This window comes from Diceros bicornis (genome assembly GCF_020826845.1).
Source record: "Diceros bicornis minor isolate mBicDic1 chromosome 3 unlocalized genomic scaffold, mDicBic1.mat.cur SUPER_3_unloc_2, whole genome shotgun sequence".
In the NCBI taxonomy this organism is placed as follows: domain Eukaryota; kingdom Metazoa; phylum Chordata; class Mammalia; order Perissodactyla; family Rhinocerotidae; genus Diceros; species Diceros bicornis.
In genome coordinates this window covers 969,976-1,030,788 of record NW_026690898.1, presented here as the reverse complement: position 1 = coordinate 1,030,788, position 60,813 = coordinate 969,976, and the positions used below count along the sequence as shown (strand labels likewise).

The 60,813-nt window shown below is 42.6% G+C and overlaps 1 long non-coding RNA gene across 5 annotated transcripts; it reads left to right on the top strand.

The window, feature by feature from the left end:
- Nucleotides 1-24,355: 24,355 nt before the first annotated feature.
- LOC131402053 (uncharacterized) lies at nucleotides 24,356-51,766 on the top strand. 5 transcript variants are annotated; one of them, XR_009218227.1, is made up of 3 exons: nucleotides 24,356-24,729; nucleotides 32,196-32,258; nucleotides 51,692-51,766. It is a non-coding gene; the product is annotated as an uncharacterized LOC131402053 (long non-coding RNA). The 5 variants fall into 5 exon arrangements; XR_009218225.1 differs by lacking the exon at nucleotides 24,356-24,729 and adding an exon at nucleotides 28,862-28,992; XR_009218228.1 differs by lacking the exon at nucleotides 24,356-24,729 and adding an exon at nucleotides 29,208-29,226.
- Nucleotides 51,767-60,813: the final 9,047 nt, after the last annotated feature.

The window sequence follows — 60,813 nt, the reverse complement described above, 5'->3', positions numbered from 1 at the left end:
CAGTTGGTGTGCTAATTATTTCCAGGTGTATTCTTGCCTGAGCACTAGATCTATGGAGGGAATTGTCCTCTAACCACTTCAATTTGAATCTGCCAAGGACATCTCAACATGTCTCAAAGGGATCTGATCTAATGAGCTCCTTACACTGTATTCTGTGAACAGGACAATCATCCATCCATTCCATTGGCCAAACCTGCATTCTGGGTGTCACTCCTGATAACTTCCCCAACCTCATCCTCCACATCCCAGCAGTGAGTAAGTGCTGTAGATTCTGCATCTTCTCTCACACTCAAATCCATTCAATTTCCTTCTTAGTTGCCACCACCTTAGAGCAGTTTTCAGCCTTGAACGTTTCTCTACATTCTGTTTATTCAGGTTTAAAGGCTAAGATACCACACAACACCCAGAACACCTGGAAGGTGGTATTGCCTCCTCCTCAATCCCAGCATATATTCCGTGTTAGTGGCTCTCAGTATGGTCCCTGGACCATCAGCATCAATATGACCTGGTAGCTTGTTATAAATATAGGTTCTCAGACTCTATGCCAGACCTACTGGATCATAAAACCTAGGTGTAAGGCTCATTTTTTCAAAAGCCCTCTGGATGAGTCTGACGCATGGGAAAGTGTGAGAATCCTTCTTCCAGGTAAACTGAGCTACCTAAGGTTACCCAAATAGGTTGAGACCCAGCTCACATCCAGGCCTTCATCAGGTCTCTCTAGAATACTATTTCCTTCTACTCACTAACTTCTTCCACTAACTAAAGGACACAGCTTAGACATAAGTTCCTTCAGGGAGTCTTTCTTAATTTTGACAGTGGTAGGTGTCTCACCTATGGGGTCCTGAATCCCTGTGTGTTTGCTCCTGCTGTGAAAACAAGTTCTTTAGGTTTTAATTGGATGAGGACAGGAACTGTGTATCCTTAGTGCCTAGCAAAGTTCCACATCCAGAGTTGGCCCTAAATAAATATTTGTTAAAGTCAGTGAATGCAGCCAATTAAATTAAATTATGAAAATCACACAACTTGACCTATACAAAATGCTTTGCAAATGGCAGCAACAAATGAAACATTTTTGAAGTTTGCCATCAGGGTATTTCTTGTCACATCACATCTCCATATACCTCTTTTCTCCTCATTGGCAAGCTCTCCATAAAGAAGAATGAGCTAAGGTTAGTTTTTCTACCTTGGGATTTCTTTGTTTGGTGCCCGTGAGGAAGAGCAGGTGGGCCAGGAAGACGCAGAGTGAGAGCTGCAGGTGGAGGGAGGTGCGGGTGTTCTGGATAGATCTGCACAGGAGAAAGATGAGGGCCGCCATGAGGAGACACAGCAGAGAGACACTCAGCCCCACTGGTGATCACAGTCAGCACAGGAGCTTACTGAATCCAGCAAAAGAAAAAAGATATCAACTCATTTTGGACCTTTGTATTCTTTAATAAATTTACAATTATTGTAAATAGGGTAAAATTGCTTAATTTATTATACATTCTTGATCTGGAGTACCATTCAGCACTTAAAAAATTATGTTTTCAGACCACTTATGGATATTAGACAGTGTCCATGACAATGTTAAATTTACAAAGCTGTATATATACTACATGGATCAGGGTCTCTCAATCTCAGCGCTGTTGACGTTCTGGGCTGGATGATTCTCTGTCGTGGAGGGCTGTCCTCTGCATTGTAGGATATTTAGCAAAACCCTCTGACCCACTAGATGCCAGGAGCACTCTCCCTCACCAAGTGGTGACAACAAAAAATGTTTCCTGCCATTGCCAAATGTCCTCGAGAGGGCAAAGTTGCTCCCAGTTGAGAACCACTGATATGGAGTATGGTCACACATTTGAAAAAGAATACACGCATAAAATTACAGGATTTATTTTTTAAATTAATTTTCATTATCTCTGCATTGTAGAGATCTTTCTTGTTCTTTGTAATTTTCTGTATTTCCCATTTTAAAACCAGCAAGCATACATTGTCTTAATTAAATAAAATCAATATATATTTAAATCCTTCACTGAATATAAATTTGGAATAAGATTTATTTTATAAAAAATGTAATTATCAGACTCTAATTGCTTAGTAATACACTTAAGACCATGCCTTCATCACACTGGATGCCATAAGTACTGCAAAACTGGAGAGGCGACTGCAGGAACATACCGTTTGTGTCACATACAAAAGATGACATGACAGCCTTCATTGAACTAGGCCATTTTGTGCCAGTAGACACATAGAGGCCTTTCAGTTCCATTTTTCATCTGAAAAGAGAATAATAATCTTGTTATATTGTATTTTACAATCACTTCAGTCAGTATATGTAAATATATGTATCAATATATGTAAATCTATTAGAGTTAACAATTTATGTATATTTGAGGGTAAAACACAGGTATAATTGCTGCTCCCTATTGTTGATTGAATAATCCCTCCCACATTTGCTCCCTCCCTCATATCTCTACTCCTTGACTATAATTGTGTCCTATGAGCCCCAATCTTATCTTTGTATGAATAACTTGAACAGGTCTAGCCCAAGGGATGGAAAATTATGACCCGTGGCAGATGTGAACCACTGCCTGTTTTCATGTGCCTCTGAGCTAAGAATTCGTTTTACTGTTTCAAATAGTTGAAAAAATAAAAGAACAATATTTCATGACACTTGAAAATTGAACAAAATTCAAATTGCGGCATCCATAAGCGAAGTCTTGTTGGAACACACCTATTCGTTATGTAGCTGATGTTGCACTACAGTGGCAGCATTGAGTAATTTTGTCAGACCATACGGTTAGCAAAGGTGAAAATAATTAGTGTCTAGTCCTTTACTAAAAAAATTAGCTGACCCTTGTTTGAGCCTACCAGCTATGAGTGACCAGCTTTAGACCAACTGGAGAACTTTGCATCCAAAGTGGGGAAAAGAACTATTGTTTGTTGAAAAACTGCTGAGTGCATCAACTATGTTATATCATTAAGTTACCACAACAACCCTAATGAGGAAACTAAATCTCAGAACATCAAAAACTTGCCTAGGGAACAACCCCCTGGCATACTGGTTAAGTTTGGCCAGCTCCACTTTGGCGGCCCAGGTTTGCAGGTTTGGTTCCTGGGTGCAGACCTACACCACTTGTCAGCCATGCTGTGGCAGTGACCAAAGATTGGCACAGTTGTTAGTTCAGGGTTAATCTTCCTCAACCAAAAAAGAGAGGAAGATTCGCAACAGATGTTAGCTCAGGGCAAATCTTCCTCAGCAAAAAAAAAAAAAAAAACACCTCGCCTCAAGGTCAGGCTGCTGGAAGAGTCAGAAATGGACCTACTGTTTCTCATCAAAGCAGTTTTCACTGGACTCTTTCTTTTTGGCATAAAATATCTATTATGCCCTCTCTGGACCCAGCAGCTCTTGCAATAATAAACAGGTAGCAGCCATACTTAGTGGGATATACTGACACGTGAGATGCCCTTCTATTTGTTTCATAAAACATGTTCTTGGGTCAGCCCTGGTGGATCGTGGTTAAGTTCGCGTGCTCCACTCCGGTGGCCCGGGGTTTGCAGGTTTGGGTGCCGGGTGCAGAGCTACACACCACTCCTCAAGCCATGCTGTGATGGCATCCCGTATACAAAGTGGAGGAAGACTGGCACGGACATTAGCTCAGGGACAATCTTCCTCAAGCAAAAAGAGGAAGATTGGCAACAGATGTTAGCTTAGGGCCAATCTTCCTCAAAAAAAAGAGAGAGAGAGAGACATGTTCTTAAAATCTGAAGTCCAGTGCCAATATTTAAAATTTATTCTAGGATATGAGAGACTTGAAGAAAATATTGAGTCACTTGTTCTAAAAATTTCAGGAAATTCTTCAAATGGAAAAACCCCAATGCCAGGCTGGCCCCTGCAGACCTGGTTTACAGGCCTGCACCAGTGGTCCCCAGCACAAGGCTAGCCGTGTGAACATAGGCTTCAGACCTGCCTCAGTGCCAGGCCAGCCTCTGGGGACCCGAGGAGGTGAAAGACCTGTACATGAAAACTATAAAACATTGCTGGAAAAAGTGAAGAATTACAAATCAATGGAAAGATATCCCATGTTCATGGCTTAGAAGAATCAAATTGTTAAAACGTACGTACTACCCAAAGCAGTCTACGGATTCAATTTAATCTCTATCAAAATTCTAATGGTATTTTTCATGGAAACAGAAAAAACAACCCTAAAATTCTTATGGAACTGTAAAAGACCACAAATAGCCTAAGTAATCTTGAGAAAGAAAAACAAAGATGGAGGCGACACACTTCTTGATTTCAAAGTATACTGCAAAGCTGTAGTAATCAAAACAGTATGGTACTGGCCTAAAAACAGAAACATAGGCAAATGGAACAGAATAGGGAGCCCAGAAATAAACCCACAGATATATGGTCAACTAATCTTTGACAATGGCACCAAGGACACACACGGGGAAAGGATAGTATCTTCAATAAATGGTGCTGGGAAAACTAGAAATCCACATGCAAAAAAATGAAATTGGACCCTCATCATAAACCATACACTAAAATCAATTCAAAATAGTTTAAAGACTTAAACATAAGACCAGAAGCCATAAAGTCCCCAGAAAAAACATAGGGAGAAGCTCCTTGACATTGGTCTCAGCAATGATTTTTTTTGATTTAACACCTAAGCACAGGCAGCAGAAGCAAAAATGAACAAGTGGGACCATATCAAACTAAAAAGCTCCATGTGGCAAAGGAAACCATCAACAAAAGGCAACCTACTGTATAGGAGAAAATAGTTACAAACCATTTATCTAGGGGTTAATATCCAAAATATATAAGAGACTCCTACAACTCAATATAAAAAAAAAACCCAATCACTCAATTAAAAAATGGGCAAAGGACCTGAACAAACAATTCTCAAAAGAAGACATGCAAATAGTAAAGAGGTACATGAAAAGGTGCTCATCATCGCTAATAATCAGGGAAATGCAATTTAAAACCACAATGAGGTATTACTTCACACCTCTTAGGATGGCTATTATTTAAAAAAAGAAAATGGAACCCTAAGGGTAAGAACTGTTGGTGAGGATGTGGAGAAACGGGAACCGTTGTGCATTGTTGGTGGGGAATATAAATTGATATGGCATTAAGACAACAGTATGTAGGTTCCCTAAACAACGAAAAGTAGAACTACCCTATGATCCAGCAATACTACTCCTGGGTATACATCCAAAGGAAACAAAATCAGGATCTCAAGAGATATGTGTACTCCCAGGGTCATGGAGGCATTATTCACAATAACCTCGAGAAGTGTAAAGTGTTTCCTGGTTGAGACAGAAGATGCCATTGCCTACTAGCAGAATAAAGAGTACTGCAGTGGAATCATGATGCAAAGGTGCAGAGTACTAGGGAAGGAGATTCAGATCTGCAAATGGGAGCTAGTCTGGAGCCCATGTTGAAAGGAACCCCATTCCAGAGAGCTCCTCCCAGGATGAGAGGATCCTGTTCCAGTAGCTCAGAGGCTGAGGGGAGGCTTCTAAGATGCCAACTGGGGGAGTGGCCTTGGGGCATCATGGGTTGCCTGCAGGTCTCTTGCGGGATCAGTGCCAAAGATGCTCCATGAGAGAAGCAGCCAGTGTCTGGGCATCAGAAATACCTGGAGACCCAATTCTAGGTGACAGCAGCTGCAGCCACCTGAGATGACAGCCTTTTCTTTGCGCTGGAGAGGTCATAACGGCAACTGGCTTGTGGCAAAGAGGGTGGAAACAGCATTGGATCCAGAGCAGGAGGATCTGAGAATGAGTCCCAAATTTTCCTCTTTAGTAGCGTATCACATAGTGATTAAATCTCAACCTCCTTGAATCCATTCCATCACCTATAAAATGCAGTACCTTCCTTGCTCACTCTACAGGACTGTCATGAGAACCAAATTGGATAGAGTTGGTGAAAGCTTTTGAACCATGTGCTTCACCTTGGAAATAAGGTACAATGGTCTACTCCTAGTTCTAAAATGCTTTTGTCTTGTGGTCAAGGAGTTGTTATTTGTGTACTTATCTTACATTCATGTGTAATCAGATTACAAACTCCTTGAGCCCAGTAACTTTTGCAATAGGCTTTGTTTTACTGGTATTTTCCTTTATTTAAAAAAATACGTTCCTGACATTTTATCACAAATGGTCAGGCAGATTGCACGCTGAACACCCAAATACCCACCACCCAGACTCTACAGTTGCTAACATTCTTCTGTATGGCTTTCATCACTTATTTATGCAGATATCCATCCATCAATCACTGCATGATGGGTCAGTTTATTTTTTATGGTATTTCCTTCTCCTCTCCCTCCTTAACCACATCCTTGATTCTGATCTTATTGAACGGTTTCTTTGGCGGCCCTACCTGAAAGTAGGATTTCCATCCTCTGGGAAATAAAGTCCTTTTACACTGATTATAATGTCTGCCATGTAAGGGTACTATTTCATGTACTCACATCTTATTTCTCCATATCGGTGCTTCTGAACCAGGTGTTATTTGTGCCCCTCAGGGAAAACTGGGTACTATCTGGTGATATTTTGGTTTGTCATGATGTCGGGGTGGGGAGAAAGTTGGTTCTGGCATCTAGATACCATTTTGCTGCCAATTGTTTTATAATGCAAAGGCAGCCCCCACAACAAAGAATGCTTCAGCCCCAATATCAATATCGCCAAAGTCAAGAAACCATGCACTAGATAAGTTATAAGTCCCCCCAGGATAGCAGCTGAGGGTCCCCATTGAAATATGAACTGGGAAAATACCCAGAAAGAATGTTAGATATGTGGTTAGACTGAGAGTGACCAGTGACAATCCTTCCACCCATGATTTCATTATTCTAGGACATAAGTAACACTCTGTGGATGATCCAGGAATCCTGGCCTGTGTAGGTTCTGAAAGATTATTATTTTAATTGCGGGCCGTGAATTTTTTTTTGCAAAGACAACCCATTTTGAAATACATACATTCAAGCAGATGCCTTGCGAGGAAGCGTGACTGGTGTGGGCTTACCCATAAACTGTGTCTCTACCCTCCGTCTGCCCTCTGTGGTTTGTTTCTGAGCCACACTGTATGCTGCCGATTGAACGCTCTGAAGATGCAGAGTTACCACCACAGCCATTTCTTCTTTCTTTCAGGTAGTTCCATGGGCGGTAATGTTGGTGAGGAGATCAAAAGAATTAGCTATCCCCTGCCATAAAATATAGATAATGTCACTAAGGAAATGGAAAGAGATGTCTGAAACTGCTCATTCTGTGCCCAGATCTTTCTCTAAAGCATTTGGAACTAAACAAACACCTTCCTTGGGGATGCTTGTCTTTCTACATATCAAGATGATAGGTGCATTGCAAGTGAATGCTTGGGAAATCAATGCAATTCTTCAAACCTGGTAGGAAGTAACTCTGTTCTGCTGGTGTCAGATCACTTCTTGAAAAACTAGGGATGAATGCTGCTCTGCCTTCCTGTCCCACATTCTACCTTTTCTGTCATTATTTTTCCTGTATGTGTTGCTTTTCCTGTTCCCATTCTCTTTCTTCTGTCCTTTATTCTCTTACTGTAAAGATCCATTGTTAACCAATTGAGTAAAACAACAACTATATCAAAAATATAGTAAAATGAATAGAGTTAATCAATATGGTGAAAGAATCTGGTGAACTATCAGTGACTTCATGTATTGGGGCAGCAAAGGACACCTGTTTTCACCTGTTTACCTAATGAATTAGGCAAAATACATGTAAGTCTGTGGGCTTCTAGGTTGAGGAGCTTTTAAGGGATGGGGGTGGAGGGAGAGAGAAGCATACCGTCCTCAGTACACTCAGAGACCTCTTTTGGAAACAGTTTTAATTATGAAAAATTCTCTGAACCTCATGTCTTATTAGTGATCTGGATAATTATTCTGTATGTGCTCCCCTTTTCTTCGAAAATGAACTAGGATTCCAGTGATCTGGCCTGCTATCCAGAGGAGTGAGAGGAAACCCCAGGAGCCATTTGTAATAGTTCTCAACCACCGTGTGCATTAGAATCATCTGGCAAGTTAGATAATACAGGCAATAGAGCTCTACCCTCACAGATTCTGATTGAACCAAGACTCAGTATAAGTACATTTTTTACAGCCCTTCAAGTCTTTCTAATGTTTGGTCAAGTTTGAGAATCACCAAGCATGAAAAGATATTAAAATATTAGAAAGGATTTCAAACCTTTAAAGACAGTGTTGCATTCCCATTTCCACACCTATGTGAGAGCCTCCTAAGTCAGAGCAAACCCATCTACTGTTATTCCAATAATTTGTGGAATTCACCTAGAAAAACACACATAAGAAAGGTGATTTGGACATTTTCTTTATACCACAGAGATCTGGGCTTCATAGAAATATGTGTATTTAACTTGGGCAGACAAGACTTTGAGTGGCTGAGAGTTCATGTGACCATGACATTGACTTAAAGCTAATTATGCATTTATAGAGAGTTAGTACAATTTTCCAATAGGTCTTCTCAGGACAAGTCTATATGTAAAAAAAAAAAAATCAGTCATAAGAGATTTAGTATCTGAATTGACCACTTGAGTGATATTTTGTGACATTCAACATACTTAGTATTAAAGAAAGGCATGTTCAACTGAGATTCAGAAAAAAATGAAATTTTAATGACTTGAGCTATGAGTTATTAAAACATATAAAGCTGCATTAACTAAAAATTTTGTTCCTGATAGGGAAATAAGCAAATAGGTGAAATGAAGAGAGCAGAGAGTGTAAGAACTAAATCCGTGTGTGTGTGGGATGCCCAGCTCCAGGGGTGCAATAAGGCTAATGGTCACTTCTCTATCTGATTCACAAAACAATTGCAGAAGAGTACACAGAATTCCTATACATGCCTCACCACGTTTTACTTATCATATTGCATTTTGAAAAGTCGTATTTTAAATTAGCGGGTATCTAATGAATAAATAAGGATGGTACATTTGGGTTCGTGTTTGGAAAAAATATCTACCACACAACATATTCAAAAATGTTGCAAGAGACTTAAGTATATTCTGTCTCCCCTTTTCATGCCCAGTCCACAAGTTGATGATGGTGTGAAACTCACCTGGACTTCACAGTCTCTGGAAAATTTATTTTTGCCAAGTTGAGAACAATTAGGGGTCATTTCTAAGAATGAAAAGAAAAACAAAGGTTGGAGAGAGTTCCTTCTTCAAGGTCAGGAACTAGTTGACCTTACAAGATGAAAAACATTCTCCCCGTTTTTCTTCTCAGATTCCTGTAGCATCAAGTATCTGAAAGTGAGACAGGATCAAGTTTTCTAAAAAAAAAAAAGTTTGGAGACTCAGGGAGACAGAGTAGCATTAATGAAGAATGTTTACCTTCAAAAGTTCTTAAATATTTCTCTCAAACTCCTTATACCATCTCTATAGACTATTCCCTACACTAGCCATGGCCCGTTTTATTATATAAAACAGTGTAACCTATCACCAGCATTGGTGGGCAAGAATTCTTGACATGATTAGTATGATATGGACCCTGCCCTATTTTTAGAGTATTGTTGTAGTTGGCCTAAGACGGTGGTTCTCAAACTCTGGTGTGCATCAGCACTGCCTGGAGGGCTTGTTCAAACATGCTGTTGGGTCCCATCCCCACAGATTTCAATTCAGTAGGTCTGGGGTGGGGCCTGAAAATTTACATTCCTAACAAATTCCCAAACATTCCAATCTCCTGACTGACATGGATGCATCTGCTTCTGAACCAAGGACAACTCTTACCCAATTTCATTTGTCTCATCTCCTACCTGAAAGTCAAAATACCCACTCATCACATTGCCCTCATTTCCTGACAGCACCATTTACAGAATAAATCCTTGCTTCCTTAGCTCTCCTCAAAGCCACCTGGCGTAAGGCCAGACCCTTCAATAACCCCATTCTATCATCTTCTTAGTGAAACACTGAAGCTTCCCAATGGGAGGTACACTTTGCTGCAGCACATTAATAAACCTAACACTGTGGACTTCATCTGCATTCCTGGTGGCCCACAGACACTGGGCTTTATCACTACTTACCCGTGCGTTCTTCCTCTTCATGTGTGAAGTTTGACTTTCCATTACTTGGAGCCAAACCAGGTTGACAGGTACGAAGGTAGCTTCCAATTGGATGGGTCTAAGAATTTGGGGGTGGGCAGGCAGTGCTATTGTGGAATTCATCCTCATCTGTGAAATGGAGCAAACAGTTCATAATCAAACCAGCTGAATGTATACGCTCCACCTATCCATTGGCGGTGGTGCACAAGACGTTTCTGTGGACTGACAGCGTCAGAAATATTTAGAGATAATTGTTGAAAATATAAATCCCAAAGTCAGTCTCAGACCCAGTAAAAATGAATTTCAGAGGAGGTGGGATTTAGAATCTGATATTTTCAGAAAAACGCTAGGTGATTTCATTCAGCATACAGGTTTGGGAGCCATTGATATGGACAGCTGGACTGAAGAGATAAGAGATTTTCCTAAGATACTAAGATCTTAAAAACTATCTGAGTGTATGTTCTTTGGGAGAATTCTTAGCAGTAACAGCCTTCTGTGCAAAGAGATAGTAATTCTCCAGGATCACAGAGATAATCAAAATGGGAATAGAAGACTAAACTAGTAATACAATATCAACATCTAGGACAGAGACTGGAAAAATGGGAAAAAGTCATCTGTTATGCTGTTATGATTCTCATTTGTTTCCTGCTTTTTGCTTTTGATAATGTTCACAGGCTTCTCTATTTGCTTAGTAACATTTCCAACTAGAGATGGCCTTGGGCTTTGGTTGAAAACTCTGGTCTATTAGTTAGTTATTGCAGAATAAGTTAAGACTCTAAGGTGTGGACTACTTTCAACATTCACTGTTATTTTTTAAAAGCAACCGATAAAAGAGAAAAATCAATTGTTGTCCTGGCGTCACATTTCAGTTCTATGACTTGTCTTCCTGGCATCTGTGCTCACTTCGGCAGCTTTCCTCTAGAATCGCACGCCATATTCTAAGGAACTGGTTCAATTTTGCTGCATCTAACTCCGTTCTGATTTTCTAAGGCTGTTACTCTATTTGGACTTACCGTTGCAATCTTCTGTGTCATTTGTAAAATTCTGCCTTCCAGAACATGGAATAAATCCTGTGTCAGTGGTAGATTCATAACCCTTTGTGATGTTATTGCACGTTGCATTTGGGGGACAAGGAGTGGAGATATTTTCACATGTCACAGCAACTGTTAGAGTGGAGGAGAGGATAGGAACTCAGTTTAGACCCTGGGCTGCATCAAGTCAACTGGAATCTTTGTTACTTGAATCCTTTTGTGTGCTGAGTCTGACACAGGGCAAGTGGTACACACTTTGTAAACATTTGTTCAATGGACGATCTATGAACATGATTGGTGTTGCCAGCTTATGTTATTAGACAAAAAAAAGTTTTCTTTCAGCAGTGATTAAAACTCTTTTGGAAAACCTTGGAGCAATCCTCTTGCACAGCCCTACTCAAGGTGTGGTCTCTGGACCAGCAGCATCAGCATCACCCGGGAGCTTGTTAAAAATGCAAATTTCCTGGCTCCACCCCAGCCCTACTGAATCTAATTCTGGGTCCTGGGCTAGGAATCTTTTTGAACAAGCTCCCCAGGGGATGATGATGATGCTCAGGCTTGAGAACCTCTGCATCTCGGCTGCTTCTAGGATAAAAGACTTCTCTGATGAAAACCCTAAGAATTTTTAATAAGACTTGATTTAGAATTTCTTGACCTGTATTTCATTCTTTTACATCAACGCAGTGAGGTGTCATGAGTCACCCTGTCACTATTTAAAGCCATGGTTTCCATCAGCCAGAATCCCCAGGTTCATATTGGACTTCTTACACCTCAGATTGTTTTCAGCACCAGTTCTATTTCTAGTTCTTCCTTCTTTATCACCTCACCAAACCTATAACTCATTTTCTCTCTCCTCATGAGGCTTTCTCTCTAATCCCCTCCATCTCCTCTCCTTTTCCCAAGATCCAAGTCCTTTTCATATCTTCTTATCCATTGTCCTATCTCACACCCTTTCTCCATCATCTCTGGAAGCAGATGGCTATGATTCAGGGGGCAGATTTATTTGTATAAGATTTAATTTTTAAATTACTTTTAATTTCATTAGTTGTGATATTGAAACTTTTGTATTTAAGCCAAATGAGATAAAATTATAAATCAAGAGATTTATGCTCTAACATATGATAAAGTAAGTAAAAAAATTTAAAATTGTGTCCCAAACCATGCGTCCAAATTGTTCACCTGGGAGATTATGTACTCCTTTCAATAAATACACACCATATAATATATTTTAATTCTTTTCTCTTCCTTTTTTTTGGTCTTCTTCCTTTTTTGCCCCTCTTCACATCTATACATTTTGTCCTTAGACACTATTACTGAGAAAGACAAGAAAATTCACCTCATTTTCACTTTTTCTTCCAAATGGTATTTTTGAAAAGAAATAAAAGACATACCATCTTCAACTGAAGAACATGCACCACTTTGAATACCATTTTGTATGATTTCTGACATTTCACTTTGAACAACCACTTGGGGAAAGGATGAAATGATCTGTGTCCATTGAGCCGCTAGGTAAGCCCTGGGTCCTGAACTCACTAATGCATTGCTTCTGCAGGCCTCTGAAGAAGTGTTCTTCATTGCTGGTGTGCAATAGAGAAGTCATCTTATTTCCAACATTATGATCAGTGTTTGAGTCGGAGGAAATAGAAACAACACTTATTGTGCACTTATTCTGGCGAGTACTGAAATAGGCAGTTTACTGGAGTTATCTTACTTAATCATTGAAGCAGGCCTCTTCGTACAGTAACTCTTCTTTTTTTTTTTTTTTGAGGAAGATCAGCCCTGAGCTAACTTTCATGCTAATCGTCCTCTTTTTGCTGAGGAAGACCAGCTCTGAGCTAACATCTATTTCCAATCCTTCCTCCTTTTTTTCTCCCAAAGCCCCAGTAGATAGTTGTATGTCATAGTAGCACATCCTTCTAGTTGCTGTATGTGGGTCACGGCCTCAGCATGGCCGGACAAGCGGTGCGTTGGTGCGCGCTGGGATCCGAACCCGGGCAGCCAGTAGTGGAGCGCACACACTCAACCGCTAAGCCACCGGGCCGGCCCTCATACAGTAACTCTTAAGGCCATTTTACTGACCAGGAAAATGAGATTCAAAGAAGAGAAGTCACTTGCCCATGGTCTGTCAGCTAGTAGATTGCAGGACGGATAGATTCTGGCATACTAGGGAAATATATTCACAGGGGCTATTACAGCACACTGCTTCAATGTGCACGCGCATCATTGTGGACACACAACAGTTGTAATGGGGTCTCATTTTAGGTTTTCCCAGGAAAAACTACTGATGGATAATTCTGGTCTTTAGATTCCATGTAATTTTCAAATTATGTGCAAATATTTTGCACCCTCTTATCTTCCTTAACAGCTATAAATCCATATCCTTTCTGAATCTAAATCAGCTTCCAGTTTAGCAAGTAATGTAATACTCAAATGCAAATATCGTAGATTTACATTCCAATGAAAACCTATACATGCTCATTTGATTAAGGTGTTATTTTTAGGGAAAAAAAGAAGTATATTCAAGTAGACAAAAGAGCCATATATATTCTGCAAAATATTGCAAAAATGTTACCTATTGTAGATGCCCCTCTATGGCCGCAGGAAGTGAAGAAGCAATGAGATTACTCTCTTATGGTTATAAAGAATGAGTATCAGAAGCATTTGAAGGGTCATTATTTTTACATAATGGGAACAATTGACAAAATGTCCTTTTCTATTATTTTCTAAGAAAGTTATTTATTAACAAGGGAGTGAAGCATTCTGCCTTATCTCATTTTGCAATTAAGAATCTAGTTAAATGTAGCTTTGATTAAAATAACGTCTATCATTACTAAGAATTTATCACACATAAGGCATCCCACGAAATGTTGTGCAGATGTTCTATTTATTTTATTGCATTTCCTCAAAATAGTCGTATCCTATACAGATTATTGTTCCCATTTCAAGTTGAGGAAGAAGCAACCTAGAGAGGTTCCATACTCCCCCAAGGTCATCTGTTGGTATCTATGGGAGCAGAGGTTCAAGTACATTTGTCTAACTGTAGATCAAATAGCATTGGCCTCCATTCTCTGTGTGATATTCTCTTCATTACTTAAGAAGTTCACTTACCATCTCTATGCCACACTTTCTCCATCGGAAACAGGTTGAGGACAAGGTTTGTCTTTCTTACCTCCAAATGGTTGTAGGATAACACAAAATCACACACAGGGACTGTGTTGAAAACCCAGTGCTGTAGAAATGCAAGAGGTACTAACCACTTCCTTCACCAGCAACAAACCTTGGGTTGAAAACTTTTGAATCTCAATGAAAGCAAGAAAGCAGTAGAGTCCTGAGAGGGAACAAAGATAATTTAGGTTAATAGCTGGCATCCACAAATGCCCTCTGGGTCTTGGAGTCGGCCTGGGGCTGACCTTTTTTGCCATCCTGCACATTGCAGAGTTCAGTACTGTCTCTTAGTTTCGGCCAAACCAGGTGCAGAAGTTCAATTAGGGAAATACAGTGTGCCACTGGCATAACTCCAAGATTTCCACTCTAGCCAATGGCCTTTCACATTTTTGATGGTGGAGAGACCATTATAAGAGTGGATAATTGGCCCTTGGGAATCAGATTTGATGTTATTAAGGGACTGTTTCCTAGGAGTTTCGTTCTCTAGAAACTAAAGTATTGCCAAAAAAAAAAGGAAAACACGAAAGTTGGACAGAAACTCAAGAGTGAAACAGAGTCAACAATTAGAGGTGTATTCTTATTTAGTTGGGATTGTCACCAATGTCACATTTTAATGACACAGAATTTTAAGATGCATGTAAGATTAAGACTGGTGGCTAGTCCTTGTGAAGTCTCAATTTTATGATGCCATCTTTGCCATTATTATTTCCTTGACATTTTCCCTCCCCTCACCTTTACCTCCACACAAACACATACACACACATACACAACCACCACCACTAACATCAACAACAAGGGTTCATGGATGACATAGGATGGATAAAGCGATGCTACAGCTTAGGAGACTAAAAGAAGATGGAGATTATAACAGTGATCTGAAGACAACTGTCTTTTAGGTTCCGCAGTTTATCTGCAGGCTTGAACCACACGTTAGATATTTTTCTCTTTGGAGAGGGAATAAGCTGTTTAAGCCCTTACCCCAGAAAAGCAGCACTCCTCTTGTAGCCAGAGATTTGAGAGCTATTTCCTGACAAAAGTCAGAGACACACCTGATCCCTTATTTCTCCCACCTGTTTCATTAGAATCTTCAGTGATGATGGTCTAGTCATGTAAAACAATACACAATTTTCCTTATTACCAAAATTGCATGATTTTAGTAGAAAACCAGGTAAGCAAAGAGAGACAAAAATGAAAACTGAGTCAACTGTAAGTTCATCTTTCAAAGATATTCCCTATTAACATTTTGGTGCTTTGTCTTCCAGCCAATTTTCCTCTTATGTAGATAAACATAAAAATTTCATTTCACAACGTTGTTATCCTATAATAGCTAAACTTAGTTTTTGCTCAAAAATAGACTCCGATTTGATTTTTAATGACTAGATTACTTAATTGAAATTTATTATAATATCTTTAACCAGCATCCTATCAATAGACACTTAAGAGTTTGGAAAATTTTCAATATTATCAATAAGGTTACATGGAAGGTCTTCTTTGGTTCATCATGAATTGGACAAGGTCCCATTGTTCTCAGACATCAATGGGGAAGAACAAGTTGGACCTGATTCCAATCACCTTGTGATGGCCTTTACCCCAGTTAAGGACTCTTGAATCACAAATATCTCCGTAATTTCCAGCATAGTAGTTAGAGCTCTGCATACCATTATCTCTGTCTCCTCAAACAGCCCAACACCTTCACCAGCTCCTGTGGCCCCAGAAAAACCACAGTGACACCAGGGACCTCTGCTACAGCAACCAGTTTTTCTGGAAACCACTCCAACCTGGAAGGAAGAGAATAAATCCCCCTTTTTCTGCCTCTGTTTTATGTTTCCTGTGTGACATGAGCTCTGCCATTTATACTTGTATGACTTTCCAGGGCTGCTGTAACAAAATAGCACAAAGTGGGTGACTTAAAACAAAAGAAATTCAATCTCTCCCAGTTCTGAGGCCTAGAAATCTGATATCAAAGTATCAGCAGGCCCTTCCTTGACTCCCCCAGCTTGTGGTGGTGGCCGCTAATCATTGGTGTTCATTGGCTGCAGCTGCAACAGTCCAATCTCTGCCTCTGTCATGAAATGCTGTTTCCTCTCCAACCAGTCATATTGGATTAGAGTCCACACTAATGACCTCATCTTAACTTGATCACATCTGCAAAGACCCTATTTCCAAATAAGGTCACATTCATAGGTTCCAGGGATTAGAACATCAACATACCTTTTGGGAGACACAATTCAACCCATAGCAATAGCCTTGCTCCAAGTCAGGAGAGGAGGGTTTGAGTGTGGGAGGCCATACATTTATGAGGTGGTTGCAAAATCTAGAACCCCCTGCCTCAGCCAGAGTCTCGTGTGTGTGTGTGGTGGTGCATCTTGCAATTCCCAAGTCAGTAGCCATGTAAGCCTTTCATTTTTTTATCTTAATATATTTTATTTAACCCAACATCTCCAAAGAATTATTATCTCAACGTGTAGTCAATATATAATTATTATTGAGGTATTATACATTCATATTTTTATATAAAATCCTTGAAACCCATAGTGTATTTTACATTTACAGCACATCTCAATTTAGACTAGCCACATTTCAAATTCTCAATGGTGACATGTAGCTAGAGGCTACCAGATAGGAAAATATGGTTTAAAAAAATAGATTTTATTTCTTATAACGGTTTACATTTATAGGTTTACAGAAAAATTAAGTGGAAATTATAGAGAGTTCCTATATATCCCCTCATCCCTCCCAGCATGGTTTTCCTATTATTAACATCTCGTTAGTAATCTATATAACTTAGATAACATTATTACTGTAAAATTATTAACTTTAGTGTGGTACATTTGTTATAATTCCTGAACCAGTCCAGATACATTATAATTAATGAAAGTCCATAGTTGGAATTAGGGTCACTCTTTGTGTTGTACATTCTATGGGTTTTGACAAATGCATAGTAATATGTATCCGCCATTACAGAATCATATAGAACTATGGTTTCACTGCCTTAAAATCCCCTTTGCTCCTAGGAAATTAGGAATGCTCCTAATTCTCAGGGAGAAGTTGGAACCATTTGTTTATTGAATGTTTTCTATGGGCCAGGCCTGTGCTAAGAGCTTCTCAAATGTTACCTCATTCACAACTCACAATAATTTCATAAATAAAAATATCATTACCCTCATTTAGAAATGAGCAAAATGAAGCATTCAAGACATTAAGAAATGTGCTCAGAGCCACACACCTGATATGAGGCAGAGTCAGGATTTGAACTCGGGTCTTCTGATTCCAAAGCATGTGATCTTTTGACAACATGGTACTGTGTGCTCCCTTCCATGTCCTGGTTTTCTGTTCCTGAGGGGTGGTGGGCTGGGATCCATACAACTGCCAGGGTTGACACAAAAGGACTGAAACTGAATCTGGGATTGAGGTTCCCAACTGATGTCAGCTACTGAGTCAGCAGCAATGAGTTCAGGTGACCTGACCCCTTTGAGTGGGCATGTGAGTGCAGGGCCAGCAGCGTTGATAAAGAAGGACAGAGAGGACGCTTAGGAAATGACTCTGAGATAGACAAATAGTAAGAAGCAGAACAGGGGCCCTTACCTCTGATGACTCTCTTCATCTGCCAAAGGGATATTCTTCTTGCTCTCTGAAGAAGTGATGCCAGCTTGTGTTTACCGAGGGCTAACTCTACCAGGCATGATTCTAAGTGCATCACACAGACGACCACATTTAATCTTCTCAACAAGCCTGAAAGGAAGGCACTATTACTATCACCATTTTACAGGTGAGGAATTTGAGACACAGCAAGGTTAAGTAATCTGCCCAAAGTCATACAGCTTGTAAGAGGAAGTAGTAGTATACCACGCAGAGGGGCACTTGAGCCAAAATTCTCAACCTCTGTGTTCTACACTTCTCTAGGACACAATGGCAAATGTTTGTTGGAGCAGGGAGGGTGTTGTCTGTGGTGGACACCACCCAGGTGCCCCAGAAATGAATGAAGCCAACATTTCTACAAAGACACATGCCATGGATAATTGCAGACAATAAGAAGTGGAATGTTCTACACCTGGTGCCCTGTCACCTTGTAAGCATAAACACATAGCCATCAAATTAAATGGTATTTATTGTGCAAGACCCTTTGGTTTCAGTCTGCTTGTGAGTTGTAAGAGCAGGCCTAGAGCATCCCTTTGTTTCCAATCCTTGTAGTTAGGAGTACTTGTTGAACCCTGATGAGAAGTGCATCTAAGTGGCAAACAATTATGAAATCCACCAAATGATTTTTGAGGAGAATCTCAGCATTCAAATGCATGCTCATGCATGACATCAGCACCTACAGGGATGCAAGGATGCTGCCCACACACCAGGAGTCCAAGGCTGTGGAGTAGTCCCTCCCAGGCAGAACCAAGACACCATCCAGGGAGACACCACGCACGGAGAAAAGAGTACAAGGACTTGAGCGTGTGGAATTTATCACTTCTGAGGATTCCGCTTTGTCAACAAATGAATAATCCTGGAGACCTCGTGGAAGCCCAAATTCAAGGACTTCAGTGGAAATAGGCATGCAAGAGCTGTGAGACAGAGGGAGCCCATCTCACTGAATTAGTGAGGCTCTAGCTGGAGCCATTCAACTACTCTATTGTTCTATCGTTTGGCTGTTATTTAGCTTTCATAGAACTGGTGTATTTTAGAGACCCACACATTAGTTGTTGGTTTACACGATATGAAATAAAATGAGGGAATCTATGATTTCATTTTATTTATTGGCATTTGCACCTGATTCTTATTGTTTTAAATTAGCTATTACAAATACATTTGAGCAAAAGTTCTTAGTAACCTCATGCCCTCCTGTATTAGTCAGGGTTCTCAAGAGAAACAGAACCAGTTAAGATAGATAGATAACTATATCTACATCTACATCTACATCTACATCTATATCTACATCTACATCTATATCTATATCTATATCTACATCTACATCTACATCTATATCTACATCTATATCTATATCTACATCTACATCTACATCTATATCTATATCTACGTCTACATCTATATCTACATCTATATCTATATCTATATCTATATCTGGAGAGAGAAAGAGAGAGATTGATTAATTTTAAGGAATTGGCTTATGCAATTGTGGGGGTTTGGAAGTCCAAAGTCCACAGGGCAGTCCTGCAGGCTGGACATTTCAGCAGGAGTTGATTTTGCAGTCTTGAGTCTGAAAGCGGTCTGGAGGCAGAATTCCTTCCTCTTTTGGGAACCTCAGTCTTTTCTCTTAAGGCCTTCAACTGATTGGATGAGGCCCACCCACATTATGGAGGGAACTCTGCTTTATTCAAAGTCCACTGATTTAAATGTTAATCACATTTTAAAAATACCTTCACAGCAACATCTAAACTGGTGTTTGACCAAACAATTGGGCACCATGGCCTAGCCAAGTTGACACATAAAATTAACCATCGTACCTCTCCTCTTGACCATCATCACCTTCCACCAAGGATGACATCTTACCTTCCAGTTCCTGCCTTTCCACTTCCAAGTAATTTATGATCTCCCCTCTTCCCCCACCATGCTAATCCGTCTTTCCACTTTATCCCTATGTCTGCACTGTCCCATACATAGCCACTAGATACACATGTCCTCTAAAATTTAAATTTTAATTAAAATTAAATGAAATAAAAAATTCAATTCCTCAGTAGCACTAGCCACATTCAGTTGCTCAATAGCCACATGTGGCTTGCAGCTACCGTATTGGACAGCGCAGAATAGAACATTTCCATCATTGCTGAAAGTCTATTGGCCAGAGCTGCTCTAGATGGTTCTTCATTGTAACTTTGCCTTCACTATCTAGGCTTCTCTTCTCAGACATTGACTCCTTTTTTAAAAATTTATTTTTTTATTGAGGTAACAATGGTTTATAACATTATATAAATTTCAGGTGTAGATCATTCTATTTCGACTTCTTTATAGACTACATTGTGTTCACCACCAAAAGTCTAGTTTCCATTCATCACCATACAACTGTGCCCTTTTAATCCTTTCACTCTCCCCCCACCACCCTTCCCATCTGGTAACTACCAGTCTATTCTCTGTGTCTATGTGTTTGTTTGTTTTTGTTGTTTTTTTAAATCTTCCACATGGGAGTGAAATCATATGGTATTTGTCTTTCTCCATCTGACTTATTTCATTTAGTATAATATCCTCAAGGTCCATCCATGTTGTAAATGGCAAGATTTCATCTTTTTTTGACTGAGTAGTATTCCATTGTCAGACATCAACTCTTAATCTCAGAGTTCCAGGTTTTCAGTCTCCTTCACCATCTGGATAGTCACATAAATCCATTGAGAACGTTGTAGAAAGTTGTTTTGGTGCATTTGCGTAATTGTTGCATGGAATGTTTGTGTATTAGTCAGGATAAGTGTGCCAGCTGCTGAAACAAACAACCTCAAAATATCAGTGGCTCAATATAGTGAAGGTTTAGTTCTGGCCCAAGACACCGTTCTGTGCTCTATGCTTTGCAATCATCCACTCTTCTTCCAGGGCCTCAGAGTTCTCCATTGGATCCTCTGCATCTAGCTGGCCAACTAAGGAAAAATAAGGAAGAGAGTGCAGGATGTTTGGAGGCCAGGCCTGGAAGTGGCTATATCACTTCTGCTCATACTTCATTGCCAGACTGGGTCATATAGACCCATCTAACCACTAGAAAGGATGAGAAACGTAGTCTTACTGAGTGCTAAGGAGGAAAATTAACAGAATGGTGAACACATAGTGTTATATCACGGCATGTAAAAAATGAATTCTATGTCAATGAATACTATCCCTCAAATAATGAACCATGTATATGTGTAAACTCTTCTGGGTCACAAAATATATATTTTACACATCTCATACAAGGAAAATAAAAAATATCAGTAGCTGTCAAATGATGAGTTTCGAGGCCATATAGAATGGAGGATAAGAAAGGATAGACTTTGGATTTGGAAAAGATCTTTTTGAATTCTAGCTCTACCACTAGCTGGTCAAGAACATACTGGCAGCATGATCTTAGGCCAGGTGCCCTCAAAGGACTGTTATTGGGTTTAAATAAGGCAATAAATGCTTATACTGGTGTAAATGCTCAATGGGTGGAGGGGTTCCATATACATATTCATGTGGCATCACAGCCTTTCTCCCTACTTTCTACTTTTGAGTCATCTCTACTTAAAAGTGAATTTTCTAATAGCATAGGATGCAATGTCAAATATTTCTGAATAGTGATTGCAAAATGAAATACTTTCCATGTTCATGTCTGTTACAGGTTGAATTGTGTACCCCCTAAATTCGTATGTTGAAGTCCTAATTCCCAGCACTCCAGAATGTGACCTTATTTGGAAATAGGGTCATTGTGATATAATTAATTAAGATAAGGTCATACTGGAGGAAGGTGGGCCCCTAATCCAATATAACTGGTTTCCTTATAAAAGGGGAAATTTGGAGACACACATGCACACAGAGAGAATGCCATGTGAAAATGACATCAGAGCTCGGGGTGATGCACCTCAAGCCAAGGAATGCCAAAGATTGCTGGCAAACTACCAGAAGCTAGGCGAGAGGTACGGAGCAGAGTCTTCCTCAGAAGGAACCAACCCTGCCCACACCTTGATCTCAGACTTCTGGCCTCCAGAACTGTGACACAATAAATTTTTGTTGTTTAAGCCACCCAGTTTGTGGTACTTTGTTATGGCAGCCCTAGCAAACTACATAATATAATATCCAAGCAGTTATTGACTCAAATATACAGGATTTAATTTTAAAATTGTGTGGTGTTTACATTTTAAAATGTAAAATTCTAATTTCAACATATTTCCAAAACCAATCTTCCATTCATTGATCCAACTGTTTCTGAGCTACAAAAACGGCAATTTCATATGGTTCACCCAAAGAGCCATATGTCTACTGAGATGAAACACTGGCTTTCTTTACTCTTTGCCTAATGGGGCCATTAGGGACCCATCTTTGGAACTAGACTCATTAACATTACACAGATTATCAGCTGTGACCCGGGCCAAGTCCCTTACCTGCCCTGAACCTTTTTCTCCTCTAAAAAAACAAGGGGGTGAAGCTAGATCCCCTCTAACTCGCAGCTAAGACATTCTGTAGCTTATAGGAAGACTTGTCCATCTAGGCAGACTTCATGGCCTGTGGTCCAGGAAGTACAATCAGAGCTGTTTACAGAAATCAGCTCTGCTAATATAAACGGATTTAAGAACAATATTAAAAGGGAGTCCTCCAGCAAATTAAATATTCAAAGTGAAAAACTCTGCATTTAATAAAAGTCTGTCACCATTTAGAATGCATAATTTTAGCATAAATACTCTAGAAATATTCATTTAGTTTGCTATGTGTTATTGTTAATAAAGAGGGTCCTGCATTTAGATGTCATATGTCATTAATAAATCAACCATAGAATGCAAATTTTAATTATTTTGAATTATCTATTTACTGTTTAATTATATTTAATTTTAGACTCTCCTAAGATGGCCTAATAAAAATTTGGGATGCTAAACGATGCCTCACCTGGTTACTCTATGTATTTACTGAAAATAATTAGCTACATTAATTGTTTGGGGGATTTTTTTCCCTTAGTAAACTAATCTGGGTGAGAGGAGACCTAAATAAAATATGCTAAAAAGATGCATTTTTTTTTTTGCCAGGGTTGTAGTACAATGTTGTTTGCACTAAAATCAGTAAAGTAAACCTTTGCACACTATGTGGAAATTAATAAACATAAACCTGACTAAAATGAAGTCAGGAGGCCAAAAAGGGGAGCTCTGACACCCTATGAAGATAGCAGAGCCCAATAGGAAGAAGAAAGACTTCCTCTTCTTGCCAGCAACAGCTCAGCCAATGATAGACTACCACAACTCAGCCAATGAAAAGCCACTACACTTTCAACTCCCAGTCTCCTCCTCTTTGGAGGACTCTTTGTTTACATTAGCCCTCCCAACTTCCTCTTCCCCTCTATAAGAGTTTCTTCTCCCTTTTCTGCAGGAGGACTTGCAGGTGGCTTGACATGGTTGTAGACCTTAGATTGCAATTCTTTGCTGATCCCAAATAAACCTATTTGTGCTGGAGAAATAACTGGCTGTTTAAGGTCCACAACTACCATGGAATCAATTTGGTATAATGATTTGATATAACAACTAAATAAAAGTAACATCAGGATTACCCTTAGACCTAGGCAAGAGGGCCCCTACCCTGGCTTCTGTATATTACAAAGCGTGTTCTGGCCCTTTTCTGGCCATGCCATTCTGTGCAAGGCAAGGAGGCCCAGGGCCAGGGGACATGCCTGCCTAGAGCGCACTCTCTCTCTCTCTCTTTCACACACACACACACACACACACACACACACACACCATTCTGCAACACATTTCAGGTACCCATCACCCTGACAATCCCTGCTCAAAGGGCCCTAACCTCCTTTCTGAGGCCCTTAAAGACCTCTTTCCTGGACCCTTCCTGCAAGGGTGACTATCACTTCCTGCAAGGTGCTCGCCCTTAGGCCTGAGGAGTGGCCAAGAGGAGGCTGAGGTGGGGATGAGGACAGAGCTAGGACTTGTAGACTGGGGTGGTGGCGTTGGGGAGACACACACATCCCTGCCAGTGTGTGAGGCCCCTCACAGTGCAAGACTGGGCCCGGGGTGGGAAATAAAGTGGGCTGGGGAGGGAGTCAGAGAACTAAATTTCCCTCTGGCTTTCCAGGTTCTTATGAAGGCACATTGGCCAAGGTAGGAGGAGAAAACATATTTTATCTACAATTTGTCATCGTGATTTATAATTGTTTAATATTTTGACAGATGGTATGAGGGCGTCCATTCACACTCTTGCCCTGGCCCTGGCAAATGTGAAGGGAAGGCTAAGTAACATTATAATTTTATATTATTGACCTTTGAGTAGTCCATCTCTCTTGCTAATGATTGATTTACTAGTTTAAGTCACACCTTGCAAGTAAGTGAAATTAATGACTGAGCAAAGAAACCAAAAGAAATGAAGAATAAGAGACTAAAGAAACTATAATTTCTTTTTTTCTGCCCTGCAGGTTTTGGAGTACGGTTGTCTTTCTTCAGGAAGCTTTTCCTCCAAGTTGGTGATGATGTTGATAAAAACTGATGCTTCCTATGTGCTGGGCCCTCTTCTAAACACTTACACACGTTAACAGATCTAATCTTTATAGCAATGGCATAGCTAGGCCCTGCAGTAACCATCTTCCCGGTTTTACAAATAAGGAACCCTGGGCTTCAGGAGGGTGACCTGCACTTGGTCACACAGTTGGGCAGTGGAAGAGGGGATTTGAGTCTAGGCAGCCTGGCTCAAGTCCCTGCTGCAGGATTCTATATCTGCACAAACAAATGTCTGTTTTGCAAGCAACTTGTTAGCAACTTTCCTCTCCTCACCAACTAGTAATGTGACCTACAGCATTAACCACATCCTTATGGTCAGCACGGATTTACAGGTAAGGGATTGTTCTGCTGTCAGGGCTGAACACAGTTGCTTAGAATTTTGTCTTTTTTGTGGTGTTTTCTTTGCTTTTAAGTGCTGGTAGGAAACCAAGCTTAGCACAGTGCGTGGCACTCAGCATATCCTGGGAAGAAGAGAGGGAGAGGTGGCAGGAGGGAAAGAGAATGCGTCTTGCAAAATTAATGTAGTTTCATGCCAGGACAAAAACTGATCACGTGACTTGCTCCCAGCCACGCTCCATCCTTTACCCATGGTGGGGATCAGGAGTGGGCTTCTGACTGACCCTCAGAGAACGGCTCCGCCTGGAGGAGGACCAGGGTCTGTCCCGTGAGAGTTCTGAACGGTTAGGGAGAAGGAAGACGCCAGTCTCGGGCAGAGAGCCCTGGGCACCCAACCCCCAAGGACCCCTGCCCATCCCGCAGCGTGCAGCCTGGGCCGGCTCCCCCCAAGGCGGCTGTCAACCTCTCCCACGACACCCCGCCTCCGCCCCGCCCCTCCACGGGCCCCGCCCCTCCACGGCCGTCGGCCCCGCCCATTCACGGCGCCCCGTCCCGCCCCCTGCACGGCGTCGGGGCGCCGTGTTCACCCGCGGTGCATGGTGGGGCCGTCGCCCCCGACAACCCGCCCTTCGGCTCCGCGCGCTGCCCCGAGGCGGCGCGGGGCGAGCGTGGCGGCGGTGGCATGCGCCAGGCCTCCGCTCGGTCCGCGCCCCTGGCGAGCCCCGACTCCTAGGAGAGGCTGGGCCGCCTCCAGCGCGGGCTGCGGGACAGGTACGGCCTACCAGAGGCGGGGGCGGGCATCGGCCGGCGCCCAGGGTCGGCTGGTGCCCTGCCCTCTGTCCTTCCCACTCGCCCCGCCCGTGGTTCCCCTGGGCCTGGGTCCGCCCGCGACGGCCCCCAAGCTCCCACTGGGGCCTGGAGGACAGAGTTTACCGGAGAGACCCCCTTGTTGGAGATCTCCCGCTGGAGGACGCGGCCGCGTCGCTGAATTTGCCCGGAAGGGGGAGTAGGAGTTCTCCTGCCTGTCACTCTCAGTCAAGCCTCGTGAATTTCTCTCGTTCCCTCTACACGCCCCCTCCGCAGTCTCTTCAAATTGTCATCCCACCCTGACAGCTGCACTGCATCAGTGGTGACAGGTCCAGGAACACAGGCAGGTGAGTGTGTGTGTGTTTGTCAAACATATGCCCTATTTAAATGCGGGAGACTTTCTGAGGGCCATAGTTCCAGCGAAGGGATGAAATTTCCAGACAGAGAAGTCCAGCTTCTGGAGTATGCGTGATACCTTGATTAAGACATGAAAGATGAGAACCGCTGAAGACAGCTAGATCTAAGAGCACATACAGAAAGAAAATTAAAAAGCACTTTGCTATAAATAACCACATAAAAGATAAGTTGTTGGAACTATTATTTAGCTGCTAAATTAATTGGTGTTGGAAATCTCATTAGTTGACAAGAAAGGAAATAGATGTTTGGATCTCTTGATAAACAAAAGGTTTAATGAGTGTTAAAGTTACAAAATCATTTTAGTGAAGAGAGCTGTGTGTGTGTAACAATGCTAAAATGACAACAATAGTTACGTGTAAGGTAAAGGCAGAAGTAAGTGGTTTTGAAAAGGAAGGAATTATATTGGTTTTATGCTAGATTTAATTTTTGTCAAATATTTTTAGAGCATCTACAACAGGCCTCCTTAATTGTCCTCACCATATTTTACTCTTTAATCTTTTTCTACATCCTATTTTCTTTCTGACATAGCGCCACTCACCCACCCCAGGAACCTCCTCAACTCCAGCTTTTGAAAAATCACTTCCTTCAGTGGCTTCCCTGCACTAAGTATTGATCAGCCTGTTCCCTAACTCATGCAACGTCGGCATTCTTAAAGGACTCTAGATAGTGGCTTGAGTGACTTGCTCCCTGCCTAGATGGAGAATTCCAGGAGCTCAGAAACCATATCTAGCTGAAGCTTTAGCTGATAATAGAGTACCTTAGGTGGAGGAGGGGCTTGATATATGTTTGTTAAAGGAATGGAAGAAATCCCAAGTCAACCAGCTAATGTCCAGGAGGTATAAATGTCTTGTATAGAACATTAGCCACACATTGCCACTAAATAATGACCACGTTCCAGTCAACCAGGAAGAGTGGACAGTGTGATATTTCAAAGATGATATTGTGTCTGCATATACTTGATAATTAAAAGACAAGACATTGCTCTGTGCATCAGTACACTTAAACTGCTTTTTTTTAAAGAAAAAAAACCCAGTTTCTTTAATGTTGTTTGTTAGGTTGTGTTTAAAATGAAACCATTGGGGCCAGCCCCATGGCTTAGCGGTTAAGTGCGTGCCCTCCGCTACTGGCGGCCGGGGTTCGGATTCCGGGCGTGCACCGACACACCACTTCTCTGGCCATGCTGAGGCCACGTCCCACATACAGCAACTAGAAGGATGTGCGGCTATGACATACAACTATCTACTGGGGCTTTGGGGAGAAAAAAAAAAGGAGGAGGATTGGCAATAGATGTTAGCTCACAGCCAGTCTTCCTCAGCAAAAAGAAGAGTATTAGCATGGATGTTAGCTCAGGGCTGATCTTCCTCACACACACACACACAAAAAAACCCATTATATAAGATTAAATACATTAAAAGAAATCACCAGGGGGAAGAACAATAAGAATAATAAAATAATTTTTTGTGTGTGTGTGAAGATCAGCCCTGAGCTAACATCTGCCAATCCTCCTCTTTTTGCTGAGGAAGACTGGCCCTGGGCTAACATCTGTGCCCATCTTCCTCCACTTTATATGGGGCGCCACCACAGCATGGCTTGACAAGCAATGCGTCAGTGCGCGTCCGGGATCCGAACCCACGAACCCTGGGCCGGCGCAGCGGAGCGTGCGCATTTAACAGCTTGCGCCACCAGGCCAGCCCCTAAAATAAATTTTAAAATTTCAATTCTGCTCCAAGGTTCCTTAACCATTTTGAAAAACTAAAGTTTGGTTTATAGATTCAAACCAATTTAAGCTATTGTCCCATCCCCAAAGTGAAATCTTATACTGAAGTCCAGCTCCAAGTTAAAAAGCAAACAAACAAATAATAAAGCAAATTCACCTCTGGGTGTGGGTGTAATTTTTTTCTTTACATTTTACTAATTTATTTTTATTGAGGTCACGTTGGTTCGTAACATTATATAAATTTCAGGTGTATATCATTATATTTCGACTTCTGTATGGAGTCCATCGTGTTCACCACCCAAAGTCTAGTTTCCATCCGTCACTGTACACATGTCCTGCTTTACCCCTTTCACCCTCCCGACACTTCTCTTCCGCTCTGGTAACCACCAATCTGTTCTCTATACTGTGTGTGTGTTCGTTTTTTGAGTTGTTTTTTTTTTAACTGCTTTTTGACTCTGTTCTCTTAGAATAATAGCTTAGTTACCCCAGGCCTTTAGTTATTTGTATCTCTTAGCCCAAGTTCTAAATTTTAAAATGTCACTGGTTCAAATGGCATTCTTTTTGAACTAAGTTCATTGTGAGTTATCATTTTTGCTTCCTGTGCTAGGAACACCTGGCTGTTTATAGTCCTTATGGTATAATAACTGTGTAATGATTATTATTTAATGTTTAACACTTAATGCTTTAACTATTAAGCAAGGTGAGGCTGTTGAAATTGTATAAGGAATTTGAGTCAAATTTTATAGCCTATTCATGGTTCTGCCTTTGGAGGTTGGTTTTATTTTTAAATCAGTACAGATCTGTTGCTGTGTATACTCATTTTTCATTTTAAAAGTCCATGACTAACTCTAATGCATAGTTAATAAGTACAGAGGCGAATAATTTTGGATACACAGAAAAGTGCAGTAGAAACATGGAAACCTGGGTTCCAGTCTGTGAACTGTTGTGTGACCTTGAGCAGGTCGTTCAGCCTCTCTGAACCTTGGTTCTTCACAGAAATGAGAGGCCTTGACTAATATGTAAAGTACGGCCACAGATTTTTTTTTTCTCTAGTAAATAAAGAGCCTCAAAGTAAAAAAGTTGAAAGCTGTAGTTTTGTGAAGCAACAGATAATGAATATCATTGTCTGTACCCTATTGGAGTGTTTGAATGTACCTGTTTTTCGTAACCAATCCCGCTGACCACAAGGACCATTGTCTCCTGAAGCTCCAGAAATTTACAGGCTACGACCTTGGGTAGTCACAGCTGCTTTATCAGTCCACAGATTTCCTGGGAGTGAGAGAGAAAAACAACCTGCCCTTTCTCAGCCCTCTTAGAGGTGGGTCATTGCAATGTTAGCTGGTCTAATAACTGGGCTTTTCCCTTGTACTTGGTGTGTTTCTAGCCCAGATTGTCTTAGCTGTAGTCACACATAGATGTAATTTTATATTCTGAATTTTTTCCTTTTTGTATCAGTGTTTTCTTTGCATTGTGGGAATGTTGTTGAATCTACAAGAGCCTGATGGAATGACTCTGTACAGTGCATATAGTGCCACAAGTGTGGTAGAAACATGTAAGTGGAGTTGACACTTACAATTATATAAAAACATCTGTTTAAAAGGTCCATTAACCAGCCCCAGTGTTTTCAATACCAGTATTGATTCAGGGTGAGATATCGTAAAGGTCCAGAAATTGATGCTGAGGTATTAGTTGAGTAAAGCTGAAGATGATATTGATACAAAAACTGAATAACAGGTGGCTTAAAAGGAGGAAACTAAACCACATACTACACTTTAAGGACCACCCAGCTGTGTAAAACTTCGAAAGGTCCGAGTGAGGGGTGCAGGTGCCTGAAACCATTGGCAGTGGGTACATATCCCGGGACTGGATGTTTCAAAGATTCTGAAACAGAGATTTAATCCGTAGGAATTGCAAGGTGATCCTCCCAATAATCCTTTCTCTGGGTTTTTATTGGGGTAGATATCTTGTTTTAAGTCTTAAATTTAAAACATATGAAAGACAGCACTCAGAGGCACTGCTGCATGGATGATGAGGTTAGAAAATGGGCCTGTGATGAAGAGTGAATTAGAGTAGCATCATTTTGCCTGGAATAGAAGGCCAAGAGGTGTTTGTGGTTTTTCAGTGTAGGAAGTGTCATGCTAGAGAAGAAGTTTGACCAGTCTGTCCCTACTGGAGATAGAGCAAGAACAAAGAAGTTTTATGTTCTTTATTATTAAAAAGAACTTGCTGCTCGTGAGGTGGTGGATTCCCAAAGAGACTGTGGTCCTTCTTCACTAGAAGTCAGAGGTAAATTGTTAACAATTATTTTGAAATGAGTTCAAGCTTACAGAAAAGTTGCAAGTAGAGGGCAAAGACCTCTAATATTTCCCTCACCCAGATTCCTCAACTCTTAACATTTTGTTATATTTTCTCTTTCTCTTTCTATCTAAAATTATTAATCTTTTCTGAACCATTTGAGAACTGGTGCCCCATCACTCCTAAGCACTCCAGTGCATAGTTCCAAAAAGCAAGGATGCTCTGTCTGTGATCACCATATAACCCTCCCAGTCAGGAAATCAATGCTGATATACCAATCCACAGACCCCAGTCAAATTTCACCAACTGTCCTAGCACTGTCTTTTTTATCGTCTGGTCCAAGAGTCCATCTGTGAACCCATTTGCCATGTCTCTTCAGTCTCTCCCCATCTGTACCTATTCCTCAGCCTTTCCCTGCCTTTCATGTTCCTGACAGTTTCCTAGAGAACAGCTTTCATTCTGGAGAGTGAGCCTCAAGCTGGGTCCATCTGATGTTTCTTCATGACCAGATTCCAGTCATGCTTTCTTGGCAGAAATTCCACAGAAGTAAAGCATGACATCAGAGGCACAAGGTCATAGATGCCTTTAAGGGTCTGTCTCATAATTTAGTGATGAATTGCTCACTCTGTCCGGACATTTGTTTTTCATGAACTAAGTATCCTATTGATCACTGAACCTTAGAAGGGAGGAAAGTGACAAATAAAAATTTCTAACATGGAAGCAATTATACCATGTTTCTTTCACTTCTCTTCTGAGTTCAGTCTTCTTAATGAGAAAATAAAGATCTGTGTGAAGCTATTAGATTAAAAATTTGTGTTTCTGTAATTTTTTTTTTTTTATTTTTCCTTTTTTTTTTTAGCGTAGGCATACCCCAACTGAGGAAGAGATTATTCCCCAAGCAAAGATTCAGTGTTTGGATTTTGGACCCCATTTTCCCATTAAAAGAATTTTGGTTAAATGATGGTTTCCATTCTAGATTATGCTAAGCAAAGAAATTTACTTAACCTATAATTTAGCTAACAGAGTAACTTTTGGGCTTTTTTTTTTCTCTGAAGGAAAACAGAAACTAATAATTAAGAGCTCACAAATGGAATGTGGGCTCAGCCCCTGTCCCTCAGGGGCCAAGCTAGGCTCACCTTCTGTTGGACTCCTTGTCGTTGATTCAGTCTTTTCTTTAGCATTTTTCTCTCAGACATTATGTGATTTCTCTTTTGGCCTTTAGTTCTTGTTAACTTAGATTCGCAGTTTGGCTTCAGTTAGATGGGATTGAAGCTGGTACTTTGGTGGTGGTTGAGCGGGGCCCTCTGTGGCTAAACTTCCCAAGGACTCTTTTTGGCACTGAGATGGCTTCTCATTTAGCAGTTTTACCCCTAGCCCCTTGGTTTTGGCTGCTACCACCCCTGCTGCCCAGTTTCCCCTACCTCTTGCCCAGGCTGGGTGTGCAGGGTAAGCTCTGTCCTCTAGCTGACTGCCAGCACTCACCTGATCATCACAGGATAGCAGTCAGTGACAAATCCCGGCGATGTTACAAAGTTGTAAAAAGAAATCCCCCCAAATTTGAAGTAATAGTGTTAGGGGGCCTAGTCTTCCTTAAATGTGAGTGAGGGCAGGTCTACTTTTCAGAGACCTCTTCCTAACTCAGCTACTTGGCTCTGCCCAGGCGTGTCTAGTTGGGAACAGAGCAAGCCACCAGTCTTCAATCTAGGGTGGATTTGTGGAGGCATTGTGTCTAGACCTAGTGGGATCCCCATCGCTCAACTGTCACCGTCTCAGAGAAGTCTGGCCATATCATATTTTACATATTTATCTTGTGTATTGTCTCTCCTTCCCCCTAGAATGTCAGCTGCCTGAGGGTAGGGGTCTTGGTTGGTGTACACCGGATTAGTCTCCAGACCTAGAACTGTGCCTGGCTCATCATGGCACTCAAGAAATACTTGCTGAGTGATTGAACCTGCTTCCCAGCCTTTTCTTACTGCATTTCCCCATTTACTTTGAGAATCTTGTTTTTGCTTCATTTCAGTGTCCTTTTTGCTTTTTAGACTTCCATGATGACTGCTAAGTATTTTTGTCTTGAGTTTCAAACGCAGCTGGCATTTTCTGCTTCTGAGAGAGGCCAGAGAAGCATTCTTACAAAGGTGTGATTTCAAAGGAGATCATGTTCTAAATCCAACTGCCTATTACTTATCAGTGTAATTATTCATAAAACATTTTCTTTCTGTATTATAGTGAAAAGAAGAGATTGGACCTGGAAAAGAAACTTTATGAACATAATCAATCTGACATATGCAGGTAAGAAAGGACAGCGGTAACAGTTTTTAAACCAATTTGCATATGTTAGTCAATAAAAATTTAACCCTAATATATGTTACAAATACCATAGTTACAGTACTTTTACCATTCTCTTATTTCTAATGTGTAGCAGTTTCACCTAAACATTGCAATTTAGTATAATCACTGTCAAATGTAAGAATAAATTTGGTTAAAATTAGTATAAGATAAAAATTATCTTCTTTTCATCATTCAGTATTTGTGTTATCTCAGGAATCTATTTTGCTTAAATGTCTTAAGAATAAGATGGATTATAGGCCGGCCCAGTGGCGTAGTGGTTGAGTTTCCGTGCTCCGCTGCGGCAGCCCGGGGTTTGCTGGTTCAGATCCTGGGGGCAGACCTACCTACGCATGGCTCGTTAAGCCATGCTGAGGCAGCATCCCACACAGAAGAACTAGAAGGACCTACAACTAGGATATACAGCTATGTACTGGGGCTTTGGGGATAAAAATTAATTAATTAAATAAATAAATTTAAAGAAGAAAATTTGAAGAAAAAAAAAAAAGACGCCTTATAGTCTTTCTTTCGTTTTGGCCACAATTTAAACACCTTGAGCCTGTGTATTGATTAAGGCGTAATTGCTGTAGCTGGCCCTTCAACAAACTGTTGTAGGCAGGGTTACATGGTGTCTCACTTATTCCTGGATATATGATAATGACAGTTAAAATTACTATGAGCAGTGGATAATATACGTTATCCTTTTTATGTTACTTAATCTAATATTAAGAGCAAAATGTTAATATTTTTAATTCTATTTTATAGAAACTGAACTTCATCCTTAAGCCAGATGTATGGTGTTACCTCCAATATTGTTCATATGAAAAATTTCTGGCTATTATAGCATTTAATCTGTGATTTATTTACATCATAATATGAGTGAGAAATGAAAACATCTCATCCAGAAGAGAGAGAAGCCAAGAATATTTTAAAACCAAATCATCTATCTATTCCATTTATTTCCTCATCTTCAAGCTTATTCTTTGGTTTTAAGATTTAGTGTCCCTCCAAAGGTACCAGTCAGGTAGCCATATGTCTCTAGTAGGTCTAGAGGAGACGAGAAGAGCCAGTGAGATGGTGGAAGAAGTAGCAGTGTTGTAGATGCCGTGGCCTCAGAAGTGGGCCCCAGGCTGAAGGAGTCCAGGGCAGCTGCCATTTTTCGAGCCTCTGGCTAAAGGAGCAGAAGACAGGGTATAGACTTTTCCTGCACCCTGTTCTTGGGTGGCTTCCTGGTGTAATGGTGGTGGGAGGGGTGAGGTGAGAGAAGAATGGGAACCTTTACCAAGCCATCATTTTGCTGAGTTTGTTCCCCTCGCTCAGCCTCTTGTTGCTTCCTGGAAGAGAGAAGGTATGATTTGCCAAAAATATGCTGTCTTTGACTGCCCGAAGGATAAAATCTAAACTCTCTAACATGGCTGTTTCAATCTGGTTCCCCACGGAAGGCAGAGTATGAGAGAAGGGTTTGCGTGTAGGTGGTAATTTGTAGGAAGTAGTCACCTAAAACTGAAGAGGAGGGCTGGGCAGAATGAAGTAGGAGCTGATCACTGCTGTGGGAACCTAGGGTTCCATCCCTCCAGGTTTTCAGAGGAGCCATGTAGTCTGCCCCTCTTCTCCCCACAAGTGTCCACTGAAGGCAAGGAAGAGGGGGCTGTTTACCTACTGGTTCCTGACCCCTGTTGGTCAGGGCTGTCCCAGGAGGTGTTGACTCCTCACATCCAGGCTTTCCGTGCTGCAGCCCTGGTAGCACCTGATGCACCTGAGGCAGGTGCTGCCAGGTTCACTGCATACAGCAGGTTGCTGCAGCTGTGGCTGGTAGAAGAAAAGGTGGGCCAGGAGGATGTGAGGAGGACATGAGAGGTGTCTGGTACAGGGGCTTCCCAGACCCTCCATTATCTGCCCCTGTTTAATTCTCATCATCACCACCCTTGCCAGCCTCCCCCTAAAATTCTTCATGGACCAAAATTCCAGTTTCTGAAGTATGACCAGATCTTTTGTAGCACAGTGTAAGCAGGTAGGCTCTGTCTTCAGGCGCCTCGGTTCAGTCCAAGTCCCACTACCTCTTCGCCCTGTGACCTTGGGATGATTACTTCAACTTTCTGTGCGTCCATTTCTTCATCTGTCAAATGGGGATAAGGATATTTATGAGAACTTAATAAGTTAATACATATAGAACCTTAAAGCAGTGTCTGACCCAGAGAGTCAATAATTTATTATTCATCACTATTTTTGTCAATATCATCGTTATTCTTATTTATTACTTTTGAGCCTTCTAACATGCTAGTTCCCCTGCCTGAATGTTCTCCCCTTGTCTTTTTCTCTTGCTTTCCCCAATTTTGGGTTAACTCTTACCCATCCTTCAGGTCTTAGCTGAAAAGTAATTTCCACTGTGAAATCCTCCTTGAGTCCTTCTGCTAGGTTAGGGTGTCCAGTCTGTCAGGGTCCCTGACAGGTATTGTACTTACCTGATTGTTTTCCCTGTTGACCCTAGCTGAGTGGCTTTCGTATTCATATTCAGAGCCCTGAATATATGAATGATTGCACGGATGCATGGATGAGTTGCTTACGTGGTCAGCTTTGAAGGTTATTGTGGAGGCAAGAATGAAACTAGAATTTGGATGGAGAAGGCATGGTTACTATTGTACCTGTTCCAGGTGGACACTGGCCACCCCTGGCAGCTTTAACAAGTGCCTGCATGTGAAAGATAGTTTGGGTCTTCCTCCATTACTGTCGCTTGTGTCGAAAATGGCAGATATGGGCAGCAGTAAAACCAGTCTCAGGTTTTTTGTTCAGAAGGAAAAATGGGAACAGCCAACCAAGATTAAAGCACAGTATTAGCATGGTAAGGAAGTTTTTAAAAATTATTGGCCCAAGGGTAGCCTGTTGGTTAATTTTGGACGTCTCCAGTATCTTTGCAAATCTGTGTTTTGAGGGTGAACATTTTTGTGGTATTTAACTTATTTTTGCTTGCTAAAAGAATGTTGAATAATTTATTGAGCCAAGAATAGAAATGCTACATACCGGGTACTCTTTTATGATTTAAATACTTGTAAAGGAGAAAGAGCTAGAATTAGCAGTGTTGGTTCTTTGAGAAGAATGGGCTGCACAACTTGAGCTATCCAGCATTACACTTTTGATGACAGTCTCTAAAGGTTTTTTCACAATTTGAGTAAAGTTACGGTCCATATATTATTATAAAATATTTGGGAGGTGACGTCAGCATCATGATGGAGCAAGCTCTCCCCTTAGACTCTCCCCACTAAGATACAACAAAAAGGACATTCATATACCAAAAGAGGACACTCACACAACACAAAAGACATCTGAGAGACCCACCCAGCTATACATCTGAACGTGGAGGTGCTGGACACCCCCCCGGAGGAAGTGGAAGGAGGTAAGGAGAGCTCCTCTTGCTCCCCAATGGCAGTGACCTCGGGACCGCATGGCTTGCAGAGAGAGGGGGAGAGGCGGCCCTCTGTGGGAAAATTGTGACTCTCCAAGTTCGCTCACAGCCCATGGGAAACCCCCACACAGAGGTGACTGAACTGTTGAGGGGTATCTTCATCAAGCTAGCACCCCAGGAGAGCAGATAGCAAAGGAAGAGTGAGAAGCCCCTGGGATTGGGCAGGCAAAAGAAAGCATCCCTCCCCCTGTCCAGTGCTCCAGCACAGCCAGTCAGCCAAAGTATCCATGGATCACTGTGGGCTCAGAATATACAGCTCTTGACCCCACCCAGTGGTGGCAGCTGGAAGCTGCAACCAGATACTATCATGCGGAGACACAAATCCACACCGTCCAACAGTGTGAAAAAATATATTAAATATCCAGACCAGAAGGAAAGTGACAAGCACCCAGAAGTCAATCCTGAAGGCACAGAAACCTATAATCTAAATGACAGAGCATTCAAAATAGCTATCATGGGGGCTGGCCCAGTGGAGTAGTGGTTAAGTTCACACGTTCTGTTTTGGCGGCCCAGGGTTCGCCAGTAGGTATCCTGGGCGCGGACCTACTCACTGCTCCTCAAGACGTGATGAGGCTGCATGCCACATAGAAGAACTAGAAGGACCTACAACTAGGATATATGACTGTGTACTGGGGCTTTGGCGATAAAAAAGAAAAAGAGGAAGATGGCAACAGATGTTATCTCAGTGCCAATCTTCCTCAAAAGAAAAACAAAACACAAAATAGCTATCATAAAAAGGCTCTATGAGTTACAAGAAAATACAGATAGACAGTTCAATGAAATGAGGAACTTCTTCACAAAAGAGATTGAAACTATAAAGAAAGCCAGTCAGAAATGTTGGAGATGAAAAACACAATGGAGGAGATAAAGAAAAATCTGGAATCTTTAAAGAACAGAGCTGAGAGTATGGAGGATAGAATTAGAAATCTAGAGGATAGGAATGCAGAAATGCTCCAGATGGAGGAGAAGACAGAACTAAGACTAAAAAAAAGAGAAGAAATTCTGCAAGAAATATCTGACTCATTTAGGAAATGCAACATAAGGATTATAGGTATTTGAGAAGGAAAAGAGAGGGGAAAAAGGAGCAGAGAGCTTGTTCAAAGAAATAATAACTGAGAACAGTCCAAACCTGGGGAAGTTTGAAGTTTTTCCAAACCTCTCCAAGGCATGTAATAGTAAAGCTGGCAAAAGTCAATGACAAAGAAAAAATATTAAGGGCAGCAAGGCAGAAGAGAGTAAGGTACAAAGGAACTCCTATCAGGCTCTCAGCGGATTTCACAGCAGAAACTCTGCAGGCTAGGAGAGAGTGGAATGATATATTCAAAATTCTGAAAGACAAAAACTTTCAGCCAAGAATATCCAGCAAAAATATCCTTCAGATATGATGGAGAAATAAAAACTTTCCCAGATAAACAAAAGCTAAGAGAGTTCATTGCCACAAGACCCCCACTACAAGAAATGCTCAAGAAGGCCCTCGTACCTGGAAAAAAAAAGGGGGGGGGATACAAATCCGTGAGCAAGGAGAAAAATAGGTAAACAAAATCAGAAAAATTGAAGCTCTCTATCAGAACAGGTTAGCAAATACTTAATTATAACAGCAAAGATAAAGGGAAGGAAAACACCAAAAATAAATATAATCTTGTCATTTGAACCACAAACCATAACACAAGATGGAATAAGTTGGGACAATAATAACTTAGAAGGGGAAGAGGAAACGGATGGAATTGACTTAGTCTAAGGAAATAAGAGACTATCAGAAAACGGACTATCTCATCTATGTGATTTTTTATACAAACCTCATGGTAACTACTAAGCAAATAATCAGAACACAGACATGTATGATAAATAAAGAGAAAACTAAGAAAACCATCATAGAGAACTACCAAACTGAATTGGTAGTCCAAAACACACAGGACGAGAAACAAAGGAAGTGCAGAAGAACCGGAAAATAGGTGATAAACTGGTAGCATTAAGCCCTGATGTATCAATAATAACTCTAAATGTAAATAGATTGAATTCTCCAATCAAAAGACACAGAGTGGCGGGATGGATTAAAAAACAAGACCCCACAATATGCTGCCTCCAGGAAACACATCTCAGCTCTAAAGACAAATACAGGCTCCGAGTGAAGGGATGGAAGATGATACTCGAAGCTAATGGCAAATAAAAGAAAGCAGCTGTTGCCATACTTATATCAGACAAAGTAGACTTCAAGATAAAACAGGTAATGAGAGACAAAGAGGGGCAATATATAATGATAAAAGAGTCACTCCACCAAGAAGGCATGTCACTTATAAATATATATTCACCCAACAGAGGAACACCAAAGTACATACAGCAACTATTAACAAACCTCAAAGGGATATTAACAACAACACAATAATAGTAGGGGACCTTAACACCCCACTTACATCGATGGATAGGTCATCCAGACAGAAAGTCAATAGGAAATAGTGGACTTAAATGAAAAACTAGACCAGATGGACTTAATAGATGTATAGAGAGCACTCCATCCAAACACAGCAGAATACACAGTCTTCTCAAGTGCTCATGGAACATTCTCGAGAATAGACCATATGTTGGGAAACAAGGCAAGCCTCCATAAATTTCAGAAGATTGAAATCATAATAAGCCAAATTTTATTCTTTTTGTTGCGATTGTAAATGAGATTGTATTCCTGAGTTCTCTTTCTGTCAGTTTGTTATTAGAGTATAGAAATGCAACTGATTTTTGTAAGCTGATTTTGTACCTTGCAACTTTGCTGTCGTTGTTGATTATTTCTAGTAGTTTTCTGATGGATTCTTTAGGGTTTTCTATATATAAAATCATGTCATCTGCAAACAGCGAGAGTTTCACTTCTTCATTGCCGATTTGGATTCCTTTTATTCCTTTTTCTTGCCTAATTGCTCTGGCCAGAACCTCCAGTACTGTGTTGAATAAGAGTGGTGAGAGTGGGCACCCTTGTCTTGTCCCTGTTCTCAGAAGGGTGGCTTTCAGTTTTTCCCCGTTGAGTATGATGTTGGCTGTGGGTTTGTCATATATGGCCTTTATTATGTTGAGATACTTTCCTTCTATACCCATTTTGTTGAGACTTTTTATCATAAAGGGATGTTGGATATTGTCAAAAGCCTTCTCTGCATCTATTGAGATGATCATATGGTTTTTATTCCTTGTTTTGTTAATGTGGTGTATCACGTTGATTGATTTGCGGATGTTGAACCATCCCTGTGTCCCTGGTATAAATCCCACTCGATCATGGTGTGTGATCTTTTTAATGTATTGCTGGATTCGGTTTGCCAATGTTTTGTTGAGGATTTTTGCATCTATGTTCCTCAATGATATTGGCCTGTAATTTTCCTTCTTTGTATTGTCCTTGCCTGGCTTTGGTATCAGAGTGATGTTGGCCTCATAGAATGAGTTAGGAAGTGTTCCATCTTCCTCTATTTTGGAATAGTTTGAGAAAGATAGGTTTTAAATCTTCTTTGAATGTTTGGTAAAATTCTCCAGAGAAGCCATCTGGTCCTGGACTTTTATTTTTTGGGAGGTTTTTGATTACTGTTTCAATCTCTTTACATGTGATTTGTCTGTTCAGATTCTCTATTTCTTCTTGATTCAGTTTTGGAAGGTTGTATGAGTCTAAGAATGTATCCATTTCTTCTAGATGTCCAATTTGTTGGCATATGGTTTTTCATAGTATTCTCTTATAATCCTTTGTATTTCTGTGGTGTCCATTGTAATTTCTCCTCTTTCATTTCTAATTTTATTTATTTGAGCCTTGTCTCCTTTTTCCTTAGTAAGTCTGGCTAAAGGTTTGTCAATTTTGTTTATCTTCTCAAAGAACCAGCTCTTTGTTTCATTGATCTTTTCTACTGTTTTTTAATGGTGACAAAGGGGCCGTACTAATGTAAGGTGCTAATCACAGGGAAAATTTGGTGTGAAGTATATGGGAACTCTGTATTATCATCACAATTTTCTGTAAATCTAAAACTATTCTAACATTAAAATTTTATTTAACAATTTTTTAAAAATAAAGGCAGGGCTCCCTGATATCAATAAGCCTCGTGAAAATGCATTCATTAATAATCAGAGGAAGCACCCCCCACATGCTTGTACACACACACACACACACACAAACACAAACTCAGGCACAGGGACGGAGCCCCGGATCTGACTCTGACATCTCAATGAACAGATTCCAAAAAGCAATTACACTGCCAAGTATTATGCTAAAACAATTATTGAAATTGCTAGTCAAAAACAGTTAATGGAATAATTAAGACAGATTGACCTAAAAGCTGATTTAAAATTAACCTGACGCGTGCATGCTATCTAAATAATGACTCTCTCCTATGAGCTAGCCTCTCATTAAAATCAAATTCCACTGGGAGAAATTACACACTTGCACCGCGATTGGGAAGAACAGGCCGCGTTCACTCAACCACTGATGGAACTGGAGGGTCATCAGACGAGGTAAATGGAAATGAGTGTCCTGTCCTTCCAGGTGCGCTGCGATCTGTCTCAGTAACAAGCCACCTCCCTCCCATTTTTCCCTTTGAAAATGATGGAAACTCATTAAAATTGCATCAGCTCAGGACCCCAAACCACTAGGTGCCTGAGTGGGCACATCTGAAGGTTCCAAAGGGAAAGATCGGAAGGGAGGGGCCGTGGGCTGGGGTCCCGTGGACACACTGCGGGCAGGGAAGGGAGCTGAGCAGCTCTGAAAATGAGGCCCCTCAAGCACTTGAGGAAACTCGATGGCTTCCACCCCTCGTTTCTCTAAAGGTGAGAAAACCCATGCTTGTTGGAGACCAAACTCCAGGCGGGTGGCAGAGGCAGGAGCTCTTTTCAGCGTAATGCTTTTCCCCACCCAGCACCTTCTTCTTTCCACTGCTGTATCCAGATGGAAAGAACTCATGGTGAGGTTTGTGGGTCTACAGGCCTGGATCACACCTTGCTCCTGAGTTTAGCCCAGGGGTGTCCCAGTCTGAGTGAGCAGTTTTCGCTTGTCCCCATATCCCTAGCCGGCTGCCTGCCACTGGCTAACCTAGGATCCTGTGGTGTGTGCGCCCATGTTGGGGGACGCACCTGAGAAGGCCCGCCCTGCTGGAGGAGGGTCATGGGCACCCCTCCCTCCAAGGGCCCTGATGTTACCTTGATAACATTTTTTTAAATGGATCCCCTGCTCAGCATTTTTATGAGATAAAGAATTTCCCTCATTAAAATTATTCAAGTTTAGTAATAATATATTCTTGGGACAAGCAGGAAAACACAGGATGCTCCAAAATGATCCATTACTTGGAGGATTTTAAAATTCTAATGAGAGAAACCACTCTCTCTCATTGTTCATCCTCTTGGCCATCAGCAGGATTAGTCTGGGAGAAGGACAAGGCAGGAATTGGGTACATTCCTTATTTATCCCTCTGATTTCTCCAGAGTTTTTCTTTTCTTCAAAGAGAAATCTCTGGGCTCTGCAGGGCTTGTCAGTGGTGATGTCAGGCAACTCTGAGACTGTGCAGAGCAGGAGGATGAGAACAGGAGAGGGAGAAGAGGAAGAGCTGGGACCATCACTTCCCATCACAGGCTGAGGCTGAGTTAATCTCCACCTAGGTCAGGATCCCAGGAATCGGATGTCATCGGCCTTGTCACACCGTGGGGGTTGGGAACAGAGAACAGCCAAGTCGCCACGGCCACTTTCAGAGAAATAAACAAAGTGGGAGGGCACCACTGGGAGCCAGTTTGAAAATGGTCACTAAAGTGAAATAATAAGACACACTTTTCAGAAAAGTGAAGACAATTCTTTTGGTTCTCAGACTCGCAAACACCGTGTGTTCTTTAGGAGCAGACTGAAGCCGTTGACCTCTAGGGTGATTGTGAAAGGAATTTGGGCTCCGTCACTGTTTCTGAATAAGTCAGAACAGTCCAGCACTCACTCCTTGGCAATGCTGAAGATGACCAGTGTCCAGGTGCTGTGGGGTTGAGACCTCTATCACTCAGGGCATCCTGCCAGGCAGAGGGGCTGGCCTGGTGGCCACTAGACCTTTATCAGATGTGGGATTTGCAAATATTTTCTGCCATTTTGGATTGTGGATTATCTTTTTTCCTTCTTAATATTCTCCTTTTATGCACAAAAGTTTTTCATTTTGAAGTCCAATTTGTCTAATTTTTCTTTTGTTACTTGTGCTTTTGGTGTTATATCTAAGAAATCATTGCCAAATTCAAGTCACAAAGATTTACTCCTATGTTTTTTTCTATGAGTTTTATAATTTTGGCTCTTATATGTAGGCCTTGGATCCATTTTGAACTCATTTTCAATGAGTGTGATGGTGTGAGGTGCGGGTCCAGCTTCACGCTTTTGCATGTGGTTGTCCAGTTGTTCCAGCACCTGTGCTAACCGTTTGTGGGTTTCTTCGGATTTTTCCTCATGTATGATTCTATCTGCATAAAGAGGCATAAAGAGGCAACTCTACTGCATTTCCAATTGTTGTGATTTTTATTTTTATTTTATTTCAAACTGTCTGTGCCTTTATATTTAAAGTGCAATTTTTGTAGATAGTATACATTTGGGTCTTATTTTTATATCCCTCCCGAGAATCTCGGCCTTTAACTGAACTCTTTGGTCCACTAATGTGTAAAATGATGAGCAAACAAGATGGTGGGATAGGAGTTTCAAGCACAGGTTGTTCAGCAACAGCCTTGAACAAAAAGAACAAAGTTGGAGGCATCACACTTCCTGACTTCAAAATATACTACAAAGCTATGGGGGCCAGCCCGGTAGCATAGTGGTTAAGTTTGCCTGCTCCACTTCGGAGGCCCAGGGTTCACAGGTTCAGATCCTGGGCGCGGACCTACACACTGCTCATCAAGCCATGCTGTGGTGGTGCCCCACATACCAAAAATAGAGGAATATGGGAACAGATGTTAGCTCAGGGCTAATCTTCCTCACCAAAATATATATATATATACTACAAAGCCATGGTAATCAAAACAGCATGGCACCGGCATTAAAACAGACACACAGACCGATGGAACAGAAGAGAGAGCCCAGAAATAACTCCATTTATGGTAGTTTATGGCATTTATGGTAAATTGATCTTTGACAAAGTTGTCAAGAATACACAATGGGGAAAGGATAGTCTCTTCAACAAATAGTGTTGGGAAAACTGGTTTTCCACACATGGAAGAACTGAACCCTTACCTCACTCCGTATGTAAAAATTAACTCAAAATGGATTAAAGACTTAAATTTAAGACCTGAGATCATAAAACTATTAGAAGAAAATATAGGAGAAAAACTTGAGTTTGGTCTGGGCAATGCTTTTTTTGGACATGACCCCAAAAGCAGAGGCAACAAAAGTAAAAGTAGACTAATGGGATTCATTCAAACTAAAAAGCTTCTGCACAGCAAAGGAAATCATCAACAGAGTGAAAAGACAACTTACAGAATGGGAGAAAATATTTGCAAACTGTAATCTGATGAGGGGTTAATATCTAAAATATATAAAGAACTCATACAACTCAATAGCAAGAAACAAGTAACTCATCTGAAAAATGAGCAAAGGATATGAATAAACATTTCTCAAAAGAAGACATATGAATGGCCAACAGATACATGAAAAGGTGCTCAACATCACTAGTCATCAGGGAAATGCAAATCCAAACCACAATCAGATATCACCTCACACCTGTTAGAATGGCCATCATCAAAAAAACAAAAAATAACATGTCTTGTTGAGGATGTGGAGAAAAGGGAACCCTTGTGCACCATTGGTGGAAATGTAAATTGGTGTGGCCACTGTGGAAACCAGTATGCAGGTTCCTCAAAAAATTAGCAATAGTATCAATAGAACACCTTGGTATGATTGATAGAACCAATCATTGTACATAAAACAGATCTGCACATATATGATAAATAAAAGAACGTAAGGGAAAAAATTAACAGTAGAACTACCACGTGATCCAACAGTCCCACTCCTGGGATATATCCAAAGGAAATGCAATCAGTATTTCAAAGAGATATCTGCACCCCCATGTTCACTGCAGCATTAATCACAGTAGTCGAGATATGGAAACAACCCAGTGTCCGTTGACAGATGAATGGATAAAGAAGATGTGGTACATATACACAACAGAATATTATTCAATCATGAGAAAGAAGGAAATCCTGCCATTTGTGACAACACGGACGAGCCTGGAGGACATTAAGCTAAACGAAACAAGGCAGACAGAGAAAGACAAATATGGTATAATCTCACTTATATTGGAATCTAAAAAAACAAAAAAACACGTGGAACTCATAGAAGCAGAGATTAGAACGGTTACCAGGGGCTGGGGTTGAGGGGGGGAGATGGTGGTCAGGGGTACAAAGCTGCAGTGACGCGGGTTGAATAAGTCCAGAGATCTAATGTACAGCACGATGACCACAGTTAATACTACTGTGCTGAATACTTGAGATCCACTAAAAGAGTAGCTGGGTGCTCTCATCACAAAAAAATGGTAACTGTGTGAGGAGATGAGGTGTCAATTAGCTTGACTGCAGTAGTTATTTCACTACGTATATGTACATCAAATCAGCATTGGATACTTTAAAATATATAATTTTTATTAAAAATATATAAAATTAAAAATAAATAGCTATTGACATAGTTTTGGGTCTGTAACTTTATTTCTTTTTTCTATTCGTTTCCTCCAGTTTTTTCCCCTTTGTCTTTTTAAAACTTTCCTACTGGTTTTTTCAAAGGAAGTAATGGAGACATGATTCACATGCCATAAAAGTCAAGTTTTTTTATTTTACAGTACTATTTGTTATGAACACATACATTCATAAACCACCACAGAAATCAAGACAGAAAACAGCTCTCCTGCTCCCAAAATTCCCCGTCTGCCCCTTGTGGCAGCCCCTCCTCCCCACTAGCCAACACTGATCTGCTCCCTATCAGTAGTTCTGCTTCTTCCGGAATCTCACAGGGATGGGATCACACACTATGTAACAACTTTTTGAGCTTTACCTTCTTTACTTAGCAGATTGTATTTGATATTCATCCATTTCGTCTCACATATAAAATACTTATTCCTTTTCATTACTGAATAATATTCCATTGGATGGATGTGCCACTTATTTACTAGCTGAAGAACATTTATATCTACAGTTTGTCTGTTTGGGTTGTTTCCAGTTTTTGGAAATTGTGAATAAGTCTGCTATAAACATCAACATACAGATTTTTGTGTGAACGTAACATTTTGATTCTCTTTGACATATATCCAAGAATAAGATTACTGGATCAGAAAGATTACATGGTCAACATTTCTTTAACTTTACAAGCAACTCTCAAAATGTTTTCCAATATGGCTGAAACATTCTGCTTTCCCAGCAGGAGTGTACGAGCATTCTGGTTGCTCTGCATCCTTGCCAGTACTTGATATTGTTGCTAATTTTTTAAGCCATTCTGAAAGGTGCACACATGTATCTCATTGTGGTTTTAATTTGAATTTCTCTGATGACTGATGATGTTGAGCATTTTTTCCTGTACTTTCATTCCATTTGTGTATCATTTTTGCTGAAGTGCCTCTTCAAATCTTTTGCCAATTTTTTACGAGGTTGTTTGTTTTGTTATTCAGATTTAAGAGTTCTTCATATACACCGAATAAAAAGCCTTCACAGATATGTGTTGCAGAAATGGTTTCTCCCAGTTTTTGACTTGTTTTCCTTCTCTCACCAGTGTCTTTTGAAGAGAAGTAGTTCTTAGTTTTGATAAAGTTTAACTAAACAAAATTTGTTATGGGTGTGCTTTTGGTTTCACACCTGAGAAATCTTTGCCTAATCCAAGGTCATGAATATTTTCTCCTAGAAGATTTATAGTTTTAGATTTTACACTTACTGCTATGATTCACTTTGAGTTAATTTTTGTATGTGGTGTGAGACATGGGTCCAAGGATTTTGGGGTTTTGTTTTGTTTTGAGTTATATATTATGGTGGATATTTTTGCATATGAATATTCAATTTTTCCAGTGCCTCTTTTTGAAAATACCATTCTTTCTCCATTAAGTTATTTTAGCAACTTTGTCAAATATCAATTGCTCATACATGTGTGGTTCTGTTTCTGGATTCTCTCTTCTGTTCCACTGATCTGTGTGTTTATTCGTTCACCAGCACACTATTGATTATCGTAATGTTATAATATGCCTGGAAAGCAGGTAGTTTAAGGCCTCCAACTTTGTTGTTCTTTTTCAAAATTGTTTTGGCTATTCTAATTACTTTGCCTACTCAAATAAATTGTAGAATCAACTTCATAGTTTCTACCAAAAATATGCTGGAATTGTAATTGGTATAGATCAACTTAAGGAAAATTAATATTTAAAATACTGAGTCTTCCAATCCACGAACACTGTATATTTCTGCTGGGGTCTGAATGCTTATGTCCTCCCAAAATTCACATGTTGAAATCCTAAACCCCAAGGTTGAGAGTGTTAGAAGGTGGGGCCTCTCGGAGGTGCTTGTGTCATGTGGGTCGAGCCCTCATGAACAAGATTAGTGCCTTTATAACAAAAGAGGCTCCAGAGAGAGCCCTTGTCCCCTGCACCGTGTGAGGACACAGCAAGAAGGCACCAGCTATGAACCAGGAAGCGGGCTGTCACCAGAATGTGACCGTGCTGGCGCCTTGATCTTGGACTCTCAGCCTCGAGAACTGTGGGAAATAAATGTCTGTTGTTTATAAGCTATCCAGTCTGTGGGTTTTTTTATAGCAGCCCGAATAGACTAAGATCATTTCCCTGCTTATTGAAGTTTTCTTTTACTTCTTCCATCAGTGTTTTGTAGTTTTCAGCATAGAGATTCTACAGGCATATTATAGGATTTATTCCTAAATATGTTATGATTTTTGTTCCTATTGTAAGTTGCACTTTTAAAATGTCAATTTCTGGGGGCCAGCCTGGTGGCGCAGTTGTTAAGTTCGCATACTTCACTTCCACGGCCCTGGGTTCTCGGGTTCAGATCCTGGGCATGGATCTACACACTGCTCATCAAGCCATGCTGTGGCAGCATCCCATACAAAGTAGAAGAAGATTGGCACAGGTGTGAGCTCAGGGACCATCTTCCTCAAGCAAAAGAAAAAACATGTCAATTTCCAATCATTTATTGCCACTGTATAGAAATACAAATGATTTTCGTATGTTGACTTTGTATCCTATGACCTTGTTACACTCATTTATGAATTCCAGTAGCCTTTTTTTTTGTTATATTCTTAAGGATTTTTTATGTAGACAGTCATGTCATCTGTGAAAAAAGACAGTTTTACTCCTTCCTTTCCAATCTGTATGCCTTTTATTTGATTTTCTTGCTATTTCACACCAACTAAGAATCCAGTGTGGTGTTGACTGGGGACAATGAGAGCGGATGTCTCTGCCTTGATCCTGACTTACAGGGGAAGCCTTTAGTCTCACTGTTTGTGATGACTGCAGGTCCTCAGGGACGCCTTGTATCAAGTTAGAGAAGTTCCCTCTACTTCTACTTTCCTGGACTTTTATAAATGGATGTAGAATTTCTTCAAATGCATTTTCTGCATGTCACATGATTTTCTTCTTTACTCTGGTGATGTGGTGGATTACATTGTTTTATTTTTTGTCCTCTTGGCTATTTTTTTTTTTTCAGTCATTTCTCCAGGGTTCACAATCTCCATCTCTAACTTTTCCTGTTCCACTTACAATGAACATTTTAGTACTTCAGGTAAAATATGGAAATAGTGCAGCCATATTGGGCCACCCCGCCCATCCTTTATGCTGTAGTAACTGTATGTACTGCATCTACATATCTTATGAACCTCAGAAGAAAATATTATCATTTTTCAAAGACTTTATTTTTTTAGAGCAGTTTTTGTTTCCCAACAAAATTGAGTGTTTGGTACATATATGCCCTGCTCCCATATGCACAGCCCCCCCACTATCAGCTTTGCCCATCGGATGGTGTATTTGTTACAGATGACGAACCTGCACTGACATGTCATCATCACCCAAAGTCCACAGTTTACACCAGGTTCATTCTCGCTGTTGTGCATTCTGTGGGTTTGGACAGATGTCTGATGACATGTATCCACCATTACTGTGTCATACAGAATAGTTTCACTGCCCTAAAATCCCTCTATGCTCACCTATTCATTCTTCTACCCTCCCCATAATATTACAGTTTTTACTGTAAGTTGTGTGTATTATACAAAAGTTAGAAGGAGAAAGCAGAAAAAATGAGTAGCCTTTGACATTTACCTAGATATTTACCATTTCTGAAGCTACTTATTCCATTCTGAGGATCTGAGATTCCTTTTCTGGTATAATTTCCCTTCTCCTAAAGAATTTCCTTTAGCATCTTCTGTTGTAGAGATTTGCTGGTAATAATTTCTCTTAGTTTCTCTAAATCTGAAAATGCTGTCTTTCAACAGTGATTTTCGAAGGATATTTTTGCTGGATATACGATTCTGCATTCACAGGTCTTTTTTTCTCTCTCTCTCAACACTTTAAATCTCTTTTCTCATTCTCTTCTGGTCCCCATAGTTTCTGATGAGAAGTCAGCTATTAATCAAATCATTATTCTCCTCTGTGTGAAGTGTCATTTTTCTCTGTTGCTTCCAACATTTGCTTTTCGGCCTTGGTATCCAGCTGCTTGATCTGATGTGTCTCTATGTGGGACTGTCTTCATTCTGCTTGGTGTTAGTTGAGCATCATATTTGCAAATGTCTATCTTGCATCACTTGGATAATTCCAGGCACTATTTCTTCAAGTATTTTTGTCTGCACATTCTCTCTCTCCATTCCTTCTTTGAAGCAGACCACATGTATATTAAAGTTTGATCTTACTTAAGAGTGACTGAGGCTCTGTTATTTTTCCACCCTTTTTTCTTTCTATTTTCCATGTTAATTTCTATTGCTCTACTTAAATTCCATGTAAAGAATTTATTTCTAATATTGTATTTTTCAATTCTAAAATTTTCTTTTTTAAATTTTTCTGCTGAAATTTCCTACTCTTTCATTTGCTACAAGCATGTTTGTTTACCTTCATGTAGGATAGTTATGACAATCACTTTAAAATCTTTGTTTAATACTTATGTTTTCAGCCAAGATGAAATAACAGGGAACTAATTTACCCTTCTTCCCACAACAACTGAAAATTTTGGGGAACATATATGAAACAGTAGTTTTCACACAGTGGGTCTCAGGCAGCACAGTTCAGTGACCCCTGAGAGACCTGGAACTGACAAGGTGGGCCCTGTGATGGCCCTGCTGCCTGGAGAGAGAATTCCAGGCTCCAGCACAGGGAAGGAGAACCCAGGTGGACCCCTGAGCTCTCCCTGAGTTGAAGAGATGGCACTGGGTGTCCTGGGAGGCTGAGGTGACTAGAGCACATACGGAAGACCACCCAAGAAGTGAGAACTGCAGCAAGAGAGAACTTCACAGATTCTCCGTGGGCCCACTGCATCTTCCACTGAGTCATGACCAGTGCACCCATGTGAGGAAACTACCCAACACTACAGAATCAAACACCAAAAAACTAGAGGAAATAATTCTTGGAGCTCACACAGACAGGAATGGTTTGGGTTCAACCAGTCCACACATGGCTTAGGAAAGCCCCATAACTCACAGGAGATTGTGTCCAGTATTCAGAGTGGCCTCAGTGGTGGAACACAGTCAGCCCTGGACTAAAGGTGACTCAGATCCCACCTGACAAAGCTTAGAATCAGCCTGAATGTTTCCAATTGTTTCAAAGTAACACAACTCTGTCCCAGGAAACAGCTCAAGAATATTTTTAGGAGTACAAACTATCCAGGTTCCAACAAGGAAAAATACACAATGTCTACCAGCCAACCAGAAATTACCTGGTATGCAAAAAAGCAGAAAAACACATCATGTAATGAGCAGACAAATCACTCAATTGATACCACAAATAGCACAGAGGACGTAATTCATAGACAAAGATGGGATGTTATTACTGTCATCATATTCCACATGTTCAAGAAGTTAGAGACAAGACTGACAATGTAGGGGGTCGGGGGTGGGTGAAATAGGTGAGGGGATAAGAGGTACAAACTTCCAGTCATAAAATGAATAAGTCATGGGGATGGGATTACATCATGGGGAACAAAGTCAACAATATTGTCATAACTTTGGTGACAGATGGAACTAGATTTATCATGGTGATCACTTTATAATGTATATAAATGTCAAATCACTATGCGGTGCACCTGAAACTATCATAATATTGTATGTCAATACTTCAGTAAAAAAAAGAAAAGGCTGATGATGTTAAGTAGAAATATGGAAGATATGAAAAAGACCCAAAAACTTTTAGAGATGAAATGTCTGTAATTAAACATCTGTAATGAAAACTTACTAGATGAGATTAAGAGCAAATCCGTCAAAAGATTAATGAACTTGAAGACATACCATAGAAACCATTCAAAATAAAATACAGAGAGAAAATAGACCAAAGAAAATGAACAGAAAGTTAACTGCAGGACAACTTCAAATGGCCTCAAATATATGTAATCAGAGTCCCAGAAAGAGAAAGAGAAGAAAACAGAAAAAACAATTTGAGGAAATAATGACTGAAAATTTTCCATATTTTATTAAAAAAAAAAACTATAAACCCACATATCCAAGATACTTAATGAACCCCAAGTCTAAGACGTATGAAGAAGACACATCATAATTAAATTGCTTAAATAGGGTGATAACAAGATAATCATGAAATCAGACAGGAGATAGAAAGACCTGCTGAGTGCAGAGGAACAAAGGTTAGAATGAAGGCAGATCTCTCACTGGAACTGAGGCCAGAGCAGAGTGAAGCAAGGTCTTCAGAGTATTGAGAAAAAAAGCTGCTAATTTATGATTCTATGCCTGGCAGCAAAGGGTACAAATAAGATAGACTATCAACTTTCTCAGACACACAAGAGCTGAGATAATTCACGGTAACCAGCGGATCAGCGCTGAGAGATGATGAAGGAAAATGACACAATATGGAAACCTTATGTGAAGAAAGGGATAGAGAGCACTTTCTGTGGGGTATGTAACATGTCGAATAAAACGTGTGACAACATGGACACGGAGGCTGCAGTGGGGGTGGGAGAGTACTGTTGTGAGGTTGTTCAGGCGTCATGAAGTGGTCTGATATTATTTGAAGATAAACTGTGAAAAGTTAAAGATGTGTACTGTAAACCCTAAGGCATGCACACTCACGCACACACACAGCAAAACTCATCCAGAATAAGCCAAAAAAGATGATTAAATGGAATCATAAAAAATACTTAAATTATGCAAAAAAAAGCAGTCTAAGAGGAAAAAGCAAACAAAAACCAGATTGGTCAACTAAGAAACAAATCGCAGGATAGATTCAAATCTAACTATTATCAGCAGTAACATTAGATGACAGTGGTCTAAAAACCCCATTTAAAAGGCATAATTTGTCAGATTGAATAGGAAAGCAAACTCAACTATATGCTGCCTACCCCAAACCCACTTTAAATATAAAAACACAAATAAATTAAAAATAGAGAGATTGGAAAAACATGCCATGCTAACACTAGTTGAAAGAAAGCTGGAGAAGCTATACTAATACTAGATAAAGCAGATTTCAGGCACAGTGAATATGACCGGGAATAAAGGAGGTCGTTGTGAAATACAAAAGGGTCCATTATCAAGAAGACATAATACAGGCTGTTTATGCACCTAATGACCGAGCTTTATGGCACGTGAAGAAAAATCCTTATCTGCCAGTTCCAATACCTGGGTCATCTTGGGATCTATCTCAGTTGATCCTCTTTTCTCTTAATAATGTGTCCCATTTACTTGATTTTTGGATGTTGGGTGATTTTGCACTGTGTCCTGGACATTATGAATGTGGTGTGGTGGAAATTCTGGATTCTGCTATTTTCCACCAATGACTGTCTCTTGGTTCAGCAGGTAGTGATCTCAGCTGGTCTTGAACCGCAAACTGGCTCCTGGCTGCAGCTCCAGCCTCAGTTCAGATCTTTTGTTAGCGAGTGGCTTGCGCATGCGTGGTTCAGTCCGTCAGAAAGGTGAGGGCAGAGTCTGAAGTTTCCCCTGCACATTTCTTCCCCCCTGCAATGCCCCTCCCTCTTCAGTGACCATGTCCGGGACTAGGTGCCTGGAGAAACTCAAAGGTGGGTTTGGAAGCAATTAACTGTTATTCCAAGCTGTTTCTTTTCCTTTTGTAGGTTAAGGAGATGTAACCACCAGCCATCCTGAAACTGACCAAATGAGGCACTCAAGGGAGATGTAACCATCAGCCATCCTGAAACTGACCAAATGGGGCACTCAAGGGAGATGTAACCACCAGCCATCCTGAAAGTGACCAAGCCTCACCACAAGAGCTATGCCCATGACCTTTGCTTTATTTTTAATGCAAAGATCTCTCCAGGAGGAGCTTAGGCCTCATTATGTGGAAGCATGTTCTCCAACTGAGCCTGTGCAAGTGAATACCCCCACCTCTCCCTTTTGAATATTATTCCCCAACTGAAATAAAAGTTCCTGCTTCCCTTAGTTCTGGGACGCCATGACTTTGGAAATGATTCCTCACGGCCTCCTATTTGCTGCAAATACAGTTTACTTTGTGAGACAACTTCCACTGGTATAGTCTTAATTTAACTCACCAGGAGGCGAGCCCACTTGGTTCGGTAACAAGCCCACTTGGTTTGGTAACAACCACAGCCCCCCAGTTTCATTTTTCTTGTTCTTGGGCTGTGAAGACTGGTTTTCCCAGAGCCACTGCCTCCCATGCCCTGCTCTGACTGCACATGGCCCCAGACTGGAAGCCACAGGAATTCACTTCAAACTACTCCCCCGGAATCTGTCTGCTGCTGTTCACTCCCCAGTGCCGTCAAGCGGCTCCTGGTTGCGTTATGTACAGATTTTCTAGTTGTTCTCTGTGGGGGAGGCAGTGTGGCGTGATCTTACAAAATCATTACAGGAAGCAGAACCAGTAATTACCCGTCCACTTTTAGAACTGCCTTGTGCACGAACCTCACATCCTTTGACTCACATTTGGAAAAAGTGTACTTTTCATCCGTTTCAAAGGTCGAGATAGCTTCACTGCAGGGAACTTGAATAGATTACCATCTTCCAGAGGACATGAGTGCAGCGTAGTGAACGGAACCCCAGAATAGCCACGGGTGCACTAGACGAGGGTTGGGGCCGGCTACCACAGGAGGGAGGAGGAGAGGACAGCTGGAGCCTATTCTGTTTTCAGAGTCCCTGTCTCAGCACAGCTGTCTGCTCCTGCCCAGAAGCCATCTCCCCTCCTTCTTTCTATGTCCTTAGGGAAAAATAAAGCCAACCTCCTTTTCTCCCCCCTCATCCCCACCAACCCGCCAGTCGTTCAGTGTCAGCCTGACACCATGCCCACCAGTCATTCAGTGTCAGCCTGACACATGCCCACTGGTCAGAGTGGGCCCAGGATCCAAGGACACACCACTGAGCAGTCTGGTCTCTGCCTCACAGCTCAGCAGAGATAGTCATGCTAACAGACGCCAGGTGAGAGGGAGATGGGTGAGGGTCAGGACAGAGGAGGTTACACCTGAAGGAAGTTGGGGGCCCCCTTGTGCCACGGAAGGAGAGTGGTCCTCACTCTGCAGGCAGCAGGAGCTGGGGCACCGAGGAGTGTTGTGCTAGGAGCATTGTGATCCGACTGCATTTCACTCAGCAGTAACAAGCTCCCATCCAGCCTCCGCCCCTGGCACGCCCAGTGCGTCTCCAGAGAGGGGCAGACGCGAGCCAGAAGGATCCCGGCAGCAGCAGTATTTCCCCACCAAGTGCAGGGGGAAGGGCTGTGGTCCCGGGTTTGGAGCTGAGAGGAGGTGGAGAGCTCCAGCACGGGAGGGCGGGGTGAGCAGGGAACTGACGGGGAGCCCAGCCAGGGGCATTGCCAGGACAGGAAAGCGGGTGCAGGTCGGTCCTGGGGGCTCAGTGTTCAGGTGATGGTCTAAGGGCTGGAGCTCTCCCCTGCACACTCATTTCCTGTGGATGGGGCGGCAGGGCCCCAGAACCCGGACACACTGTTGTTAAGACAGTAAATCTTGTAACAGCAGCCACCGTGCATCGAGCACACGCTCCTGCCGTGCTTCACCTGCACCACCTCCCCTTCTGACCACCTCCCAGAAGTGACCTGTGGACCCCATGGGGGTGTCTGATGGTCCTGGTGAGCTGACAGGGTGACGCGGTGGGAGGAAATGAGGGGGATGCTGCTGGCTCTGCCGGCCACGCCACAGCCGGGACTCAGGGCCAGGACACGAGCTTCGTGGGGGTGCTTGCCCCCCATACAGATGCGACGCTGTGACTGGAGCCGCTCAAGAACTTGGTCCGGCCGTGTGGCTCCTGAGTTGGGAGCAGCCAGGCTGGCCACACTCGGGCGCTCCTGGAACATGCGTGCGGAGCCTCTGCTCCAACTGTCTGCATCCTGGTCCCCTCAGGAGCAGCTATGGGACCCAAGCGCTCTCTTCTTCTTGACGGTTGACTGCACTTGTCTGAAGCTGGCGGACACAGTCAAGGCGGTGGGAAACGCTGGGCATCGTGAGGGGGACTGGGCCCACCCTCAGAATGAGCACGTGTGTGTGTTGTGTGCCACTGCTGGCTTAGGCATGCTTATAAGTGACATACGTGTGCGCACATGCACACACACACACGCACGCACACTCACAGCTCCCTTTCACCGGAAGTGTTCCCGAGGGAACGCCAGCCCATCCCTGGCCTGTGTCCAGGTCTCTGTCACACCCCTGCAGCTGGAAGGCGTGAGCTGAGACAAGGAGAGAGAAGAGGACACCAGGAGAGGAGAAACTGCCTGTTCCAGGAGGTGTGAAGGAGAACAGCGCCCCGTCTCTGAGGCAGAAGCTGGGGCCTTCTCGGGTCCCCTGAGGGCTTGGCCAAGTCACTTTCTACAGAGGATTTGGGGTCCCCACAGCCTGTCCAGGGCCCCTTCCCTGGCTCTACTGAGAAAATACAGACCACTCTGGACAGCACCCACGCGGGCCACGGTGAGACCTGTCTGCGGGGCAGCGGCCTGGAGCAGGCCCTGTTCAGAGGGGCCGGGAGATGTCACCAGGCTGTTAGGGGGGTGGTCTGGGAGGCTCAGAGCAGGATGTCAGAGGCGGTCCATGCTGTGCTGACCGTGTGACTCACAGGGTGCTGGAAAAAAATGGAACTAACCAGAATGCTGAAGCAGCTCTCTCCTGGCCTGAACAGACTCCTCTGTGCTTCTCCCGCCCAGACGAAGAGGACAGGAGTGTCCCCATAGCTTCATTCACCTGCTGGCCAGGACTCAGGGAAGAAGCCAGGCCTGCTGGTGCCCTGGGCACTGGGTTCCGTACAGGACACTGACTCACACCTGACAGACAGATGCAGCCCCACCCCATGGCCCTCTGCCCCCTGCCCCCTCACCCCTGACCCCTCTGCACCCCTGACCCATGACCCCCGACACCTGCTCCCCTTGGGCCGGGCTCCAGCAGCACCACAGCAACTGATGCCTGGCTAGAGTTTCAAGCTGTGGCTTTGACTCATCGCATCTCTGCTCCTTGACTCATCGCCCTGTGACCCGCTCGGAAACCACCCTCTGGTCCTGGGTTGGCTCTCATCCCCGCCTTCTCCCTGGAGTCTCATCCTAAGAGCCCAGATGTCTCTGCCCATCTTTCCTTTAAACATTTTTTGAGCAGAGCAGGGCTGATCTTAAAAACATAAATCATGTCTGTTTTGGCCAAATGCAGTGATTTCTCCCAGATTGAGAAATAAATCTGTTTATTAAAAATAATTCTGTTGCAACGAAGCAGGACTGGGGCAGATCTGAGCCGTGATCAGCGTGAGCCGCAGAGAGCAGAACGTACAGCCTTCGCCCCTAAATGTCAGGCCCAGATTATGGGGCTGAGAAAAAACAAAAGATAAAAATGGACGAGGAGAATGGGATTTGGACAAGGATGTTCCTGCAGATGCCTGTGGAGACAGGAGGGAGGAGGGAGGACCAGGGCCTGGGACAGATGCCCTTCCAGGTCCCGTTGGAGAACCGCCAATCCTGCAAGGCCGGCCTGCGTCAGGGCCACACCGGACACCAGGGGCCCCAGGGATGCTCTCGCTGCGGTGACTTGACAGCAGGAACATCAGAGGGAGGTACAAACTTCATGAGCACTGTCCAGGGATCCTCACTCCAGGCCAGACCCCAGGCTCTGCCTGTAGGTACCACCCGGGGCCACGTCCACAGGGGCTGCCACAGTCCTGTCACCAGAACGACAGTGCGGAGGGTGATGATAGCATCTGTCGTTCATTAAACACGACGCCGCCTTTCTGCAAAGCCGTCAGCCCTCCTGGGGCCCAGCTAAGAAATGGCCTATAAAACCCTGACTCATGACCTCAAAGCACATTTGCCAACCTAAAGAGCCTTCTCGGCAACTGTGTCCAGGGTTTATCCGTGTGCAGTAATTTCACACCCCTGACCTTTAACACGTCCACGGTCTGACACCTCCCCCCAGAAGCTCTCCCCATCAGCAGCACTGAAGCGTCCAGAACATGCTCGACAGTCGTGGGAGCCCAGGGCCCTGTCCCTCTGGGTGACAAGTGGCAGCCCTCTGCCCTTTGCCAGTGGACATGTCGGCACACACAGGCCACTGCCTTCGTGGTGGTCTCCAAGCTGCCAGGGAGGAGGAGCTCAGCCCTGTCCCCTTTCTGTTTGTTTCCATGGTAACCTTGAGACTCGGGGGCAGGCCTCCTCGCTGGCCAGAGCTGTCAGGCCCTCCTCTGCCCACGTCACCCTGGGCAGAGCGTGGGGTGTGCAGAGGACAGACAGTTGCAGGTGGGGACCCTGTGCAGGGCTCACCTGGAGCTCACCTGGGGCTTCACCTGAAGGTCAAGAGGCCAGAGGGATGGTGATGACTGAGCTTGAACTCCACCCCAGATGGTCTCATTCCCAGGCCAGTTGTCTTCCCAGAGAACCCAAGGCTTCCTGAGTAACTGTCAGACCAGGAAGGGTGGTCCTACACCTCAGGCACCACTGTGAACCAGAAGGTGGTGGAGCCTGGTGGCATGGTGCCTCATAAAGACCCAGGAAGTGCTTTCTTCCCTCTCCCTCCTCCCACGTCCCTCCTCCCTCCTTTCCTGCCTCCCAGAGGCACTAGGCCTAGACTGGGAACAAGCCCCCACCTCACTGAGCCCCCAGTTTGGATGAGGGACGCCCTCGGAGACGTCCCTTGAGTGAAGCTCTGTGACCCGGCTGCCATTGGAACGCCCACCCGTTCTGGGGGTTGGCTCTACCTCCGCCCTGGGGCCTAGAGGACTTTTCCAGAGCTTGACTAGAAGCTCCCAGGCCCCTGAGCACACTTTGCTCTCCAGCTCGCAAGAATCTCCCCCAGATTCCCGGGCCCTGTCCCAGCCATGCCCCTCGCGCCTGCCAGGCCTGGGAGCCAGGCCATCGGCTCCTCTCGGGTGACAGTCAGCAATCCTGGGACGCTCCGGGTTCCAACGCAGAGAAACAGGTGCGTGCGTTTGGGGAGAAGAGACTCCGGTTCCTGCCAGGTGAAGTGACCGACGATGGAGGGAGGCTCCTCCCGGTCAGAGAATCGGCCATCACAGGTCCCTCCACTCTTTACATTTCTGGAGGCCACCTGGGAAGTGACGGGTCACCAGGGACTGGTAACATGATGGACAGCAAGTAATTAGGGGTGGATTCTCCCTGTTTGCAGCGTCTGGGGCCGCTGTGTGCACAGCAGATCAGGTGAGGAGGGAAAGGGGTGCTCAGGGCTGTGGGGAATGGGTGGGCATGGAGATTGGACCTCTGCCCACCCTGCCCCATGGGCCCCCACCCGCCCGAGCCCAGCGGTCTCTCTGCACCTTCACTCCCTCCCAGCCAGGGCCCCTGGATGAAGGAGAGGAGAGGGCTCTGCAGCCGTAAGTCCTGCACCCCCAAGTCCAGACCCAGCGCCAGGCCCTGCAGTCTGTCGGCCTGTTGAGGGCGTGACTCGGGGAAGGAGGGAGCGGGGTGCACGGGCCTGCAGCTTCATCAGGGGGCAGAGAAACAGCGGTGAGCACAGTGGGAGCTGCCCGCCAGGTGAAGGCCCACGGCTGCGGGAGTCGGCCCTGCACAGAGCCAGCGAGCCAGACCCGCAGCAACACGTGTGACCCGGGCCACGTGGACTCCTCTAACTGAGGGTGTGGCCTGTGGGGCCCATGCTGGGTCAGGTGTCCCTGCCACTGGGGGACATTTTAGGGCACAGTGTGCATGACCTTGGGGATCGAGGTGAATTCCAGTAGGTGAGGAGAGGCCACCTGTCTGCTCCTATTTTATATCCGTGTTTTCAGTAACTCCATCAGGTCGGTCTGGGCCACTTTAAGGAAGCCCCTGTCCCACTCCTGCCCCAAGTGGCCAGTCTGTAAGAAGAGCTGGGCAGGCCTGGAAGACACAGCACAGAGCCGCAGCAGAGGCAGGGGCAGCTCGGGGCCCGGGGGCGTCAGCAAGCCGAGCCAGAGGTGGCTGTCGCTGGACATCGCAAACTACACCAACTGTTATGGTCAAACCGACTGTTGGGGGACAGTTAGCTAAAGTTCCAGGTTTCTCTTTGTGGTGATGAAAATGCCCCAAGACCGACCGTGGTGATGGTTGCACTTATCTACGAATAAGCCAAAACCATCAAAGGGCACCCTTTCAATGGTGAATGTGTGGTGTGTGAATTACAACTCAACAAAGCTGTTTAAAAGGAATGAATGAACAAATAAATAAATACAATGAAAATGGAAAAAGAAAAGGATCTGTGAGCTCCTCTAGGTGTTGGGTGTTGGAGATTTCCAGAGGTTCCGGGTCCCCTCTCTGAGGCCGAGCACCTCACCTCAGCCAGCAGGACCTCAGTTTACTCGTGTGTAATTAAGAGATTATCACACACACACGCACCCTGCCATGGGGCCGTTTGGAAGGTGAAGGAGATAATAGTCTTCAGCACAGCCTGACACACAGAGGACATTAAAAGCCATTGCTGCATTCATTATCTGAGTGTTAATATATTACTGAGAGGGGTCCTGAACCACTGCCATAGCGAGTCTCTGCAGAGGTCAGAGGCTCCTCAAGGCCAGGGAGCTGCCCGAAGGGGATGGGACCGAGGGCGCAGATGTCCTGCAGGAGGGTCAGGTGGGGCAGCTAATGGGGCAGGTGGATGGCCTCACCCAAAAGCCACCCGCTCAGCAGTGGGGACTCACTTGGAGGCTCCGCTCCCACCCTGCTCCCTCCAGGTGGAGAAAGTGAGGTCAGCCCGGCAGAGCCCTGCCCCCTCCAGACAAGCTGAAGGAGGTGGGAAGGCCACTGAAGACTCTCTCTGAGTCACCTGGCGATTTCCCAACCCTGAGTCATGCCATCCCTACTGGGACTAAGCACTGGTATGATTTGATTTAAGTTGCATGAGAAGTTGATGATTGTATCTAAAGTACCATTGTTGCTACTAATATTATTACTACTACACTTACAACTCTGATGATGATACTAGTAGTATAGTAACAAAAATATTTATTAAGTATTTATGTGCCAAGCACTTAGCATAGTGGTATCTCATATATCTAAATAGGCATTTTTACAATATCATCATTTACTTTCTCATTATTGATATTACACAATAATAGTCACGAATAGTCAAACCATGGTATAAGCAAAAGGTTAGAAACAAGCATTTGGTTTACAAAAAGGAAGGTTTCCCATTCCTTTGGAGCCTCCTTAACCCTTCTTGAAGGAAGACAAATGCGTCCTCTTGTGGGCGTCACCAGCACTGCTTCGACTGCCTGACACACTTAGCTGTGTGACTTTGGGATATTAATAAATGTCTTTCAGCCTGTTTCCTTACAGCAGAATGGAGACAATATTGCTTACCTTGTAGGAATGTTAGGGTGAAATGAGAAAATATACATCAAGTGCCTGAGACATTTTAGGCATTTAAAGTGAGCAACTTGAATTTTACCCATATACAGCAATGATTGTCAATTGGGTTGGAGGAGAGGACATGTTCTCCTATAGAAGCCTATCAGAATTTCTTTTATTTTTTTATTTTTTATTTTTTTGGTGAGGAAGACCGGCCATGAGCTAACATCCTTTGCCAACCTTCCTCTTTTTTTTGCTTGAGGAAAATTGGCCCTGAGCTAAATCTGTGCCCATCTTCCTCTATTTTGTATGTGGAATGCTGCCACAGCATGGCTTGATGAGTGGTGTGTAGGTCTGTGCCCGGGATCCGAACCTGCAAACCCCAGGCCACTGCAGCAGAGTATGCAAACCGCTACACCACTAGTCATCAGAATTTCTGAGTGAGGCCTTTTTAAAGTCATATATGATCTCCCCCAAATGGACATTCTTTTCTCCTCTTTTTCTTTCCTCCCCCTCTCAACTCCAGAACTATGGCTATGTCAAACAACTTTTCCTGATGAAAGACTTTTATGTTGGGATAGAGTGGAAGAAAGCTTGAGAACTTTTGATAATAGTAGTAGTTTCCAACTTCCCTGTATCAGATCACTTGGGGATCTTGATCGAAGCAGATTCCCTGGCTGAACTACCTAAAAGAAGTTCTCAAACTCTAGTATGCATGCACCCGAAGTGCAACTTCCTTTGGATTGCTGACAGTGAAAGGGAGCAGGGAAGGGGAGAGAGGAGAGAGATGAGTTTTGTGTTTAAGAATGAAGAATCCAGTTGACTTTCTGTAAATTGTTAAGGGTCGCATTCTGCTTTACTATGTCTCCTTGTAACTAACTACCCGCATTTATGCATTGTGAAAGATGGGTCTGTGAAGAAAACATCACAGGGACTGACGCCCTGTTAAGGGAAATGCTCCTGACTAATAATGCCAAAAACCACTCTCCTAAACAACTCCAAGAAGGTATAGTAGACTGATACTCCTTCTTCCCCTTTAGTAGTGCAAAGAGATGTTAGGCTCACTGAAATCTTAAAATCATGCAGAACTTCCCTAGGGATATAATAAGGTTTTGGTGAATATAATTTTAATCATTCTCTTTGAGTTTAAGGAGTTTTAACCATTTCTTTCTGATATGCTTGTATCTGTTTACTC